This window comes from Crinia signifera, chromosome 2, assembly GCF_055691185.1.
Source record: "Crinia signifera chromosome 2, ASM5569118v1, whole genome shotgun sequence".
Lineage (NCBI taxonomy): Eukaryota > Metazoa > Chordata > Amphibia > Anura > Myobatrachidae > Crinia > Crinia signifera.
Window position 1 is genome coordinate 259,814,275 of NC_139218.1, and position 72,089 is coordinate 259,886,363.

Sequence of the window (72,089 nt, forward strand, 5' to 3'; positions counted from 1 at the left end):
TTTCTGTATGTACATGTCCCCCCTACTGTTTATATTGTTTATTGTTTATATTGTATACTGTTTACTTGTTACCCTCCTGGCTGCTGCACAGCAAACTGAAAACAAATTCCTAGTATACGCAAGTATACCTGGCCAATAAAGCTAATTCTGATTCTGATATTATACTGTACTGTTTTTAAATACTCACTATATAATTTTTTACATTTTCACACTACACATCTCTGGTGTTCCATACCCACATCAGTTTCCATTTTAATTCATGCACACTATGAGGCATATTTATTAAACAATATTTGCGGGATACTTGCAAATATTACAGATCCAATACAGTATCTGCTGCAGTACCTCCATTTCTGGCTGCAATGCAGCCCCAATAGGATACTATTCTATGCAAGTGGATTTTCCAAGCTCCAGAATTTGAAGATGGCATTAGTATATTCTTTTGGGTGGTTTATTTACTAAGATGGGAGTTCTGTTTCAGATGGGAGTTGCTATGGACAAACCATCAGATTATATCTATTATCTTCTAGAAGGTGATACATATATAAGTAGATTCTGATTATTTCATAGCAACATCCCATCTGAAATAGAATTCCCATCTTAGGGACTTATTCTAGTTCACTCTTTCTGACAAAATCCTTCTTAGATGGACAAAACTATATGCACTGCAGGTGGGGCAGATGTAACTTGTGCAGAGAGAATTAGATTTGGGTGGGGTTTTACTTTAAAGTGAGATCTATATTGCAGTGTAGAAATAAAGCAGCCAGTATTTACCCTGCACAGAAACAAAGTAACTCACCCAAATCTAATTCTCTCTGCACAAGTAACATCTGCCCCACCTGCAGTGCACATCGTTTTGTCCATCTAAGAAGGTTTTGTCAGAAGAGTGAACTAGAATAAGGCCCTTAGTAACTAAACTTAGTTTCTTAGTAATTTGCCTTATACAGTTCTGCAAGTGAATACGTTTATAGTTAATTTGGTACTTGTTTCCTAACACGGCGCCAGCGATTTTAATTGTATCCATCGGGTCCTAAAAAATCGCGTCGATCGCATCGCATGCAACCAAATCGCATGCGATTGACGCGATTTTTACATTGGAACCAATGTAAAATGGTCCCTGAGACCCGATTTTACATTGGGCACAATGTTAAATGCCCCCCAGACCCCAATTTTCATTGTATACCCATCCTGATGGGTCAAATGCCCCCCCATTGTTAACGCCACCCCACGATGAACGCCAACCCAAAGCGTGGCGAGCGCAGCGAGCCCGCGAGGGTCGGCGGTATGCGTCCTCTGACCTTTTCATACCCCCACTATCCACGTCGGCGTGAAGTTGATTTTATATAGTGTGTCGAGCGCAGCGAACCACCAAACCCGAAGCGTGGCGAGCGGACACGTATAACTTCACAGGTATTACGCGTCCCCTCACGCGGCTCGCCACGCTTCGGTGGCTCACTGCGCTCGCCACACTATATAAAATCAACTCCACACCGACGTGGATAGTGGGGGTATGAAAAGGTCGCTGCGCTCGCCATGCTTCGGGTTGCCGTTCATCGTGGGGTGGCGTTAACAATGGGGGGGGGCATTTGACATACAAATTACCCATCAGGGTGGGTATACAATATAAAATCGGGTACATTGGCCCATTTAACATTGTTCCATATGTAAAATCGGGTCCATCGCATTGGTCGCATTGTATGCCATTATAATGGCATACAATGGACCCGATTTTACATAGGAATTTAACATTGAGTAAAATGCATTCAATGTTAAATCGCGACGTTCGCGTCGGTCGCATCGCATGCCATTATAATGGCATGCGATGGACGCGATTTTCTAATTGTAGGGAAAAGGCTAAAAATCGCGTCGGTCGGGTCCATCGCATACCTTAACTTAAGGTATGCGATGACCCACGATGGGCGCCGTGCTAGGAAACAAGTACCGTTAATTTTCTTACTCATGTTTGGCTTCTGTTTAACTGTCTCAATATGAACTTCTGTTTTCCTGTTTGTAATCCAAACCAATGGTACTGTGTCTTGCATTGAGAGATAATGAGGAACACCTAGTGATTCATTCCTTGTTTAAGGAAGTACTCTAGAACTAGTCATGACATTGGCTGAGACATCAGGATGACCTCACAGTAATGTACATTCTTGAGTACACAGACATTTGGGCAGACAAACTGTCTACACTGTTTAGACAACAAAGTGTGATGGCTCAATTTGCATTGCTTCAGCCAAATAACCAAGGTATGGAGAAATGTAGGGATAATCTTGAAAGCCCATAGCAAACTCATACCCTCTAACTGTACCGATTTAGCCGGTCCAGTACCGTTTTTTAACAGTCTGTACCGGCTAAATCAGAATGTACCGATTGTACCGATTTTTGCTAAATACTTCTGTCCATTATTGTCCAGTGAACTTTGCACATGAGAGCTTCCTGCTGTGGAAACTGCAGGAGAACATCACTAACACCCCTCCTCCCATGCTGTTGGCTGAGCTTGGTTTAGAAGCAGAGTCAGTGCAAGGTAACCCGCAAGTAGAGAGGCAGCTGGTGCACCTCCTCTGCTGGAGCCGTAGCTGCACTATGTGGATGCAAAAGAACCACTAATACCCCTTTTACACCAAGAAATAACCCAGGTCGGACCCAGGTCAGCGTTGGTGTAAAAGGGGTCAACCCAGGTCCAGTAACACTGGTCTCCTACCCAGGTCCTGACCAGGGTTGAACACTGGTTGGACCTGGGTCGTGGGCGGTGTAAATGGTACCAACCCAGGTTGGGACATCTGGGTAGTGCTGAAAGGATACCAGAAATGCTGGACGCCTTTCCACAGTGCGCTGCAGTGGGGGCGCGCTGCGCTCGCCACGCTTCGGGTTCGCGTTGATAGTGGGGGTGGTACAGCCTCAAAAATGACATTTGGGGGCCATTGAACATGTTTGATACTAATTTCAATGCATTTGGATGCATTTCTGTTAAAATCGCATGCCATCGCATGCCACTACATTTGGCATGCGATGGCATGCGATGGGAGCCGTGAAAGTACACAAGTACCTAAGAAACTGTTAATAAATAAATAAATGTAGTAATATATTCTGATTATATGTTTTTATACAATTTATGTTCTATTGGTTTAATACTATTACATTATGTATTGAGTTCCATATGCCATTTGGCCTATTTTTTTTTTTTGTCCATTCTAATTTCCTGCCAGAGCAGAGCATCCCATATCAGTTATACTGCCTCAACAGCAAGTGTAAGATGGTGGGGCTGGCGCAAACATGGTCAAACATTGAGGTGCGTAGTGTGATCTCCATCTAAAGGGCACATCAGCAGCTTAATTTCATTGCCATGGAAACAGGTGTAATGTACTACTTTATAACGGCCAGGACAGATGTCTCAGATGAGCAGCGTTTTGGCCGGCCAAGAGCATCCACCACAGACAGTCCTGAATATGTTGTATGCACTTTTTCAAATGCAATATGTCTATTCTAAACTAAAGGAAAAATAAATACTGGAAACATGAAAAATTCCACCAAATTTTCCTTGATATGCTCCCCTAGCCCATCAGTTTTGCCCCTCTCATGTTCCCAAAACTACCATTTCTCACTTATATGTTCTTTTGCTCACCAGGGGCGAAATGTAATAGGTTGCGTTTATTTATTTTTTTGCGATTTTTTTCGCAAAATCTGGCGTTTTCGGACATTTTCCGAAGGGTGCGATTCACGTAAAAAAAAATTGCACCTTTTGCCGTGAAATCGCACATTTTGAAGTGGCGATTTTTAGTCCCACTTCAATTCGCATCCAGATGTTTTCCCATTGGAAAGCATCTAACACACACATGTAATAGGGTGCGATTTTTGGTAAAGGCCAAAAAATTAGATCAGGTTCTGGCTGGCGAATTTGACAGAACCAGATCATTGTGATCTGTGCATGGTTCTGTCCAAAAAAAGGGTAAAAAAAAAAACGGGAAAAAAAACTGTGTGGGGGTCCCCCCTCCTGAGCATAACCAGCCCCGGGCTGAAAGAGCCCACCACCCAGGGGCATCGAGGACAGCCCCGGGCTTCAGCATGGGCAGGTAAGTTCTGGAGGGGGGACCCCTTCTTTGGGGGGGTCCCCACTCCACCAGGACCCCTGCCCATGCTGACCTGTCAGGGGGATGAATGCCCCTGGCTGTGGCATTACCCTGCTGGCTGGTTGGGCCCGGTGCTGGTTCTTGAAATACGGGGGACCCCTAGTCATTTTGTCCCCCGTATTTTGGGAACCAGGACCGACCCTTGAGCCTGGTGCTGGTTTTATAAAATCCACGGAACCCCAACTTGTTTGTTCCTTTGACTTTATGAAACCAGGATCGGCTTTTTTTGCCCGGGGCTGGTTATGCTCAGGAGGGGGGACCCCACGCAGTTTTTTTCCCGCTTTTTTTGTTGTTTTTATTTCACAAAATCGCATGTTTTAAAATGCGCACATTTTCATGACAAAAAATCGCCCGAAATCGCACTTTTTTGCCGCAAATTTTTAAAGGTGCGATTTGGTGCGATTTTTTTGCTTACAAAAAAATCGCACCCTATTAGATTTTGCCCCAGCTTTCCTCTCACATGCTAGCTTTTCTCACTGGCTTTTCTTTAATTTCAATCTCTACCCAACCACCAGGCATGAATCTCTACCCCACCAGGCATGACAATCTTTCTTGCATAGTCCTTTTACCAATAACAGTTCCTTACATGCATAGCCTCCCACCAGCTGTTCTCTTATTGGTTTCCTGCTGCATTATTTTCCTCACATACCTCTCTGACCACCAGGTTTTGCTTTTGCCCACCTGTTTTACTATGACATATTCCCTTTGCGCACCAGATTTCCATGCACAAACATCCACCATACCAAACTTCTCTTATATGCCATTTGCCTAATAGATTTTCCTCCACATTACATAGTTACATAATAGTTTAGGTTGAAAAAAAGACTTACGGCAATCAAGTTCTTCCTTTGATTACCAGTTATATCCCTGGGTGTTTTATCCAATAAATGATTGCCTAACCTTAATTTATATGTAGTTATTGTATCTGCCGACACCACCTTATCTGGAAAAGAGTTCAATAATTGTACTGCCCTGACCTTATAAAACGCCCTTCCTTCTAAGTGTACTAAACCTTCTCTCCTCCAGTCTAAGTGCATGCCCTCTTGTCCTGGTTTCAGAGTAAATAGGCTACCCGAGAGATTGTTGTAATGGCCCTTAATATAATTAGACATGTTAAGCATATCTCCCCTTAAACGTCTCTTTTCCAGCGTAAACATTCCTAATTTGGCCAGTCTGTCCTCATAGTTTAAGGCCTTCATCCCTTTTATTAGCTTGGTCCTTCTCTGGGCTTTTTCCAATTCTTTTACTGCTGCCAACAGCTTTTCCTTACCATGTGTCACAATTCTCAATGAGACATATGAATGCCCTCGATACACTAGACATGGCACAGACCCAGAACAGAGGGATTGAGTGCAACATATCGGTGGTCTTCTCCCCGGATACTTCCACAATGAAGATTGTATATTGCTGCAGAGCCGGCCCTAGCCAATTTGATGCCCTAGGCAAGATTTTGGTTGGTGCCCCTGAGCACCGGCGCTAGCTCTATTTCTACCACTCTTCTCCCTGCACTACACTAATCATCACAGCAGCAGCCAATAACACCCATCACCGCTCACCCATATCCATCAATATTTTGTTTCCCTATGTCATTAATTTTGTTAGGTTTCACAGTGGCATGCAAGGGGCCATCCAGCACAGGGAACGGATGACCCACATGTGCTGTCCCTCTTAATGGTGCAATAGCAAAATATTGCAAGAGCTTTGTTCTAGTTGACGCTCGCATATTACAGAGCTATGAAGCCAGCCACTGCCCCCACTCTAAACAGTAAGTAATCTCTATGGAAAATTGTGATGTTATATTCTCCTGTAGGTTAAATTGAACTGTACTTAATCTGACCTCCCCCTGATCAGTTAGGCCTTCCTGAATCACAAGCGCTTGGGACAATTGATAAGAAGATGTCTAGGTTCCTCACAGTATAATAGTAGGCTATTCTTACATCTCATTTCTGCTGAAGTGAGATGTAAGCTCCAAATTTTCATTGCCTCTTCTGAAGTTGCAAAAGGGAGCCAAAAATCGAGTTATTTCCTTATAGCAGCAGCATCCTTGATGATAACTAGGGCGAGATGTATCAAACTGAAAATGCGGTAAAACCCCGGTTTTACTGCATTTTCCAATGTATCAAAACTGATACGGCATTGAAGGGTATAGCCTATGGGCTTCTTTTCGCCGCCCGCCGCCTCCGATGCAAACCCGCCCCCTCGCCGACCCCCCCCTCTGGCTTACCTTCTTGAAGGGTCCTCCTGGACCCCGGAAGGTAAACCCCTCCTCCCCCTAGTGAAGCAGCCGGACATCATTCCGGCTGCACGGGGGAGGAGGAGGCGCCGGAGACAGCCTGCTTAGCTGTCCCCGGCATGAGGGGAGAGCCAGGCGGCAGGGAGGTGACGGAGACCCCCGAACACCAGAGTACAGAATGAGGCAAGTGTTCTAAATTGTACTTGCTACTGAGTCCCTTTCTTCAGATGTAATCTGGCAGAGGCTGCTGAAGTTACTCATTCGGCTTTGTAAAAGACCTTCATAAAGGTGTCCAAAAAAATATGTGCAATTGTACAGGGGATCACTTCTTTCCCATAAGGGTTTTTCACTGTTTTTTGACCCGAATGTCAACACAGTCGACATGGACACAGTTTGAAGTGCACCGCATCACTCGCTGTGCTCACAATGCTTTGGGAATGGTGCCTCGCTGTGCTCGGCACACTATTTTATTCTCGCACCACGCCCTAGTGGATGGTAGGGCATGAAATACCCTTTTTTACTGTCAACCTAATGCTTGTGTCGACTTAATGACCTTTTGACCTAAAGCCATGTTGACCTAGAACCATGTCGACCTAAGGCCATGTCGACCTAGAACCATGCCGACCTATCTCCATGTTGACCTAGAACCATGTCAACCTATTGTTGTTGACCCAATGCTTGTCGACCATCATGCTGTAGACCAAATGACGTATCCCGATCAGTGTATGTGTTACAAATTAGTTATAAAAAAACAACCAGTGAAATGGTCATGTGTTAATGTGTAACAATAATTTGTCATCTACAGTACTTTAATATTCTATAAATATAATTTATGATGAAACAATATATTTTCTTAAAATAAAAGTAAAATACTAATCAGTAAAAGTATGATGGAAGCCTGTGGATTGAACTTCCCTTTTAAGACTGAACTTCCCTATATTACTATGCATCATACATCTTATTATAACTCATTTTCCATTCCTATTCATTCCACTTAGGTCTATTGATTACAAACCATGTCCTTACACTTTCTAACCTTCTAAAGATTGATTGATGAAAGTGAATTCCAATAAAGCCCATCCTTTCTCTCATACCCCTTTCACACCAGCCTAAATTCCCGGGTTGAGTCCGGGAACAACGCGGTACTAGTGCTGGTGTGAACGGTTCTCGGGATAAATTACCAGGCTAATTTGCCGGCAATCCAACCCTGCCAGGTAGCAGGGTTGTTCCCGGGTTCAACCTGGGGACTTGGCTGGTGTGAATGGGGTAGGGTATATTTACCCGGGTTGCCGGTCCTCTGTGTCCTGTCCGGCCGAGAATTGACGCAGGTGGCGGGCGCAAATGATAAGACAGGCGGTTGATGATGATGATGATGACGCAGCTCTCCGGCGGCAGTGAGGGCGCTGGAGAGCTGCGTCATCTTCATCCGCCGCCTGTCCCGTCATTTGTGCCGCCGCCTGTGTGGATCCCCAACCTGCACAGAGGACCAGCAACCGGGGTGAGTATTCTCACCACCTCCTGCCCACCTCCGCCGCCATCCCGCCGACTGCCCGCCTCCTCCCCACCTCCTGCCAGCCTCCTTCCCACCCCCTTCACACACCAGAAAATGCAGGGACTTTTCTGGTGTGAATGAGTCCAAACACTGGAATGTCCCTGCTTGTCCCGGGAACTAAATTCCTGGGTTTGTCCCTGCATTTCTGGTGTGAAATGGGAATAAGAAATACATTCCAGAATGGTAATTATTGTGTTTTTGTTTCATGCTCAGATACAGTGGTGTATTTATGGTATGCGGTCCCTGGGTCGACAATGTCTAGGTCAGCAGTGACTACTAGGTCAACCACTAATGGTCGACAGTGACTAGGCCAACACCTGCAAATGGTCGACATACAATACAGTAGGTCAGCACTGACAGAAGTTCGACACAAGCTTAAGGTTGAGATTGGCATGATCGACACCAAAAGGTTGACATGGGTTTTTCAACTTTTTTTGTTGTAGACCAACTTGGTTTATACTTTACTATCCCAGTGGGCAAAGGGTGAGAATATAATAGTGTGCCAAGCGTATCGAGGTACCGTGCCCTAGCATGGCGAGTGCAACAAGGGGTCGTGGTACACTTACTGTATATGGTGTCCATGTCAAAATATATAGACAGACACAAAGAAATTGCAAAACTCATGTCGATCTTGTGGGTGTTAACCATGCCCATCGACCTTAAGCTTATACCGATCTTCTGGCATTGTTGACCTATGGTATGCGAGCAGCCCATGAAGGTTAGCCTTTCCTGGCTGCCTATGTGCAGACTCTGTTTGCATGCGCGGTCATCAGATAATTGCTCGTGCTGCGAATTCGCAGCACAGCAAATAGGTCTGAATCAGGACCTATGTGCACACACTCTGCCTCCGGGACTGATATAATACTTAGCCTTTGGGTGATTCCACCTATACCTGCATCCAGTGGTGCCATCTTTCTTTTTAAAGTCTGGAGATAAAAATCTACAAAAGCTGAAAGGTTTGAAGTTATACTCCCGGTTCCAGTGATTATAGGATGCCCGGGTGGTTTGGTAAGGTTCTTGTGAATTTTAGGCAATATATAGATGGTTGGGGTTTATGGATTGGGAATGTTTATATATTCTAGTTCTGCCTTTGATAAGATGCCCCCATCAAAGGCTTTTTTTGTTAGATCTTGTAAACCCTTGATGACATTTTGGGTGGAGTCACTTCTTATTTTCTTGTACGTCAAATTGTCACTCAGTTGTCTTTCTATTTCATTTATGTAGTTTACTTTATTCATGACGATGACCCCCCCCCCCCCCTCCTTGTCCACAGGCTTAATAATATATTTTCTCCTCCTTGTTTTTGAGGGATTCAATGGCTTCCCATTCTTTTTTGCTAACATTATTCTTTTTTAATAGTTTCTACTTTCTGCAGTTCTGTACTTTCAATGGAATTACAAAAATTCAATACTTCCTTCCTTGACATGTTTGGGGTAAAACGTTGACTTTAAATTGAGTATTTCCCTCATTCAATTCATTGGAATCTGCTATGGATTCCTGTGAATCCTTTTCCATGGGAGTGGGACCACTCTCCGTATTTTTGTGATACATTTTTTGCAGCTTTCGGATGTTTCTATAACCTTGGTTGTCTTGGTTTCTATTTCTCTTTTTGTGTATGAAAAGGCTACATGGTGTGATATCTAAAGTGCGCAACATATAAAATAACCAAACTTGGGGCCTTATTTTGGTTCATTCTTTCTGACAAAATCCTTCTTAGATGGGCAAAACCATGGCCCTTATTCTGATCGGTGCGTACATTCCCGATTTCTTACGGAGCGGGCCGCACACAACGCTATGCGGACATCGTCCGTCGAAACGCCCATTGAGCCTCCGCATTCGGACGAACTCACTCTTTAAGAATTGGGCGTGTGTACGGACGACCTAAAAACCTTGCGTGTGCGGTGGACACGTACAGATTCTGCACGGTCTTACAGCGTAAGCACGGTATTACCGCGTTAGAACGTACGGGAACCTGGCCGTAGGCACCGATGCGGAGTATTTACGCTCAAATACAACACTATTTTTCTGAGCACACACAGCGAACACATGACCCACTTATGCAATTAGGCAACCTCATTAAAAAGGGATTGTTGTCTATTTCAATCAATTAAATCCTAATATATACTGAAACACATTACTACTATATTCATTACACACATTAACCCTTACAGCATGTGAACATAACATAATCTATATACAGTATGCTTATTTAAAAGATTATAAACAAGTTACACATATACTTTTCCATTTAAAAAAAACACACAGACAACTTCGAACTGTAATTAACTATTTATTAAGGTTAAAAAACATAGAATTTTTGGAAAAAATTAATTAATTAATTTGCGCCATCGGAATGGGATTATATGGTCGACGAGTATTAGATCGACGGTGTTTTGGACGAAGCCGTTAGTCAGACTGTACGGTTTTATCCAAAGTGTATAGATAGACAGTAGCATATGGTCCATCATAGTTAGATCGAAATATGCAAGGTCTTACGGCAGAAAGGTAGACCGCTATTAGGTCGACCTGTATCTAGGTCGACCGCATTTTTATCGACAAGTACGAGGTTGTTAATCGCTAGGTCGTCCGCTATTAGGTTGACCGGTAAATATGTCGACCGTTTCAAGGTCGAAAATTACAAGGTCGATCAACAATAGGTGGACCGCTATAAGGTCAACAAGTGCAAAGTCAACTGTTTATGATTTGAGCACATTTAGGACGCCTTACACAAGGTTCACCGTTAATAGGTTGACACATAAACCACGTTCTACAGCAGTATTCTGACGTGGCACCACAAGTGCCACAATGACCTGGCACTGTGCAGCGCTGCAAACACCCATTACACCATCACCCATGAAGCTCTCCACCCCTGGGATCCCTCCATCTCCCTAGCTTCACCCATTAAATACGGCACACCTATTGCCGGCTAAATGCAGACTCCCCAAGTCTCCCCATATAGTCACACAGGCTCCCGTCTACAATTAGAAGCTCAACTCCACTCTAGCGCATTGCCGGGCCCTATCATGACTGCGGCGCCCAGTAGGCAGCTGCCCAGGGTGCCGGGATCTCGGGGGGCGCTAAAGTCTGCCTATCAAATATTCGCGGATTTCTGTGGAGGATCCCTGTTGTACTTAATGCAGCTGGCTGCTGTGGAACCTCTGAGACCTCCCCCACACTTTCCCTAGAGGCATACTTCCCTACTTTGGTGCCTAAGAAGACTTATACCGGCCCTTGTGGCACCACAAGTACCACAATGACCTGGCACTGCTCAGCGCTGCACACCCCCATTACACTGTCACCCATGAAGCTCTCCACCCCTGGGATCCCTCCATCTCCCTAGCTTCACCCATTAAATATGACACACCTATTGCCGGCTAAATGCAGACTCCCCAAGTCTCCCCATACAGTCACAGAGCCTCCCGTCTACATTTAGAAGCTCATTCCACGCTAGTTGATAGCGCTTTGCCGGGCTCTATCATTACTGTGGCACTACAAGTGCCAGAATGACCTGGCACTGTGCAGCGCTGCAAACACCCATTACACTGTCACCCATGAAGGGCTCCACCACTGGGATCCCTCCATCTCCCTAGCTGCACCCAATAAAGACGTCACCCCTAAGCACCCCTATACCTGACTAAATCCAGACTCCCCAAAGTCACACAGCCTCCCGTCTACATTTAGAAGCTCATTCCACGCTAGTTGATAGCGCTTTGCCGGGCTCTGTTATTACTTGTAGTGCCACGTCAGATGATTAGTGCAGAGTATTGAGAGTGGCAGGGTGTCATTACCGTCATGAATAGGTGCTACAAGATTGCCGATCATGTTAATGTCGAACTTATGTTACAATCGACCTATAAGGTTTCGATGTCATGTAAGTGTCGACCTTTACAGTGTCTGTGAAGTGGTTCTGATTTAGTAGGTAAATGCAGATTTGTACACCAATGACCAAATAAAACTGAGGTCAGACATGAAATGTATATGTTAATGTGGTATACGGTCATTTGGTCGATCACGGGAAGATCGAACGCACTTAGGTCGCCACCACTTCACAGACACTGTAAAGGTCGACACTTACATGACATCGAAACCTTATAGGTCGATTGTAGCATAAGTTCGACATTAACATGATCGGCAATCTTGTAGCACCTATTCATGACGGTAATGACACCCTGCCACTCTCAATACTCTGCACTAATCATCTGACGTGGCACTACAAGTAATAACAGAGCCCGGCAAAGCGCTATCAACTAGCGTGGAATGAGCTTCTAAATGTAGACGGGAGGCTGTGTGACTTTGGGGAGTCTGGATTTAGTCAGGTATAGGGGTGCTTAGGGGTGACGTCTTTATTGGGTGCAGCTAGGGAGATGGAGGGATCCCAGTGGTGGAGCCCTTCATGGGTGACAGTGTAATGGGTGTTTGCAGCGCTGCACAGTGCCAAGTCATTCTGGCCAGGGGCGGATTTAGGGATGAGGGCGCCCCTAGGCACAACAATAATGTTTACTATGTAGGACAGTTTACAGGGGCAGTATTTGCATGTCCTATCCATTTACACTCTATTTAAGATGGAATATAGTACAGTACAGTGGATATTTTGCAGTTATTGGTACATTTTGGGCTGACAGTACTATCACAGGCATCCAAGTGCCGCCCCCAAACATGTGCCGCCCCTAGGCCGGTGCCTCACGTGCCTAATGGGAAATTCGGCTCTGATTCTGGCACTTGTAGTGCCACAGTAATGATAGAGCCCGGCAAAGCGCTATCAACTAGCATGGAATGAGCTTCTAAATGTAGACGGGAGGCTGTGTGACTGTATGGGGAGACTTGGGGAGTGTGCATTTAGCCGGCAATAGGTGTGCCATATTTAATGGGTGAAGCTAGGGAGATGGAGGGATCCCAGGGGTGGAGAGCTTCATGGGTGACGGTGTAATGGGGGTGTGCAGCGCTGAGCAGTGCCAGGTCATTGTGGTACTTGTGGTGCCACAAGGGCCGGTATAAGTCTTCTTAGGCACCAAAGTAGGGAAGTATGCCTCTAGGGAAAGTGTGGGGGAGGTCTCAGAGGTTCCACAGCAGCCAGCTGCATTAAGTACAACAGGGATCCTCCACAGAAATCCGCGAATATTTGATAGGCAGACTTTAGCGCCCCCCGAGATCCCGGCACCCTGGGCAGCTGCCTACTGGGCGCCGCAGTCATGATAGGGCCCGGCAATGCGCTAGAGTGGAGTTGAGCTTCTAAATGTAGACGGGAGCCTGTGTGACTCTATGGGGAGACTTGGGGAATCTGCATTTAGCCGGCAATAGGTGTGCCGTATTTAATGGGTGAAGCTAGGGAGATGGAGGGATCCCAGGGGTGGAGAGCTTCATGGGTGACGGTGTAATGGGTGTTTGCAGCGCTGCACAGTGCCAGGTCATTGTGGCACTTGTGGTGCCACGTCAGAATACTGCTGTAGAACGTGGTTTATGTGTCAACCTATTAACGGTGAACCTTGTGTAAGGCGTCCTAAATGTGCTCAAATCATAAACAGTTGACTTTGCACTTGTTGACCTTATAGCGGTCCACCTATTGTTGATCGACCTTGTAATTTTCGACCTTGAAACGGTCGACATATTTACCGGTCAACCTAATAGCGGACGACCTAGCGATTAACAACCTCGTACTTGTCGATAAAAATGCGGTCGACCTAGATACAGGTCGACCTAATAGCGGTCTACCTTTCTGCCGTAAAACCTTGCATATTTCGATCTAACTATGATGGACCATATGCTACTGTCTATCTATACACTTTGGATAAAACCGTACAGTCTGACTAACGGCTTCGTCCAAAACACCGTCGATCTAATACTTGTCGACCATATAATCCCATTCCGTATTATTACTATGAAGTTGTGTTCATTATTTGCAGTGTAAAAGTGTGTGAAAAGTGCAGCATATATGTGTGTGTTTAGTAATGTTCCATTTAAGCTGCAATGGTTCCAATTGAAGCAGTGACAAGCGTGTAATTAACAAGGAATGAGTAAAGGAGTGGATTGTTTTGTGTTCACCTGACATTGGTTGTAGTGATTAGGCGTTCCGATTGCCTAGCGCATGACCGAGTGGTGTTCGCAAAGCAATACTTGCTTATGGACACCGCATATTTCTTGCCTTTTTGTTCGCGTGCATTCGGTGTGCTGTCCGAATGCACGCCTACCAAAATAAGTGCACTCCCCCGTGTCCGCCCATGTTTCCGCCCAGTTTAGCCCACTTTGAAAGTACGCCCCTGTGTCATTCCGAATGACGCCCATAATACGCCCATATTTCCCGAGTGATTGCGGTGCACATTTCTGTGCGGTATTAGTGAGTACAAGTACGTAGACCATGCGTGGCACATGCGCATAGTGTTCCCCGCGCATGCGCAGACGGCTAAAAAACGGCATCCGAAAGTATACGGAAATTAACGCACCAACCAGAATAAGGCCCCATGTGCACTGCAGGTGGGGCAGATGTAACATGTGCAGAGAGAATTAGATTTGGGTGGGGTTTTACTTCAAAGTGAGATCTATATTGCAGTGTAAAAATAAAGCAGTCAGTATTTTCCCTGCATAGAAACAAAATTACTCACCCAAATCTAATTCTCTCTGCACATGTTACATCTGCCCCCCTGCAGTGCACATGGTTTTGTCCATCTAAGAAGGATTTTGACAGAAAGAATGAACCAAAATAAGGCCCTTGGTTTGTACATTATGTGAATGAGCAAAGTGCTAAATTGATTGTAAATCCAAACTCCAAACCATAAACAGATCATTAATGAATCTAGCATAGAGCACCAGATTTTCCCCTAAAAGTTCCAATATAGAATTTTCTTCTCCATTGCTTCCATGTGCAAAGTAGCAAATTTTAGGGCATTTCTTGTGCCCACTTCTATACCTAGTGTAATACACCAATCAAAAAAGTTAAATAATTATGACAAAAAATAAAATGGATTGAATTCAATGTTAGCCCATGCCACGCCCATCTCTCCAGTGGCCTCCATAGTCACCAGATTTAAATAAACAGGCAACTTCAGAGTGTAGAGGATCAGGAGATTCAGCTTTCAAAATACTTATTTTGTTATCTGGGTTTTGAATTCCATGCAGGATATTGGAACACAGGGATTTTGTATTGACCACATGTTAAGATTCTATAAGTACCTTTCAATTGGATTTTTTTTTAACAAATATAGTTTGTAAACCTAATATTGGTGGGCAGAGATACAATGTGAGATGTCAACATAGGGATATATTGTCAACATAGGGGTAAAGTTACTAAGATGGGAGTTCTATTAATTGTGGGATGTTGGCCACAGCAAACAACCAGGTTCTATCTATTATATTTTAGAAGGTGCTAACTTATAACTAGAACTCCCATCTTAGTAGATAAACCCCATAATGTGATACATTGGAAGTAAGAGAATCAATTTCCTAAAATAATTTCCTCCACCACTGTGGGTTACAGAGTGTTTTTTGTATTTATGGCAAGTAATAAAAAGTGGTAAAGTAAAAGTGATGGAAAATGATTAAAAATATTATTTTAATATTGCTCCTCCAGACATAGCACTATCCAATATTGCTTTTAGTTCTACCTAAAATATTTAGTAGGATCTAAGGAATTATTTAATATAATCTGCAGAAGATAGCATTAGCCCAAAGTACTCTATGACAGTGGTTCCCACACAGTATGCAAAGACATACAAGGTGCAGCGAGACTCGTGCAGGGGGTCTCGGGTTGGTGATCCAAGACCAAATCATATTATTTATTGTCAAAGCGATAGACAAAGCCACTGCTGGAGGCTAACATACATAAAACATGTTGAAAAAAACTGTACACAAATAACTTAACTGATTTTTTTTTTTTCAAAATGTTTCTATAAAAACCCTCTACCCTAGGGTTACTTTGGAAATGTTTGTGAGCCACCTGGCTAACACTATCGGTTACTCTATCACGAATTTGATCAGAAATCTTCCATTCAGCCCCACTGATGCATGTGCTGTCTCATGGCTGTGCATGCATAGTACTGTACATGTGGCAAGTCTGAATGTGGAAACTATCACTCTGCTTCCAGCTCTTCACCGGTATGGGCTCTTATCCTGACAATAGAAAGATGTCAGATTTTTGCTTGTGAATCTGTGAATGATACCAAGTTCTCTAAAGGACCGCTGTCATCACTGGAGGGAAAGCCGCTCAGTGCATACACACTAAGCTGCTTTCCTCCTGCACGGTGCTGTCAGCGGGAGGGTGGACAGCTTTGCATAGTGCAGTGCTATGCAAAGCCATCCACAAAGCCGCTTATCTGCTGGTAATACCAACAGATGAGCGGCTCTCCAAGCGATGATGCTGGAGCACACATCACCGCTCATCGACGGGCCACACACACTGGGCAGCTTTGAGCTGAAAGCCACTCAAACTTGGTGTTTTGAGTGGCTTTCAGCTCAAAATCACGCAGTGTGTATGGGCCTTTAGAGTTAGGAGCAAATGCAGCACGAAGATTGGTCATGAAATGGGTGGAAAATTCCAACTCTTAGTCACAGGGTAAAAAATTAAGCTGCCCAGTATTTGTGTTCTCTGGGCAACAGTACCGATACCTTTCCTTCATGCAAAAAGAGAAATTTGTATTTCTTGTGTAATAGTTTGGTTTGTGTAGATGCAATTTGAATCCTTTATCTGGATTAGCTCCTAACTCTAAATGTGGCGTTTAACTATGATATGAGGAATTTTAAATTAGTTCCTGTGTGTTTCTTTAGCTAAACTAATATTCAAAGACCACAGATGCAGACAAACATGGGGGAGATTTACTAGGAAGCAGTTTGTCACAGCTTCTTATCATTGGAGGCTTACGATTATTTAAAACAGCAATAGGAACACGCCCGGTTTACAATTTTTCTATATGGTTTTAAAACTATCATCAACCTCACCAATGGTTGGTGGCCTTCGCAAGTTACTCCTTATTAAATCTACCAAAGTAGCGTTAGGGATGCCGCCAAGGTGGTATAGGTGGAGCTGTTGCACTTGCCCAGTAGTCCTTAAAGTCTCCTGCAGGCTAAGGCTTTACCTATAACAGCCACTTTTGTGATGGCAAATTAGGTCCACTCAAGTGCCACCAGGTTTTACAGAGGGACAAGGCTGCTACAGGAGGCTGGGCAAGGCAAATCCAGGACTGAAGTCAGACTGGGACACAAAAGGAAGGACCAGACACAAAAGACAAAAAATAGACACTTAGCACACCACTGTGTGCGACTGTCACCAGACCACTTCGATGGATGGTGCACACTAGAGTCACTGTACAATATATTTTATAAGTATAGGGTAGTTAACTACGATGGCAAGGTGTTTAATGATGCAGTAAATGTAGCACCTGAGTAAAATATGAGAAGACAAATGGACAGAAACAGAATGCAAGCAATACCGGTTACAGGCACATAGACAAGCAGGGCCGGTAGGCAGAAGTAGTCACTAATAGCGACACAGACAGGCTCCAGTGGTGGAGTAGACACTACTAGTAACACAGACAGGCATTCAGCAGGACCAGACTGTGGGACAGTTCTGGTTACAGACAAACAAATGGGTGAAAACACAGGTACATAAACAGAAGCTCTTAACAGAGTCATTATAGGCTGGAACACCCAGGATCAGGCACTTGCATGGAAGTAGCAAGATTAGAGTATCAAAGGCTAGTCAGGATAGTACAGAATTATTAGGATCAGGGTTAGTCAGGAAATACTGAATATGACCTGCTGCAATAGCTAGAAACAAGCAGTATAACCAGCACAGAGCTTAGGGTAGGCTGGGTAATATAGGCAGCAATATCCAATCAGAACTTCTGGAATGGACAAGCCCTCTAAATGAGGAAAGTTACTGCAGGTGAGCAGCCTGACACACAAGGCAGAATGCTAATTGCCTAATTATGTGACAAGTGAATTGCACACAGAACAAAAAAAAGGCTGCATTTACACAGACCCAATAGAGGCGGCTCGTAACACATAGGGGTATGCAATCTGGGATCATGGCTGTCGATCCCCGCTGACAGCCATGATTCTGGCCCATTTGCGTTCTTATTGACCACAGAACAACAGGCAGGATTTAATGTCCTGCCTGCCGCTCAGTGCAAAGGGGGCATGGCCGCGAAATAGGCCATGGATTGGCGATCTGTGGCTGGGATCGCGACAATCCATGGCCATTATCGGCAGAATGGGCCCTACAGCTTCTAAAGTCGGGCCCATTCTGCCATGATCCTGCATCAATGCTGTCGCTAAAGACAGCATTGAATAGGGAGCCGCCGCTATTTCCCACATTGGAAATAGCGCCGGCACATTGCATACCCCCCATAGTATATTTAACTTCCAAAGCTGTAATTAGAACAATTTGGGAGTTTTCATTCCTTTAAGGTGCAAAAAAATAACTTAAATAAAAGTAAAAAAAAACTTAGAATAAAGAAAAGATGACTGTATTAATAATGTGCAATAAAGCCATCCATTTTATCTTTACAATGCAGGCTCTTCGGTTCTGTTTAGGTGACGGGTGCTGGGAGGCTAAGCAATGTGCTTATGCATGATCACTTAGCACATATCGCAGTACACCCACGGTGCACATCACAATGTGCAAGCATTGTTTCCCCCTGCGGGCGATGGTGACATCGCCGCCCAGGGCTATACACAAGGAGCGATCAGCTCTCCATTGCTAAGTGATCTAGTCTAGATTGCTTAGAAATGGGGTAAAAATCACTCCATGTGTATGCCCCTTTACTGTAATTTGGAGTTGGCAATTATGATGGTAGCATTAAAGAAAGGACGCAGTGTAATCAAAGGCTCGGACTCCTTATTTTTGCCACTACTATAGAATTCTCAAGTAAAATGTTTTTTTTTTTAATCAAATAATTGTTTACAATTCTAAACCCTTTTTTTTCACATATCAATGAGTTCATCACTAAATGTTGGGTTTGATCTTTCCTCATGCATATTTGTTAATTTACAAGATGGAAGTGAGAATCTTAGAACATATTCTTTTATATCATAAATAAGGAACCTGCTCTGTGCTTTCCCTTCACATTTCCTCACTTGCACAATCAGGATATTGAGGGGACCTGGAAAATGTCTGCACTATTTTAGACACAATTTTGATTGAGAAATGTCAGAGGAAGTTCCTCCATGTACGCAGAGGTATATATACAGTACATACACTCTATGCATGTGTTTCATGGCCACACATTTTACTACATAGATAAATGCATTGGACCACTACTGAAAACATTGTTATTTATAAACAATAAACAATCAAAATTCAGGGATTTTACTGGTTACAAAGGAAAAAACAAATATACCCAGAGATCATCCGTAACGGAGGTAAGATCAATTTAATTGTACTTATTTTATTTTCATCAATACAGTATTTGCATGACAAAGTTGTGGCTATTAATTAGTTACATGATAATTTATTAAAAATCTTTTTAGTAATTTACTTCTCAATCTGATTAATTTAAAATTATATTTTTCTACCTTATTTACAATTTCAATAGATAATAAATTTACAACATTATGCAATGTAAAGTTGTGTAGCAGACCTCAATGGTACATATATATATACTGCAGGGCTGTCTATTCTGCTAGGAGATCTGTCCAATCTGTATAGCCCATTCCTTTATTTATCTAAAGGGCCCCATACATCAGCAATTAATTGTGACAATTTTCAGATATGGAGATGATTGCCACAATTAATTTTAGATGTGTGGGCTCCCCCTTTTGGCAATCCCAATCAAAATCGCCAATCGATTGCTTAATCAGGTTTTTAAACATGTTTAATAATCTGGTATTATCTGCAGATCTTTTTTATATGTGTGGGCATTCCCAATTCGAATTCTTCATCTATTTACATTATGAACAGCTGAAATGACAATCGATTGGGGCAATTTCCAGATATGAAGATGCAATCTTTAGATGGAAAAATCTGCCGATCACTGAAATAAATCTGTAATGTGTGGGCAAAGTCAGATAGATTGTAAAATCCATTTATCTGGCCCAAAAATCCCTGTATCTGGAAATCCATAAATTGTGATTGCTGATGTATGGGGCCCATTACATAACTTATTCCATTATTGCTACTAAAGTACTTCAGATAAGTGTTATGTTTGTGTGTGTAAATCGCTTATTATAAGTATTTGCTTTAGTACTCAAGTATAAAATGCACTATTATAACCACTAATAAAGCACTTGTTTTCACTAAGCATTACGCAGATGTTTAGAACTTGTTCAAATCACATTCTACATGGAACAGAATAAGCGCATGAAACCGCCTTAAAGTTAAACATATTGCTTGATAATTGTTTGTGGTCGCATACAGTAGGCAGCTTTATTGATTATTGGTTATGATTTTCTTTTGTCCCACATATTCTTCTGTTGTCAGAAAGAGATCAATAGTCCTGCAGTATTTTGTAAGCATTGGGGGATATTTACTAAGATGGGGGATTCACTTGGGATGTTGCTATGGATAACCAATTAGGTACTATCTTTGATTTTCTAGAAGGTGGCAAATAAATAAGATGTAGATTCTGTTTGTTGCCCATAGCAACATCCCATATGAAACAGAACTCCCATCTTAATAAATTTCCTCCATTGTGCTCCGTTTGAAATGCTAAATGAGCAAATTGTATGCGATTGCGGTGATAAATCGCATAAAAAGCATCCAAAATCGCATGTATTTAACATCAGGGCTGCAGGAGAGATATATCACATCACAGCCAAACCAGACTTAAGCTGGCTATACATCTACAGATTTATTGTCCGATCTGGCTGGTTGGAACAAAAACCTGGTAATATCTGAATGACAGTTTGGCAGTTATCCAGCATTTCAAAGCAAATGGTCAACTGTCATTTGCTCTCATCCATTACCAGGTTTTTGTTCCAAACAGCCAGATCGGACAATAAATCTGTAGATGTATGGCCAGCTTTTACTGAGATTGCATACAATACATTCTATGCAAAAAGGACCGCATACAGTGTATTGTATGCGGTCTTGCCACCGGAGAGGTTAACGGGCAGCTAGAGGGAGATCACGGGCAACGTCTGCCCTATGGCACACTTTACAATTTATGTTGACAATCTCATCCCAAACTGGAATTTACAAGGGTTAGAATAGAAAACAGACCCATGGAATGACTCGTGATGAGAGAGCAAGCAGAGAGAAAGCTGCAGGTGCATATGCTGCAGCTCGTGTGTGGTGAGAGAGAGTGGTGAGCGTGTGGTTAGTGCATCAGTGCGGTGCGGAAAGAGACTGTGTGTGTTAGGGTTCAGAAGCCGGGGGGGGGGGGGTGATTTTAGTGTTGAGCGGGAGACGCCATACATGTGCATGCCTTGTGTGTTTGTGCAGGTGACGGGGGTTACAGAGGGTGCAGGCACCAGGGAACAGAGGCGTAACTCATCGGCCGCCAGACTCCTGCTCCAAAGGGGCCACCTCTCCTCCCCTACAATGTTTGAATCAGTTAAATTAAAGCAGTCGGTACTCTTTACCTAGAAGGGCGCCCATCGCGGGCATTGCATGCACTAAAAAATCGGGTGCGATGCGACCGACGCGATGCCCGTGATTTCCAATAGGAAAAAATGTTAAATGTCTCAATTGAACCGATTTTCCTGTTCAATGCCTCAATTGACCCGATTTTTCCATAGGAAACAATGTTAAATGGGCCACAGAGGCCAAATAGCACCCTGAAGTGTGAAATGGCCCCCACAATTGTTAACGCCACCCCACGATCAATGTGAACCCGAAGCGTGACGAGCGCAGCGAGCCCGCGAGGGGCGGCGGTACGCGTCCTACGATCTTTTCATACCCCCACTATCCACGTCGGCGTGGAGTTGAGAATAGAAAGTGTGGCGAACGCAGCGAGCCACCGAGCCCGAAGCGTGGCGAGCACAGCGTGCCCCGCAAGGGGACGCGGATACCTTCACAGGTATCCGCGTCCCCTCGCGGGCTTCACAGCTGTCCGCGTCCCCTCGCGGGGCGCGCTGCGCACGCCACGCTTCGGGCTCGGTGGCTCGCTGCACTCGCCACACTTTCTATTCTCAACTCCACGCCGACGTGGATAGTGGGGGGTATGAAAAGGTCGTAGGACGCGTACCGCCGCCCCTCGCGGGCTCGCTGCGCTCGCCACGCTTCGGGTTCACGTTGATCGTGGGGTGGCGTTAACAATTGTGGGGGCTATTTCACACTTCAGGGTGCCTATTTGGCCTCTGTGGGCCATTTTACATTGTTTCCTATGGAAAAATCGGGTCAATTGAGGCATTGAACAGGAAAATCGGGTCAATTGAGACATTTAACATTGTTCCCTATGGGAAATCGCGATTTTTTACTAACGATGCCCACGATCAAAATCGTGGGCGCCGTTCTAGGTAAAGAGTACCAAGCAGTCTAAATCACTTTGTGCCTGCTGTGGCAAATTCAAGCTATATAAAGTTACTACACTACATACCTAACAGTAATAAATTTGAACTAACAATCAGAATCTGTAGACTTATACCCCTTTCACACTGCACCTAATTACCGGGTACAAGCCGGTTTCTTGCCAGTTCGACGCGGTAATTAGTGCAATGTAAAAGGGGTTACCGGTTACAGCTAACTGGTAGCAACACAGCAATCCGAACTGGGGAAAAAAGCTCTTACCGGTTTGTTGCCGTGTTGCTGTGCAGGCGTGAATAGGTTAAACGGGTCAAGCGAACCGTTTCGAATACGAATTGCTGTATTTTCGGGATAGTAAATGTCAAAAATAAGTGTATTTCTGGATATAAATACACCTATTTTTTTACAAATTTCCTTTAGTAAATTTCCCCCTTAGTCCAATGAGTCTAGTCAAACAGGTTGAACTTGATGGACTAACGTCTTTGGTCGACCTTATGTACTTTGTTTCTATGTATGAAAAAGTATCTGTGTGATATTATACTGAAACTAGTAAAATACTGATTATAGGCTGGTTTGACTGCAAACATATAATGGTGTTTATTTAGTTTTTGTTTATAATATGTGTGTGTGTGTGTGTGTGTGTGTGTGTGTGTGTGTGTGTGTGTGTGTGTGTGTGTGTGTGTGTGTGTGTGTGTGTACTTCTGCTAATACTTTAGCTAATTTCCCTTTTTACCCCTTTGATGTTCTTAGTAGTAGACTTTGATTAACAGTAGCTGAGATGAACACTGATCCTTGGCACTTATAGGGTTATTTGTGTATAACTAAACCACGTTGTCAACATTTTCTCCCACAGATTTTTTTCAGTAAAGTAATATGTGGCTTCCATTGATTTTCGTTGGAACATGTTTTTTGGAGATCTCAGGATTAAGCGTTTATCGTATGAAAAGTGAAGGTAAGTCTAATATTATATGATATGCTTATACTGTATAATGTTATTTCACCTATGCAGTGGTGGGCAACAGGCGGCCCGCTCGTGTCTGGCCCGCCACTCCTGAGTCCAGCACAATGGTAAAGCGTCCCCCCCCCCCCAAAGTGTTGATAATACGAACGGTGAGGTCCCGCTACTGCCGATACATGACCGGCGACGCAGCATCCCCGCACAGCATTACTGGGAGTGTGGGAGGGGATGCGGTCACACGGCCACCGCACCAACCAATGGCAGGGAGGCGGCTGCCGCGTGACCGTGTCCCCTCCCACACTCCCAGTAATGCTGAGCGGGGATCAGGGGATGACGCGGTCATGCATCGGCGGTGGCGGGACTAGCGAGCAGCAACGCAGGTACTTAGTCAGGATCCTTGTGTCCTGACTCCCCTCTGGCAGGCTGAGCAGGCTCCACCAATGTAAAAGTAAGGCGCTGCTGCAGTCAGTGTTCAATGTGTTCAATACGTAAATACAGTATCTTGTATGACTGGCATTCAACAGGCTTGTATTTGTGCAGAGGGTTTTAATCAGGCAGCATAATGATTTGTAATTTCATTATGCTCCCTGATTAAAACCCTCTGCACAAATACAAGCCTGTTGAGCGACTCCTAACCTGCATTATATATATATATATATATATATATATATATATATAGCCTTTCTTGCGGGGCGGCACTCACTCAAATAAAATACGTCTCACACGGAGGGGATATATATATATATATATATATATATATATCGGGGATAGGGGGCGGCGGCACTCAGATGAAAAAAACACACGAGCAGGCGGTGTTAAACCAACGTTTCAAAACCCCGGAGGGTTTTTTTATCAAGGTTAGCGTGAGAACGCTAACCTTGATAAAAAAAACCTCCGGGGTTTTGAAACGTTGGTTTAACACCGCCTGCTCGTGTGTTTTTTTCATCTGAGTGCCGCCGCCCCCTATCCCCGATATTGCATCTGAAGAGACCCCCGTGGGTCCCCTCTGATATGGAAGGCACCGGATCTTATGGATATTAATTCATCAAGCCACGCTTGGGCTCGTTGGAGTGCTAACCCTCTGCTTTCATATATATATATATACACACACACACACACACACACACACACATACATGGTTGTGTCGGTAGAGGTTGTGTCATAATGCTGTTAAGATGTCCCTGCCAACCTGTGCTGCCACAGCCGCCACTAAAGGGATCCGGGGTATTTCCTCCCCCCTCCTGTGATGTGAGTGACATGCTGAGATCCTAGGAAGCGGGTGGGGCGGAGCTTCTTGTGCAGTGGGGTCGGAGGCAGCTGTGTTAAGGTAGAATTGCTGCTGGGTCCTGGGGTGGGGGAATGCAAAATAGAGGTAGAAGCTACATCCCATCTCCCCTAGGACTCTGACAGCAGCATATACAGATGGAGCCATCCTCATCTAGCCCTCACTGGATAGCCATGGTGAGACAAGGCCTCTTGTTCTCAGCAGCAATACAATACATAGAACCATACAGTTGGAGAAGGGGATTAGCAGAGAAATCTAATTACTCAGTTAATCTTATTAAAGGGCTAGATGAGGATGGCTCCATCTGTATACAAGATATTTTTTGTGCGGCCCTCGAATATTTACTGGAAGTGTAAAGCGCCCCCCCCCAGTCAAAATAGTTGCCCACCCCTGTAGTAGAGGATATTATTATAGATCATGTACATGTGCATAGACAGCACTGCCTAAAGCTTCAATACAGAACACTCAGCTTTCAGAGCAAAAAAAAATATTTCTGATCTGGTATTCAAATTGTCCTTGAGGAATAAAGTCCTTGACTACAGAAATGGATCTCTGAATACTCAACATTGGAAAAGTCAGGAACATTTCCTTTGTGTAATTGGCTGAATCTTGATAAAGATGCAGCCAATAAAGATTACTGCACAAACACCCCAGTACTTGTTTCCTAGCAGGGCGCCCACTAAGCTATTTGCTTAGTAGGCTATTCTGCGTAGTGAAATGGCATCGCACATCGCATCGCAAAGCTTTTTGTGCCTTGCGATGTGTGCGATGCGATCTCAGTAGTTCATTTAGTTAATTTATTCACTTCACCCTGAGTGAAATCGCATCGTATCCCATGAGATGTGAGATGCGATCTCAGTAGTTCATATGGTAAAACACCTAAAACAGCACCGAAGCGGGGCGAGCGCAGCGAGCCTTGCGAGGGGCGGCGGAACGCGTCCTCCGACCTTTTCATACCCCCACTATCTACTTCGGCGTGGAGTTGATATTATATAATGTGGCGAGCGCAGGGAGCCACCATGCCCGAAGAGTGGCGAGCGTAGCGAGGCCCGCGAGGGTACGCAGATTACTTTACATCTATTCTGCGGCCCCTCGCGGGGCTCACTGCACTCGCCGCTCTTTGGGCTCGGGGGCTCGCTGCGCTCGCCACACTATATAAAATCAACTCCATGCCGTTTAATATGGGAACTGTAGGGTTATCGGGCCTTATTCTGGTTGACTCGCTCCCTTGCGAGTCATTCAGCCCCCACCGGTGAATGGTTGTACAGCCACCCCCATTCGTACGCTGGGTTCGTTCATCTGGCATGGGTGTTCCATTTAAATGCATCAGTGGCGTAGGTGTGGGAGGTGGTCAGCTGACGTCAGCATATGTCAGCTGCCCACCCGCTTTCCATACAGAGCGATGGTGACCATCAAATGATTTTGTCCCTGCACGCAAGCCTGCCAATGGATGTATATGCAAAACATCCATTTGCATGCAGGCAAGGATATTTGGCATCCGATGGGGGGCGGCCGGTAGTTTAGCGTTTAATCCATACACAAACATGCAAATTTTGCATTACATCCAACCGGTGTGTGATTTTAGTTTAACCTCCGGAATAATTAGTACTCCCTGTACATCTTTGTTATGTTAGTCACCTGTGCTGCTAGATGATCTGAAAACATGCATTGTTTGGGTTCCATAAAAACCGAGTTTTAGAAACACTGATCTATGCTAATGTCCTCTACTAGGTTACTCCCAGTGGGAATGGATGGGAATGATTACAGCATTTCTACTGACTGAATAAAACAGGCAAACAGAAATTAGAATTGTTTAGAAACACGTGGAGTAACCCTAAACCTCGGCAGAGTTTGAAATGTGCAAGATAAGATTCTGTGTACACTGAATACAATGATCTGAATAGACCTTTTCACCATTTTTCGACACTTTTTTCTGTTTATACTTTCAGGAAGTTTTTACAATGATTTCCTTTTTCTTATTTATATAGAAAAATGTCAAGTGCAGATAACACATTTTTTGGGTTATTTTGTACTGAATAATGAACCAGCAATCATCAAATGCCCAGTCTTCCAGTATGTTAAGTTGGACCTTTCTCGAGCTCCTGACCAATCGCTCCATTTGGACTGGACTAGAGATGGTTCTGAAAATGTAGATACTGGAGATAGATCTAGAATACAGATAAAGGAAGACGCCTTGTGGTTCCTGCCAGCTTTATTAGAAGACAGTGGTCGCTATACTTGTGTCCTGAGGTACTGTTTGTTCCACTAATGTTATGCTTACTATAAAATTATCAATCTGGTGTGTATCAGCTTTTCCTGCAATGATTTACTTTATGCATATTGCAGGACACATCGATTAACGGAGTACCAGATGGTAGGTTCATTATAAAGGTTTCACATTTTGTAGATGGGATGCATTTAGCAATGGGCATTGGGTATGCTCGGGTATTCCGGACAGACTCAGATCTTACGTCAGGCCGAACATCATCCTCCCAGAGTGGGATTCTAGTGGGACTTGGATTCTGTAAAATGCCACAGCTGGGACATTTCAATGCTGTTTGCTCAGCTATACTTGCTATGCTGTGTACAAAGCCTCACAAGTGGCTGAGCTCTGTATAGTGACTGTGTATGGGACACTTCTATTAGCTGCCTTGTGTTTGTGCCACTGCTCTGTCGCTTAGCACCCAGTCAGCTCCCTGCAGCATTTGGCCAGTATTAGTGAAAATAATATTTTGAGATGTAGGGTGGTCATAATTGACTGGAAGTGGTAATGAGTATTACTGAGATTAACAATACTGTAGGAACTAAAAAGCTTATTTTTTCTTAAAAATGCAAATGCAAAACCAGTCACGCTGGGTTGGCAAATCCAAATCTGAAAGATGAATCAGAGCCAAATCCACATTTAAGAAAAATGGTCCAGTGGACATCTTTAAATCTTTTACTGTAGTTATATGAATACACAGTGAAAAAAACAGAACATGCCAGGTGTTACTTTAAAAATTGCGTGTAACATCTGTACCTTATATATTTGGCCCATTCTGTATGAAGTTTGACCGTACTTTCTGTGCTTGAGTGGGTTTCCTTTTGGTGCTTCTGTTTTCTCCTGAAATACATAAGCATAGTAGTAGGTTAGTTGACTTCTGAAAAAATTCTATCATGCATTTGGGGATTTATGAATCTTCTTTGCATGAAAAGTATTCCTTTCAAAACAAAGCTCAGTATTACGCTAACAGTAACTGGTCTCACATACAGAAGTGGCTGCTCTCTGCATCTCTTTTTCTAACACAAATAATCAGAAGCAGAATATTCAAATTGTGTACCATTATATTGAAAGTAATCCTATGCTTCTATGCAGTTGGGAGACCCCAGTCACTCGCTACTCTGCTTAGCAGAGCAGCGGTGCATGCGCACAATATCTATTCTTGGAGACAGAGGGTCTGGAAGCATGGTCAGCAGCTTAGAGAGCGCTGGCCATGCATCCACAATGATGGAGAACAGGGGCTATTGGGATGTCCTCTTCACAAAGCCATGCCCCCGTTTAAAGCGGCCACACATCATTTTCCAGTGGGGGCGCAGCTCCCTAGATTTCAAACTGAGATATATTGGGAAGTATGAGTTCTTATAATATTAATATATTTCATTTCAGAAATGCATCCTACTGCATTGAAATATCACTGTCCCTGGATGTCATGAGTGATACAGTAACATCATCTCCTGGTATTGAATATCCACAAACTGCCTTTGAACACTCAAACTTTCATTTGAGTTGCCCAGATCTAATGGACTTTCTGAAAGAGCCTTCAATTATGCAACTAAAATGGTATAAGGTATGAAGAATATGTACAGGTTTTTATCGCTTAATTAGAACATACCTCTATCATCCCAGATGTGTGTGTGTGTGTGTGTGTGTGTGTGTGTGTGTGTATATATATACATATATATATATATATATATATATATATATATATATATATATATATATATATATATGGAAACTTGTGGGGATAGCACTCATTACATAGATGATTTTGGTGGGTGCAGGGTCCTGTTGTAATAGTTATAGAAAAACTTTATATCCGATGGACATATTGAGGCAGCATTCTTTGTAAAGATGCAAAAAATGAAATAATTTATTTCATATGGCAAAAGTTTGTAGCTAAACTGGACTGGGATGCAACTGATGGCTTCTCAAGGTATAGACACATCAATAATTATAGTCACCAAAGCGCAGCATGATCATGACAGTTGCCGACTGTGTGTATATATACACACACACACACATACTGTATACTGTAGAGGCACATATACATACACTTTTGTGATGTTACTCGTGATCAGTGCGCATTAATTATGAACTAGAAGCCTGCTATATTCCCATAGGAGGGATACCGTCCCCCTTAAGCTGAATTTTTGTATGGTAGAGATAATGGGATAGCTTGGCGCACATTCATAAATAAAATGTGAGTTGTTTAAATTTTAAAAACAACATTTATTTGCATATTAAAATTACATACATAATACACCTGAACACTTTATATCCAAACACTGGGAACAATATATACAAGATGTTTGACCTAACCCTAGTTGATGGTTGCGGTGGGCTTTCTCTTAAAAGCAATAAGACCTGCGGCACCACCGCAGAAGGCTTGAGGGTAAGGGTCCCAGGAAAGTGCAAATGCGTCCTTTCAAAAGTGTTCAGGTGCCAAAAAGTGCAAGTGCACTGGAAAGTTTAGCAGCAACGCGTTTCGGAGAATGCTTCTCCTTCCTCAGGCTGTATAAAGTGTCTGTGCTGGGAGGGGTGTTTTATACACAAATGTGTAAACATTGCTCTCCCGGTAAAAGGGATGGACCATGCGGGAATACTAAGTACGGCATAGTAGGTGAGGAGAGTAATGTGGAGAAATTGGAATAGTAAAAAGCCAGAAGAAAATCTGCCCTTCACTTTGCCCATATTAAAGATGGCGGCCGGAACATCCAGCGCTCATAAATCAGAAAATCAAAGCCAATTATGCAGGAAAAGAAGTACCTGAACCTCCGTGTAACAGAGAGAATATAGACAGAGTCTGAGAAACTGTAAACAAAGGAGAATAACCGTTTACATTAAGATGCGTATGGAAGGTGAATTCCGGAAGCGGAAGTGAGGTGGAACGCAACCGGAAGTGACTGCTGGAACGCAGTATACTTCCGGTAGCGGCAGAAATCGCGGGAATCGACCGCGAATCTTCATTGGCTATATGATCTGTAATTGTCAGTAAGAAAGGGGTATAAAACACCCCTCCCAGCACAGGCACTTTATACAGCCTGAGAAAGGAGAAGCATTCTCCGAAACGCGTTGCTGCTAAACTTTCCAGTGCACTTGCACTTTTTGGCACCTGAACACTTTTGAAAGGATGCATTTGCACTTTCCTGGGACCCTTACCCTCAAGCCTTCTGCGGTGGTGCCGCAGGTCTTATTGCTTTTAAGAGAATGCCCACCGCAACCATCAACTAGGGTGAGGTCAAACATCTTGTATATATTGTTTCCAGTGTTTGGATATAAAGTGCCCAGGTGTATTATGTATGTAATTTTAATATGCAAATAAATGTTGTTTTTAAAATTTAAACAACTCACATTTTATTTATGAATGTGCGCCAAGCTATCCAATTATCTCTACCATACATATACATACACATTAGTGAGGGGGGGAGCATCTGGTGGGACAGGCTCTCTGGTGCTCGGTAAGCTGCGATCTTCAAAGCTTACCGAGCCATCCAGAATCAGGTCCTATGGGTTCTTTCCTATCAAATACATTTAAGAAGTTCAATAGCAGTAGGGTCTGCAGTTCATTTACGGCTCTACATGCAAACTTTACAGTGGAAGGGGTCAATACAAAATAACCAATCAGAAGTGGATAATAGTGATGATAGTCATCATCACTGTGGATCACAGCTCTGCATCACCTGCAAGATACTGTATATTTTATATGCCTCCTATCATGTGGAACTGCGGATGCGTACAAGGCAATTATGTAAAACACACTTTTCTGTACTAGGTTTGACCTTCCCTGTTCTGCCTATCCATGATACAAGATACAGTACAAGATAACAATATGAAGATGTTGTGATCCAGTGTTGAGTCCGAGGACACAGCACTGGATAACTTGCGAGTGTCAGCCAGCTGAGTGACCCATGAGATAACTCAAGTTGCCCACTGCAGCTCCTTCTAACAGGCCAGGAAATCTCCATGAGAAGGTGGAGTCGCTGGCCACGGCCCTATTCTGTTTTGAGAAATGGGTACCATTGCTCTTTCCCCATCCTATACCCGCAACTTTCTGCAAACTGTCAATCATTCGCCGTCTGCAGCCACAGTGTGTCTGGCAACACATGACTTCAACTGCTCATGTGCAATATGTGTCTGGTGCAGGTGCAAAGTACCAATAAGCTTTGGGACAAAGGGACATGAATCAGGCCACAGGATACTATACAGATATGTTGCGATATGTGATAATTGCATAAACATTATGTTTTCTTTGATTAGGATGGAGAACTTTTGCTGAATAGCTCCAAATTCCAATACTTGGATGGCAGCCCACATGCTATGATAAATGATGTTAGCCATAATGATAAAGGGTTTTACAAATGCCAGTTATCCTTTACCCATGAAAACACAGATTTCACCGTTTCGAGGATAATCCACCTACGGACTTTAGGTAATATCTGAAAACAAGCTAGGTATTAAACTGTATCATGATATCCTGTTGCTAAGTAGACAGGAAATGGTCATTGTAATCTGTCCATGAAAATAAAAACCAGAGGAAATGGAAGCACTCATTATGACATTCCGTTCCACATGGTTGTGCTTCTAAATGTTGATATTCTTACTGTGTAACAGCTTTTATTACTCTGCCATGTATAGGACAAGAGAAGAGACAGCATCCTGTCATTGTGAATCCGAATCTCAAGACAATAGCTGCAGCCATAGGTATGACACAGGGGGGAAAGTAATGAAGCAGGCAAGGCCAGCTTTGGGCAGTGTTACTGCGATCTCTTAAAGGGCTGAATTTATTTCTTAATGGCTTTCTCTAGACCATTTTCTTTATTAAGATTCTGTTCCAGCATTGCTGCCGATGCATGTGCAGACTAAGGTGTAAATTTACTAAAGCTTCTAAAAGTGAAAATAAGTGTGTGCTCTATTGCTGGGGAATAGATATTTAACTTAATGTAAATGCATCTACTGTACATGATAAGAATTCATCCCCATGCATATTGTACATACATACATACATACATACATACATACATACATACATACATACATACATCATACATCCATACATCATACACACAGGATTAGAGGCCCCATGGGATTTTGACACAATTTGCATACAGGAGGAGGCAGAACCAATTTAATTCTGTGAAAACCAATACTGTAGTTGGCAATGCCCCCTGCCCAAAATGCCACAGGGGATGGGGCTACAGTTGCAGGCTGCGAGACTCTAGTTACTAGATATAAATCGAAAAGTGGCTACTTTTGGGGAAGGGGGAGATAATTTCTGGGTACTTACTAAACCCCTTCTTACTAAACTCCTGGGATCTTGATAAAAAGCAGCTCAGTTATAGGTTTTTGTCCTTTATTTGGTGCTCACTGTTACATTGGCAGGAGGATATACAGTTGCAGTGGGTTTAGAATACCTCCCCCGCTATCCTATTTTAAGCAGAACGCAGAGATAGGGCAATTTAGATACTAAGGGGGCAGTGTTGCGATAAAAGTCTATCTGATTCTACTATTATTAAACTATACTATTGAATGATAACTACAATCTGATTGATTACTATGGACTACATCTCTGTACAGATCAGATTGAATCCAGAGATCGTCATGGCTGCCACAAGGAATTGTTGCATTCCACAGCCAAGACTGGGATTGCATTTGTATGCAAAAGACCTGCAACCTGGTGTATCATACAGGAGATGGCAGAGTATCACTTGTGATACCTCGCAGTAGTGTATGGAGGCCTTTAGGTGTTCTATAAATTGCCCTACTAAAATGTTTTATCACACCATTCACCACATGTATTGCAATTGCCTGAATGTGTTGAATTATTGAACATTAAGAAATGTAATTAAATATTGGTTCTACAGCCCTGCACTCTTAGACTACAGGAAACAGTCTCTTGGGTGCCATTTAGGAGTACTATAAATCCAATAATTCAATGTATGAATAAAGTAACTCCCCAAGTGGGAGAATGAAATGGCGCTCACCACACTTCAGATTGAGATTAAGAAAGTCCAAGTTTTCAAAGGTTGCCAACGTTTCTGTCCTCTTAGGACCTTTCTCAAGGCAGGATACAGAAGAAAAAAACAATGTGATATAATAAATATCCTGGTTTCTACATTAGGTTCCAAATTAATGATTCCATGCAAGGTCTTCACAGGCCACGGTGAAAGCAATCTCGTGGTGTATTGGCTGGCTAATAACTCGTATGTTGAAGATCTCTATGAAGATGGGCGGGTTACAGAAGGGATATTACAGTAAGTGTATGATATTTCATATGAAAATTGAAAGACAGCCCAAATGTACTGTATAAGTGATAAATATATTATGAATAGTTTGTGTTTAAATGTAATGCGGGAATCAAAAGCAATGCAACAATACTTATAACTGAGACAAGTTGTTCAGGTTCTCGACTGAAAAAAGCGGAAGTGAATTGGTGCACTCTTTGATTTAACCTTCATTATAAATGTATTCAAAATTATTTCCCCCCACAGGGAAAATTAAAAATGGCAAAATATGTAAAAATATATACAGTACAGTATATAATAATTTTTTTTTACAGAAAAGAGGGAAAAGTGGTCATTTTAAATTACGATCTATGGGTTATTTTTTTTTACGATCAAGGAAAAAAGGGGTGGTGAATTGGGGCACTTTTCGATATCTTGTAGAAATAAACAGTAAAATATTATAATCTTTATTATATACTTAGTTCACATTATTGGGTTGGGATCATTTGGTCTACAGCATGATGGTTGACAGTCATTAGGTCGACACCATTAGGTTGACATGGAAAAAGGTCGACATGGGTCTAGGTCGACATAGGAAACTGTCGACATGGTTCTAGGTCGAAAGGTCATTAGTTCGACAGTTCTTTAGTCTAGGTCGACAATGTCTAGGTTGACAGTGAAAAGGTCAACATGGGGTTTTTCACTGTTTTTTTTTCACCTGAATGTCAACAGCATCAACATGGACACAGTTTAAAGTGCACCGCATCCCCTCGCAACGCTCGCTGCGCTCGCAATGCGTCGGGCATGGTGCCTCGCTACGCTCGGCACACGATTTTATTCTCCCACCATGCACTAGTCATGGTAGGGCATGAAATACCACCTGTCGGCACATGTCGGCTCAAAAAACAGTGAAACCCCCCATGTCGACCTTTTGACTGTTGACCTAGACATTGGCGAACTAACGGCCGTTCATCCTAGAACCATGTCGACCTTTTCCCATGTCGACTTAGACCCATGTCGACCTTTTCCCATGTCGACCTAATGGTGTCGACCTTAATGACTGTCGACCATCATGCTGTAGACCAAATGACCGCATCCCCATTTATCCTAATATTAGAATTCTAATGTAGAATGTAATGACCTAAGTGTCAGCAGTCAGCAGCATTAAGGAAAGAGTCGCTCCAAGTTTCATTTTTTAGAGTTTGATATATGATAACATCGGCACAGGTGCAACAGATGTAGAAAATAGGCAAAAGCACACAACATGGAATTATAATACAATAATAGTAGCATTTCTGGCTGATTGATGCTTAATACCCCAACTGTCTATTCAGAAAGTGGCTTAAGCTATACATTTCACACTGTCTTCCAATTAAATAAAGACCCGCCAATTAAGTCTTTCATTTAGCCCTTGTAGGTGCATCATCTGTAGACAATTGATCTATTTGGTCTCAAGACTTAATAGTTATCCCGATCTCCTCCTCTTGATAATGGTGGTATATTACCGATTAGGATACATTTTAAGTCTGAAAGAGTATAACTAGATTCCAAAAAGTGACAGGCCACTCATTCATCTGTTTTTTCGGTATGCAAGGTTACACTAATTGCGGATCTGTTTAGTGCCATCCAACTCTGAATAGTGCGGATGGTCTTCCTACATAGTGGGGGTTGCATGGGCAAAAAATTAGATAAATGACATGAGCATAGGTGTGCGCAGCCCATTTTTTTAGGGGGTGCACCATTGGAGGGGCGTGTCCATCGCCGCCTACTGGGCATGTCTATCACGACCTAATGAGCATAAATGCAAAATAAATAGGTGACTTATTTATGTATATGCACTTCAGAGTGAATCATCCCCCCCCCCCCCCATATACTATAAACAGGGACAGTGTGCACCTAAGGAGCACTGCAAAAATGTTAAATATAATGACCATTACACATAATTTAGCACACTGTAATGGCCATTACATATAATGCCACACACCATAATGCCCATTACACATTATTATTATTATTAGCAGTTTCGGTACTTGTTTCCTAGCACGGCCACACCGATTTAGATCGGGGTGGTCGTGTCGGAAAAATCGGGTCGATCGCATCGCATGCGATTTGGTCGCATGCGATGCGATCGACGCGACCGACCGATTTTGGACCCGATTTTTTTCATTGAATCCAATGTAAATTGGGTCCCTGGGACCCAATTTTACATTGGATTCAATGAAAAAAATTCCCAACCCCCCCAAATGTAAGCGCGTAAACTCCAGCCCACGATAGACGACAACCCGAAGCGTGGCGAGCGCAGCGAGCCCGCGAGGGGCGGCGGTACGCGTCCTCCGACCTTTTCATGCCCTACTATCCACTAGGGCGTGGAGTGAGAATAGAATAGTGTGGCGAGCGCAGCGAGCCACCGAGCCCGAAGCGTGGCGAGCGCAGCGAGCCCCGCGAGGGGACGCGGATACCTTCACAGGTAAACGCGTCCCTTCGCGGGCTTCACAGGTGTCCGCGTCGCCACGGACACCTGTGAAGCCCGCAAGGGGACGCGTATACCTGTGAAGGTATCCGCGTCCCCTCGCGGGGCTCGCTGCGCTCGCCACGCTTCGGGTTCGGTGGCTCGCTGCGCTCGCCACACTATTATATTCTCACTCCACGCCCTAGTGGATAGTAGGGCATGAAAAGGTCGGAGGACGCGTACCGCCGCCCCTCGCGGGTTGGCGTCTATCGTGGGGTGACGACGGGGACATCTATAATGTGAAATGGGTCATATTGGCCCATTTCACATTTTTTCACATTTTTTCACCATTTCAATGTTAAAAAATATTTTAACATTGAAGCCTATGCAAAAATCGGGGGCATCGCGTCGCATCGCGTCGGGACCAATGTTAATGGTCCCGACCGACGCGATGCCCCCGATATTTTAACTTTCCCGACAAGATTTCAATGTTAAAATATTTTTTAACATTGAAGCCTATGGAAATATCGGGGGCATCGCGTCGGTCGCGTCGGGACCAATGTTAATGGTCCCGACCGACGCGATGCCCCCGATATTGTATCCTAGCCGGCAAAATGGACCTGATTTCAAAAGAAATCGGGTCCATCGGGGGTAATCGTGTCCCTTAAGTAAGGGACACGATTACTCCAGATTGTGGCCGTGCTAGGAAACAAGTACCGCAGTTTCTTATAGAGCGCACACATATTACGCAGCGCTTTACAGAGAATATTTGAGCATTCACATCAGTCCCTGCCCCAGTGGAGCTTACAATCCATATTCCCTACCACATGTACATGCACACACACACAGACAGACATTCTAGGGTAAATTTTTTGTTAGACAATTAACCTACCAGTATATTTTTGGATTGTGGGAGGAAACCGGAGTACCCGGAGTAAACCAACGCAAGTACGGGGAGAATATACAAACTCTACACAGTTAGTATTGAACCCATGCCCTCAGCGCTGTGAGGCAGTAATGCTAACCATTACACCATCCGTACATCCGTACTGCCACATTATGCCAGGACTTGACAATAGCGACAGTGCATGCCAAAGGCATGCGCCAAAAATTTACACCATAATGCCTATTACACATCACACAGCCATTACATAGTATTCCATATACCTTACACGTCATACCACACACTGTAATGCCCATTACACGTTGCACCCCACACTGTGATGTCCATTACATGTTATGCCTCACACTGTTATGCCCATTTTGCTTCACGCCATAATGCCAATTACATATTAGGCCACATAAAGATACCATAATACCAATTACATATTAAGCCACACACTGTTATGCCAATTACCTATTACATCCCACACGATAATGCCCATGACATATTACGCCCCACACCGAATTGCCTATTACACATTATGCCATATGCTGTAATGCCCATTACACATTATTCCACACTTAGCAATGCCCATTACACAGTATGCCACACATCAAATTACCCATTACACCACACTTATATGGTGTATAAATGTGTACATTACATATTATACCATGCACCATATTGCTAATTACACATTATGCCACACACCATAATGCCCATTACCTATTATGCCATATAAGTGCACTTACCTACATGCTCGTTGTCAGGAGTTACATGTTCGATGCCAGGGTTTACATGCTCCATGCCAGGGGGTTACGTGCCCCTTTACACGGGCGTGGGGGGGAGTTTGCATGCTCATTGCCATAGGGACTACATGCCTGTTGCCCAAGGGGTTACATGCTCATTGTCTGGGGGCGATTACATGCTCGTTACCCACATATAATGCCCCCCTTAGTTCTACATCCATAATGCCCAGCATAGTGCCACATGCATAATGCCCCTGTAGTGCCACACACATAATGCTGACCCTTTGGTGCCACACACAATGACCCAATAGTGCCACATACATACTGCCCACCAAAGTGCCACACACATAATGCTGACCCTTTTGTGCCACACACAATGCCCCAATAGTGCCACATACATACTACCCCCATAGTGCCACACATATATGCCCCTGTAGTGCCACATACTTAATGCCCCCTGTAGTTCCATACACATATAATGCCCCCATTTTGCTATATACACAGTGTCATGTGTATATGACAGAACTGCCTGGAGCCTGCCACTGCAGCAGTGTGTGGGCCGGGGACAAAGCTGCTGCTGCCAGGCAGAGGAGGGGAGGGGGCGCCGGGGGAAGGAGCTTCGCTGATGAGGCTGGAGCGCTGCTGCAGGTGACCCCTGTCTGAGGTCCGTGGTGCTCCTGGTTAGTAGGTGGGGGAGGAGGAGTGAGGAGTGCTGCCGCAGGTGACCCCCGTCTCCCTGTTTATGGAGCCGCTGGCGGTGGGGCGCCCAGCGCATATATGCAGGTCCTAGCGCCGGAGGAAGCTCCTGGTTAGTAGGTGGGGGAGGAGGAGTGAGGAGCGCTGCCGCAGTTGACCCCCGTCTCCCTGTTTATGGAGCCGCTGGCGGTGGGGCGCCCAGCGCATATATGCAGGTCCTAGCGCCGGAGGAAGCCGCCGGGCAGCTCCACACTGCTGCTGGCAGGGGAGGTTAGTGCTGCATTCGTGCGGGGGGTGCCGGTCATTAGGAGGTGCCTGTGCACCCCTGGCACCCCCCGTGCGCACGCCTATGGACATGAGTTGCTTTACAGGTGATATAACATGCTTAATGGAAATATTGTAGTTGGTATCTATATGTTTAAAACTATGGCACACTACAATATTCCTGCACGTTATGTGCTTCAGGCAATGATAACAACCTGGTTGTCTAGTTAAAAAGTTAGAAGGTAATTCAGTAGTTGTGAAATTGGAAATGTCTATATGCACTACGATATCCTTTATATTACGACCCCGTGTATAGCATTCCAGTGGTTTAGTATTCTGTAGAACGGGCAGAGTTATATTGCTCTTTATAATCGCCGGTACTTGTGTAGTTTCATGGCGCCACATTATGCCAACGGCAGCCTAGCGTTGTCAGCGTAGTGTCCCCGCAGCAGCCCTGCATAGTCAGCGTAGTGTCCCCGTCAAGCAGTGTAGTCACCCATACTGTTCCCGCAAGCTGTAGCTCTGTTCCCGGCGTCCCTGGCAAGCCTAGTGAGTGCCTCTCATACAGTGTGGGGAGCGCAGCGAACCACTGAGCCTGAAGCGTGGTGAGCGCAGCGAGCCCCGCGAAGTGATGCGGAAAACAAGCCCGAAGCTTGGTGAGCACAGCAAGCCCCACGAATACACGTAAAGTAATCTGTGTCCGCTCGCCATGCTTTGGGCTCGTTTTCCGCGGGCGCTCGCCACGCTTTGGGCTCCGTGGCTCGCTGCACTTGCCACACTTTATAAAATCAACTCCACGCTGTCGTGGATAGTGGGGGTATGAACAGGTTGAGAGGACGCTTGCCACGTTTCGGGCTGACGTGGATAGTGATGTTTACATAAATGCCCATTACAGTACCCCCAAACATCACTCATTTCATGAGCAACTTTATAGAGTGGTAGAAAAACCTTGTGATATTGATAGATGTATGGCAGGTCACAGCAAGCACCCAGAACCGAATAACCCTCTCAGAATTAAGATGAATTAAAAATTAAATGTATCATGCAAATTGTCATAAAGTTAAATAATTACATTTTTTTATGTTTCTTTTTTTTACTAGAGAAATGACAGAGACTGATGGGCAGTATTCTGATGTACCTCTGATATTTGAAAGGATTGAAGAGGAGGATTTTATCACTGATTATAAGTGTATAGCCAAGAATAACTATGGTGAAGAAGTTTTGCCAGCACATATTAAACCAGAAGGTAATTTAAATGCCAAGAATTACAAATGCATATGCTATATTTGTATGAAAAACATGTACAGTACATTACATACACATTATTTGGCTGGGAAACATAGATTACCAGTGGTGGGAAGCCAAAGTTCAGAACACCAACGCTGGCATCCTAAAGGAAGGAATCCAGACAGGTGTCACATAAGTATAACTACTTATCCATAACCTTTCCCCACCCCCAGCCTAACCCCCTAGTGCTAAACCTTATCCCACCTTCTCTGGCCTAACCCACCGCACCACATCCTAACCCTCCCTTCTAAGAGCCTATCCCTCCCAGCCTATCGCTAATCTTTCCCCACCCCCAGCCTAACCCCCTAGTGCTAAACCTTACCTCACCTTCTCTGGCCTAACCCACCGCACCACATCCTAACCCTCCCTTCTAAGTGCCTATCCCTCCCAGCCTATCGCTAACCTTTCCCCACCCCCAGCCTAACCCCCTAGTGCTAAACCTTACCTCACCTTCTCTGGTCTAACCCACCACACCACATCCTAACCCTCCCTTCTAAGTGTCTACCCCTTTCAGCCTATCCCTAACCTGTCCCCACCCCCAGCCTAACCCCCTAGTGCTAAACCTTAACCCGACTTCTCTGGCCTAACCCATCGCACCACATCCTAACCCTCCCTTCTAAGGGCCTAACCCTCCCAGCTTATCCATAACCTTTCCCCACCCCAGCCTAACCCCCTAGTGCTAAACCGTACCCCACCTTCTCTGGCCTAACCCACCGCACCACATCCTAACCCTCCCTTCTAAGGGCCTAACCCTCCCTGCTTATCCATAACCTTTCCCCACCCCCAGCCTAACCCCCTAGTGCTAAACCTTACCTCACCTTCTCTGGCCTAACCCACCGCACCACATCCTAACCCTCCCTTCTAAGTGCCTACCCCTTTCAGCCTATCCCTAACCTGTCCCCGCCCCCAGCCTAACCCCCTAGTGCTAAACCTTACCCCACCTTCTCTGGCCTAACCCACCGCACATGCAGTTGCGATTCTGCCTTCCACATTGATGTTGGGCTTCCGGCAATGGTCTCCTGGAAGCAAGTGGAATTTAGGCATTGGTATTGTGAATGCCAGAATCTCCACTGCCAGGATATCAGATGTACCCCATTTGATCTATGTATCCTCTATAGTTCAAATGCCCAAAGCATTAAATCAATTGTGAAGGGCAAAACATTGCAAGGTGCAAGCTATCCCCACATGAAACCAGAATATTGGAACGAAAATAATTTTTGTTTTAGGGGATTGTTATGTAAATAGATTTTAAGATCTTACAAAATGAATACAATTGATAATTAATTTCACATGTTTTAAAATCCATACATATAAAAGAAGAATATTTGTTTTCTTTAAGGTAAGGACTATGGGGGCTATGAATTAGCTTCCGAGATGATCAACTGGCATGATTGTTATGAGCTTGTTGCTAAAATAGGTGGCAAAACATTACAAATGTTGCACCCCCTATGTGTGTCTATGCTTACAATGAATTTCTGTACAATTAAAGCCACAGGCTAGATTCTTTAGCACAATTTAAGTGGGGGTTTGTTGTGTCGGGTTGGGATCATTTGGTCTACAGCATGATGGTCGACAGTCATTAGGTCGACATGGGAAAAGGTCGACGTGGGTCTAGGTCACCATGGGAAAAGGTCGACATGGATCTAGGTCGAATGCTCATTAGTTTGACAGGTCATTCATTCGACAGTGTCTAGGTCGCCAGTCAAAAGGTCGACATGGCGTTTTTTTATTGTTTTTTGAGCCGACATGTGCCGACAGGCAGTATTTCATGCCCTACCATCCACTAGGATTGACATGGGGTTTTGCACTGTTTTTTGACCCGAATGTCAACACAGTCAACTTGGACACAGTTTAAAGCGCACCGCATCCCCTTGCATCGCTTGCTGAGCTGGCTATGCTTCAGGCACGATACCTCGCTACGCTCGGCACACTATTTTATTCTCCCACCACACCCTACTGGATGGTAGGGCATGAAATACCGCCTGTCGGCACATGTCGGCTCAAAAAACAGCAAAAAACCCCATGTCGACCTTTTGACTGGCGACCTAGACACTGTCGAACTAATGACCTGTCGAACTAATGACCCATGTCGAACTAATGACTGTCGACCATTATGCTGTAGACCAAATGACCGCAGCCCGTTGTGTCTACAGTGTGAATAAGATGCTACTGTACCACTGAACGTGATGGGAAATGTATAGTACTTCAGGAACTGCTGTGGCTGTGAATGTTGTCCATATGCCATATGGAGTAATCAAAAATCCATTACATGAGTCTAGGCTTTATTTACTATTTTTGTGCCTTTCTTTTACATAGCTGTGATTTATTGTGTGACTTTTATATTTATTTCCACAGCCTACTCCTTTGCCTGGTATATTGCTGCAGTTCCTGCCCTGGTGATTCTCCTGATAGTAGTGATTATATTAATAAGCAAACATAGGAAATCTGGAAAGAAGAAAGATTATGCTCCAGCCAAAGTTATGAATGGCTCATGGATCTTATTCTGTTAATGCAAATTACTTACTTCAGTAGAAACCAAAATGGTCAATATGTGCACAATCCTTCTCAAGCGAGAATCAGAAACAATACCCATCACATTTATTCCAACATTGTCATCCAGTTTTGTATCTAAACTGCATGTATTCAAAGCAATGTGAAGGCGGCCATGATTAAGCACACAAATAAAACCTATGAGTTGTTGTTTTGTGAACATGGATATACTTTGCATGCCTTAGAAGCCCATGTACTCGACTACAGAAAATCCTCAAGTTGTTATGGTAAAACACATTTACACAAGGCAAGGGGCCTGATTCAGACCCGATTTCTGGGTTGCGAATTTGCAGCCCAAGAGATTATCGAACGGCTGCGTATGTGCACGGTATGCAGTTCAAATGTGCAGGGTCCCCCTACGAACAAAGCCAGCGTTGGCCATTCGCAAGGTGATTGACAGCCGGGAGACGTTTGTTGGCGGCGAGCCAATGTTTTCTGGGAATACCCTGGAAAATGCAGGCGTTGCGCGGAGGGCCGTTGACGTCAGTTGCGGCTTCCATCTCTCCATAACCATCGATGCGATGTCTAGACTTACTCGGCGGCTGGGAAAACCAATAGATTGCAAATTGTTTTTCCACCAGTGTGCATGCCGGCGAACGCAATCACAGCTGTGCACAGGGGCGGGGGAAACTCTTGCAGAGTGGCGTTTAACTAATTGCTGGGCTTGGAAAATTTGCAACCCAGCAATCAGGTCTGAATCAAGCTTAAAATGTGGAGGGAGAACTTACAGCCTCCTTGTATGGTCTGCACTATTACAGTTATTACCCCATCGCTGGACCATAGGCTGTAATCTCTCCCTCCCCTCCTCCCAGCGGACACAGGCACCTCCCCAAGACAGAAATGAGCACTACAAGCTTGGGGATAGCAAAGTTTGCTGCAGTGAGCCAGTCCTGCATTCCTGGGTGCAGTCCGTTACGGTTTTTACGTTTTACCTAATCTTACACACATCTATAGAATGTTATGTGGATATGTATCATACATGTCTTTAGAATGAACATAACTAATAGGAGATGTTTAACACATCTATACTGTAGCTTTAGCTAATCAAAATGATAACTGCAGTAATATACTTTGTTTGTGGTGAACATGGGTGCTGTTATTGGTTTTCATTTTCATACATTATTCTCATGAATAAGACATACAACTGTGTTATTGTGTATAATGCTAATTCTAAATAATAAATTACACAATTTACTTTGTGTGTGTGTGTGTGTGTGTGTGTGTGTGTAAAAATTGCCACTATGGGCAGAGCCGGACGGAGCCATAGGCAACCTAGGCAATTGCCTAGGGCATTTGGATTGCCTAAGGACGCTCCACGCCTAGGGTTGTACACTGGCAGAGCTTTGGGGTACTTCCTGGTACTGTGTCCTGAGCTCAGCTCTGATCGAGCAGCTCATTAAACATCCGGCAGCAGGGAAAAGCATGAGGGGGCAGAGGCGGGCTGAGCTGGTAGACCATCCCCTTGGCAGATGCGGATTAAGGAGGCGGCACAGGAGCTACCGCCAATACCGGAAAACCCCCCTGCTGGTCGATCCATCAGATCAGCGTACTGACTCTGTGTCACGCTTCCCCGGACCGCGGGGGTCTCTTACCGGGTCCGGGGTCCAGCGTGGTGCGGCAGGCAGATTAGAGGTCCCTGGCGGCAGCGTCTGAGCGGTGCTCAGAAGCCTGGGAGACAGCCGTCCGGGCAGCGCGTCTCAGTCAGCTGCAGGGCTCTCCCTGCGGCGTCCTCCTCTGTGCGTAGTTCCGGCTTGGCGTGCACGCGTCCACTAGGGGCACGCGCACCGTGCTGAGCGTCTCTTAAAGGGACAGGCAGGAAATAGGTAGCAGCGCTGTAAGCATAAAAGGAATTCTCTGGCTCACACCTACTCCAGCGTTCCAGTGCCTTGTACCGTATCACACTTGCTATTGTTTTGACCCGGCTAGTTCCTGACGACTCTCCCGCTTGACCCCTGGTACTCCATTTGACCTCTCCGTGTATGACCTCAGCTTGCTCCCGACCATCCCTCCGTCTCATCCCAGTGTACCGCAACTGTGCCTCCCGTGTATGACCCGGCTTGATTTGGACCCTCTTTGCCTCTCCCCTGGGCACCTAACTGACCGCATTGTTACCGACTCGGCTAGACGACCGCCTCTCCATATTCCCTACTCCCAGCCTCCAGCTCATAAAGGGAAACCTAACCAGAGGACCGCGACCGACGTGTCGAGTGCCGCAGAAGCCCAAATCCCAATTGGAGGGGTCACTGGCAGAAAACCCTCGGCACGGTTAGACTCCGCACCTCTGCGTTAGGTCTAGCCAATTCCCGAGCTGATAGGCAGGTAGTCCAAGTATATTTGTGACAGCGGCCGGTCCATCTCCTAAGGAGCTTTTGGAGCATTTGCTAACCAGGGTGAATAAGCAGGAACAGGATCAGGCTCAGATCATGCAATGCCTGCAAACCTTGATGCAACGTATAGAAGCCCCCCGGCTCCACCGCCTCCGGCACCACTTCCTCCGGTGGCCGCAGCAAGTGCTGCTCCCCTTCGCATTCCGAACCCCGCTAAATTCGATGGGAACCCAAAGGAGTGTCGGGGATTCCTAAATCAGTGCCTCATCCAATTTGAAATACAGGCTGCATCCTTCCCGTCAGATAGGGCGAAGGTAGCCTACATGATTTCCCTACTCATGGGTCAAGCTCTGTCCTGGGCCTCCCCACTCTGGGAGAAGGATCATGCGGTGATTAATAGCATCACTGAATTCATCACCGAATTCCGTAAAGTTTTTGATGAACCGGGTAGGGTGACATCCGCTGCTTCAGCCATTCTCCGGCTAAGACAAGGAACCCAGACTGTGGGACAATACACGGTTCAGTTCAGGACCCTCGCATCCGAATTAGGGTGAAACGAGGAGGCTCTGATGGCCACGTTCACACAGGGGCTATCCGAGAAGATTAAAGATGAATTGGCAGGTCGGGAGCCGTCGACTTCTTTGGACGACCTAATTTCCTTATGTACACGGGTGGACCTCCATTACCAAGAGAGGGATAAGGAGAGGGAACAATCCCGGAAGTACAGTTTCAAGTTGGCACCCCGATTTATTCCTCCAGCAACTAGCCCACCTTCGGCATCGGCTTCCGTGGCAAGTCAGCAATTGGAGGAACCCATGCAGATTGGGAAAACTCGCCTTCCTTTCGCAGAAAGAGAGCGAAGATTTACAAATCGGCTGTGTCTGTATTGCGGGGAGTCAGGTCATCTTCTCTCTGCTTGTCCCAAGCGTCCGGGAAACGACAAGGCCTAACTGATTGTAAGGGGGTCAGGTTAGGCACATTATCATATACCTCTTCTCGAGTATCCGCAATCGGATTCACTATTGATGTAACCCTAATTTATGGGAACTCCTCCTTGATCTTCAAGGCCTTCCTAGACTCCGGTGCGGATGGTAACTTTATCACCGCAGAAACAGCTAAATGCTTGGGAGTCCCTTGTCACGGACTGACCAACCCCCTACACATTATAGGGGTGGATGGCAATAGGTTGCCCTTTTCAAGCATTCGTTCCAATACTTCAGTAGTACAGATGAAAGTGGGGATTCTTCATCAAGAGTCCATCTCCTTCTTCGTGCTTCCTTCAGCAGAAAATCCCGTCATTTTGGGATTGCCATGGCTACAGTTACATTCACCTGTGCTGGACTGGAAGCGTCCTCAAGTATTGGCATGGGGGAAGGAGTGTCAGGGGCGATGCCTTGAACAGATCAAACGACATTCCTGTACTGTATCTTCCTCCAAGCTGGGGTCCGGGGCCAAGCTTCCAATCTCTTATCAAGCCTTTGCGGACGTTTTCAGCAAGAAAGAAGCAGAGAAGTTGCCAGCCCATAGGATTTGGGACTGTGCTATCGATTTAGTTCCTGGGAAATGTCCTCCTCGTGGCCGAGTGTTCCCGTTGTCCATGGCGGAGTCTCAGGCAGTTTCAGAGTATATCAAGGATAATTTGGAGCGAGGTTTTATCAGGAAATCCAATTCACCAGCGGGAGCGGGTCTGTTTTTTGTCAAAAAGAAAGACGGGGGCCTCAGGCCTTGTATTGATTATAGGGGTCTCAATGCCATCACTGTAAAGGATCGTTTTCCCCTTCCTCTCATCTCTGAACTCTTTGACAAAATCAAAGGGGCACGTTTTTTCACGAAACTGGATCTCCGTGGGGCATATAATTTGATCCAAATTAGGTCAGGAGATGAGTGGAAGACGGCCTTCAACACGCGAGATGGAAACTTTGAGTACTTAGTGATGCCATTCGGCTTGAGCAACGCCCCGGCAGTTTTTCAGAGATACATGAATCATATCTTCCAAGATCTGTTGAACAAATTTGTAATTGTCTACCTGGATGACATCTTAATTTTTTCAGGAAACCTTCATGCACATCAGCAGCATTTTCAAGAAGTTCTAGCTCGCCTTCGTAAGCACCGGTTGTACTGCAAACTAGAGAAATGCTCATTCGAACAACAAGATATGCCTTTCTTGGGGTTCATTGTTACTGGTTCAGAGTTACGGATGGACCCAAAAAAATTGTCTGCAATCTCTGATTGGCCGCAACCGGTGGGGTTGAAATCCATTCAACGCTTTTTGGGTTTTTGCAACTTCTACAGACAGTTTATAAAAGATTACTCTTCTGTGGTAGCTCCAATAACCAAGCTTACTCGCAAAGGAGAGAATACTAAGGAGTGGTCTTCGGAAGCTAAGCAAGCCTTTTCGTTACTCAAGCAACTCTTTGTGTCTGCACCCATCCTAAGGCGGCCTGATCCTGACAAACCCTTCTTTGTGGAAGTGGATGCATCTTCAGTAGGGGTGGGGGCAGTTCTTTCCCAAAAAGATGAGGCTAACAAATGGTACGCCTGTGATTTCTTCTCCAAGAAATTTCAACCTGCAGAAAGAAATTACGCAGTGGGAGATAAAGAGCTGTTAGCCATCAAATTGGCTTTACAAGAATGGCGTCATATATTAGAGGGCGCAAGATTCCCAGTAACAGTCTATACTGACCACAGAAACCTGATGTACCTTAAGACGGCCCATTGCTTAAATTACAGACAGGCTAGATGGTCCTTATTTTTTGACCGATTCAATCTAGTGTTAACTTATCGTCCAGGAGACAAAAACATTAAAGCAGATGCACTTTCGCGAGTCTTTGGGCCAGCTGCTTCAGAGGAGTTAAATGACCAGAAGCCCATCTTAAAGTCATCTTGTTTTATTGCATCCTCCAAGAAGATTAAAGTTCCTGTAGGGAAGACGTTTGTGCCATTAAAATCTCGAACTAAACTTCTACGTTCGTTCCACTCCTCTCACTTCACCGGACCCGCTGGTACTAAGAAGACTACAGAGATCATTTGTCGTAACTACTGGTGGCCATCAGTCAAAACAGACATCAAGAACTTTGTAGCTGCCTGCGATACATGTGCTCAACACAAGTCTATACCACAAGCTCCAGCTGGGTTGCTTCAGCCTCTTCCAGTTCCAAGTCACCCCTGGGTTGACATTTCGATGGATTTCATCACCGAGCTTCCTGTTAGCCAGGGTTTTAATACTATCTGGGTGGTGGTGGATCGTTTTTCCAAGGCGGCCCATTTCATTCCCCTCAAGGGTCTTCGATCTGCTTCTCAGCTTGCCGAGAGTTTTATCAAAAATATCTTTAGGTTGCACGGATTTCCTCAAAGTATTGTGTCAGATAGAGGAGTCCAATTCACTTTCAAGTTTTGGCGAGCTTTATGCTCTTCTTTTAACATCAAACTCAACTTCTCTTCGGCTTACCACCCCCAGAGCAATGGACAAACCGAAAGGGTTAACCAAGACCTTGAGAAGTTCTTAAGGATTTACGTGTCAGCCAATCAGGATGATTGGGCGTCCCTGCTCCCCTGGGCAGAGTTTGCCCACAACAATCTCTACCATGAGTCCACCGGGCATTCCCCATTCTTCATTCAAAATGGATTTCATCCTAATCTTCCTGAAGTTTTTTCCAAATCTTCTAGTACTCTGCCAGCCGTTCAACATACGGTCAAGAAATTTTTGAGCATCTGGTCTGAGGTAAGAAGAAACCTTAGTAAATCCTCTGATCGCTACAGACGCTTCGACAATTATAAAAGGAAAGAAGCTCCTCAATTTAAGCCCGGAGATAGAGTATCGCTCTCCACGAGACACTTAAGGCTCAAAGTCCCATCCATGAAATTAGCTCAAAAATTCATCGGCCCCTTTCATGTTTTTCAAGTAGTTAATCCAGTGGCAGTAAGACTCAAACTTCCTAGATCTCTTAGGATTCCCAACGTCTTTCATGTGTCACTTTTAAAACCGCTTATTGTCAATAGGTTCTCTTCCCTCAGACGTCCTTATACACCCCTCCTGGTAGGAGGTCATGAGGAATATGAGATAAGTCAGATTCTGGATTCAAGGGTTTCCAGGGGTCGTGTTCAATTCCTCATTGACTGGAAAGGATTCGGTCCTGAAGAGCGTTGCTGGGTCAAGGCTTCTGAAATTCACGCCCCACAGTTACTCCACAAATTCCATCGAAAATATCCCAACAAACCTAGGGGAGGGGGTAATGTCACGCTTCCCCGGACCGCGGGGGTCTCTTACCGGGTCCGGGGTCCAGCGTGGTGCGGCAGGCAGATTAGAGGTCCCGGGCGGCAGCTTCTGAGCGGTGCTCAGAAGCCTGGGAGACAGCCGTCCGGGCAGCGCGTCTCCGTCAGCTGCAGGGCTCTCCCTGCGGCGTCCTCCTCTGTGCGTAGTTCCGGCTTGGCGTGCACGCGTCCACTAGGGGCGGCCGCGCCGTGCTGAGCGTCTCTTAAAGGGACAGGCAGGAAATAGGTAGCAGCGCTGCAAGCATAAAAGGAAGTCTCTGACAGGGGAACTCTGCCAGAGTATAGGCTCACACCTACTCCAGCGTTCCAGTGCCTTGTACCGTATCACACTTGCTATTGTTTTGACCCGGCTAGTTCCTGACGACTCTCCCGCTTGACCCCTGGTACTCCATTTGACCTCTCCGTGTATGACCTCAGCTTGCTCCCGACCATCCCTCCATCTCATCCCAGTGTACCGCAACTGTGCCTCCTGTGTATGACCCGGCTTGATTTGGACCCTCTTTGCCTCTCCCCTGGGCACCTAACTGACCGCATTGTTACCGACTCGGCTAGACGACCGCCTCTCCATATTCCCTACTCCCGGCCTCCAGCTCATAAAGGGAAACCTAACCAGAGGACCGCGACCGACGTGTCGAGTGCCGCAGAAGCCCAAATCCCAATTGGAGGGGTCACTGGCAGAAAACCCTCGGCACAGTTAGACTCCGCACCTCTGCGTTAGGTCTAGCCAATTCCCGAGCTGATAGGCAGGTAGTCCAAGTATATTTGTGACACTCTGAGACGGAGTAGCTCAGGCTGCAGAATGTCACTGCATATGATGCTGCATAGCCTGGGCTGACTTACACTAGAGGAAGGTATAGCGCGCAGTTCCTCTCCTTGAAAGTACCGCCTGCCTACCATTCCTCTCATCCTCACCTCACACCATGCTGTATCCGCCTTCTGGCATCTCCTCACTGTCTATCCCCCACACCCCCACCACCACTCATGGGCTGCATGATGTAAGAACCCCTGCAACACAGAGCTGCTCAAGGTAACTGTTCTCTGACCTGTGCACCTCACATTCAGAGATTAATGGTATACTGTACTCTGTCTCCATGTCTCTCTCTCTCTTTCTCTCTCTGTGCCTCTCTCTCTCCTGCTCTGTACCCCTGCCCCCCCTCTCTCTGTATCACTCTCTTTTTCTGCATCTCTCTCCCCTTTCCCTCTCTCTTTCTATGTTTCTCTGTCCATCTCTGAAGCTGCCCATACACGGCCGATGCCGGGCTGTGCGTTTCTTGCTTTGAGGTGCGCGCTCCCGCGGCACCTCATCGCACAGTACAAAAAGTATGTGCTTGCACATACTTTTTGTACATAGTTCTCATCACATTGCATCGCATTGCATGCACATGCAATGCAATGTGATGTGATCTGTGCTATTTAAGCCCACAACGCATGCCCGTATCGGGCTGTGTATGGGCAGCTTTAATCTTCATGCTCCCCTCTCCATGTTTCTCCACACCCCTTTCTCTCTTCATGTCTCCATCTCTCCCCATGTACCTTCCTCATATATAATATATAACATATTTGGAAAGCTTTTCCTAAAAATCTTGCATTTGCCCCTGAGCGCTAGTCCCTCTCTCATCAGCCCTTTATATGCCAGATGTTTTATGTGTTTTTTTTACATTTATATTGTTTAAAAAACAAACAAAAAAAAAGCATTATAGCTTAGCCTGATGCCGGAGTGCACCGCTACTCAAACCATTCCAATGCTGCCTTTGCTTATAGAGTAGATAGATAGATAGATAGATAGATAGATAGATAGATAGATAGATAGATAGATAGATAGATAGATAGATAGATAGATAGCTTAGATAGATAGATAGAGGCACAACTAGTGCTGGTCTACTGCATCAGGGCATGCCACAATAAAGTGGCGGAATTATCTGGTAGGGGGCACTAACAAAAATCTTGCCTAGGGCATCCAAATAGTTAGGGCCGGCTCTGACTATGGGGATTATTCTGATTCACTCGGAAAGGCACAATCACTCCCTAATGGACAAAATCTAATGCACTGCAGGTGGGGCTGATGTAACATGTGCAGAGAGTTAGATTTGGGTGGGATTTGTCAGGGCCGAAACTAGGGTTTCCGGCGCCCGGGACAAGGCAGTCATTTGGTGCCCCCCCCTGGTGGGCCAAATGACTGCCTTGCCCCTGGCGAGGGAGACACCCCCCCCCTCCCCTGAATTCAGCCAATCAGTGTCCGGCAAGTCTTTTCAAAGTCATCAGCGCTTCCCGCCGCGCTAGTAGGAGAGACGGACGGAGTCAAGCTGCTGCTACAGTGGCTACCCGGAACCCTGCCTGTCACCGGACCTCCGCTGGCTGTCCCCGGACCTGACAGTGCCCCCCCCCTCTAGCGCCCGGTGCGTGTGACCCCCCTGCCCCCCCTAGTTACGGCCCTGGGTTTGTACTTCAAACTGATATCTATATTGCAGTGTAAAAATAAAGCAGCCAGTATTTAACATTAAAACACCCAAATATAACGCTCTCTGCACATGTTACATCAGCCCCACCTTTAGTGCATATGCTTTTGTCCATAAGAGAATGATTGTGCCTTTCCGAGTGAACCAGAATAACTCCTATGTCAGCAGTTGCTATGAGAACATTTGCAATGATTGCTAAATAAGGGAGAGTACACACACTGCTGTACATTGTGAGAAAAGTGTGTAACATCAGTTGCAGGAGTTCTATTGCTGATATAATATTGCCTTAGCTAGGGATTCCTGAAGGTCATCCTGATTAAATGAGCTGCTGATTTTATGCATTTCCTGTCCCACAGTATTTATTTCCTTAGATGTTTTTTTGTTGTTGTTGAATAAACATTTTATAATTTCCAATAAGAAATGCATAACAATTTAATTTAACACAATTTGGTTTGGGGGACCATTACAGAATAATAAGTTGGAGTCCAGGTATCATAGTCCTGTTGTGCAGACACAATCTGCGGATCACAGGTATCAGTGTAGACATCAAATCTGGTGCATGAAGCTCGTTCTTGAGAGCAAATTCCCGACAATCAACACAGATGGTTTGCATTAGGCTCACAAATTGTGTCAACTTGGAACAGTAATTTATTTTAATTCGGTCCCATATAACTTATTAATTTATCTTACAACAATCTTGACATAGCACATAAGTTGAAAGAGAGTGGGAAGACAGGGGAGGAAAAGGAGAGGGTGGAATCAGATGCCTACTTGTTCTACTAGTGTGTGTTCCGCGGGTCTCGGCTGTCTCCAGGCCCAAATCTGAGATACAGGCGAATAGCTCGCGCCAAGAGCTTGTACTACATGTGGAATGTGAGAGGGGTCATGTGCGTGGGTTTAGGATACTGTGCGAAACACACCGTCTTTACATAGTGCCATTACTCTGACACGGAACCTCTCTAGCAAGAGCCCAGGATTGGTGCTCTGCATACAGGTAGATCTTTGACAGTGTCTTTGTCGAGGGTGAGTATGTATCTCTCCCACTTTCTGTGGAAACGAGATTCACCAGTACAGGACAGTTCAGGTAGATATTTGCGGTTGTAGTACATTTGCTGCAGTGTCATTCTATGTAAATCATCTAACATCGGACTGGTCTTGGCTATCCAGTGCTTTTTATATATTTTTTTTCGAGATTGTAAACAGGACAGTAAGCAAGGGTACCACCTCTTTGTGCTGAGCCATGTCCGCCCAATCAGTAAAGCTAATACACAGACAGGCTTTGGGGTGAGTGCTGATGTTGATATGAAGTTGGGAGTTTATAAATACAAATAGTTTATTCCAATACCTCCTAATTTTGTAACAGTCCCAAAAGCAGTGAAATAGGGAAGCTGCTATCATTCCGCACTTTGGACATCGTCCCTCCTCTCCAGAGATGAAGTGGGCTCTGACACTAGGAGACGTGTAGGTGCACCTCTTGTAAGTATGCGGAGTGCAAGGTATGCAACGTGGTGGCATAGCCTTTCATTAAATCTTCCGCTGAGTGAACTCCCTCTACATCGTGGTGCCATCCGTCTGCAAGCTTGACCATGTATGTGGTGGAGGGTATGTTAACTAGGAGAGTGTATATGTGTTTAAGTTTGTAGGCCCGGGTTTCCCATTTTCTGATTACCTTTAGAATTTCATCAGTGATTTGGCGGTGAGTGTGTGAGAGTTGTAGTGATTGTACGTAGTGTCGTATATGAAGATACATGTAAAAGTTGGAATTGGGTAATGAGTATCTTTCCGGCAGATCATTGAATAAAAGGATTTTGCCTCCAGGGTCAAATACTTGGTTGGCTGTTGATAGACCTTTTTCTCTCCACTAGAGGAAGGCGGAATTTTGTATTGATTGTATGAAGGATGGGTTTCCCCACAGAGTGATTGTCATTGCCAAGGGCTCCAATGCTATGGCAAACAACAGACGTGAGAGGGGACATCCCTGCCTTGTGCCTTTCTCTATAGTGAAGGGGTCTGATAGAAATCCATTACATGCTATTTGAGTTTGTGGATTATGGTATAGCAAGCGTATTGTGTTGATAAAAGCCTCAGGAAATTTTAATTTTTGTAGGGTGTCGCAGAGGGGAGGCCACTCGATAAGGTTGAAGGCCTTCTCGGCATCTAGAGAAAGCACCACACTTTGGGTTCGGGGCAGGGCGACATGAGATGTTGCCAGAGCCGCTATAACCTTCCTCACGTTGACTACCGAGTGTCTCCCCGCTATGAACCCCGTCTGATTGGGGTGGATTATCTGGGGCATTGTCATTTTCAGTCTATTCGCTATTATTTTTGCTAACAACTTGTAATCCAAGGTTATTAAGGATATTGGCCGGTAAGAGCCTGGGAGGGAGAGATCCCTGTCAGGTTTGGGAAGAATCTTGAGGGTAGCAGAGTTGTGCAATGGGGGAGTGTGATCTGTAAGCATGCCGTTGAACGCCTTTGTTAGTATAGGGGTAAGTGCGGGAGCTAGCAATTTGTAAAATTCTCCACTGTAGCCATCTGGGCCGGGTGCCTTGTTTGGTTTTATGCTCTTTATCGCTGCTGAAACTTCTGCTTACGTTATCACCAAGACTAGAGTGTTGGACATCTTGTTAGTTAGGGCAGGGTAGGTTATGGAATCCCATTCCGTTATTGAGGGGGGAGGGCATGGTTCTGAGGCCCCTTGGGGAGTAGGGCCAGGTACCTTTGGAGGGGAAGAGGAGTACAAAGTCCTATAAAATTGTTGCATGGTTTGAGCAATCTGAGAGTTTGATTGGGTCAAGGAACTATCCGCCTTACATAGGGGGTGGACTATTGCAGGTTTGTAAGAACCTTTGAGGAGGTTGGACAATAGAGCACCCACTTTATTGCCGAATCAGTGGAACTTATAGTTGACCGTAAAAAATATCTATCACCCATATCCGCCAGATACTCCTCAAAATGTGTCTTTGCCAGGAGATATAGCTGTTTAGACCCAGGGGAGGGGGGGGGATTTTAAGTTTTGAAATGCTTCCGTTAGGGCCTTTTGTAGTGTTAGGTATTTTTTCGAGTAGTTTTTGTTTGCGGCTGCCGTGAAGGAGACTACAGAGCCACGTATTACTGGCTTCAGAGCCATCCAGAATAGGGAGGGATTAGAGTCAGCTGTGGATGCATTGTCTTTGCAATAATTCTGGATTTCTAGTTCTAGTAGGTCTCTGAACTTTTGGGAATTACAGAGTCTAGATGGGAATCTCCATAGTTCATTGGCGCCTGGTTCATCTGGTATATGTATATGGGTTGTTATTATTGCGTGGTCTGAGAGAACTATGGGCGCTATATTGGACCTTGTAGAAAGGGGGAAAATGGTAAGTGACATGAAGATGTAATCGATGCGGGAAAGGGATCCATGAGCAGAGGATAAGCAAGTATAATCCCTGTCTAGGGGGTGGTGTGCTCTCCACACATCAATCACCTGCAAAGAGTCTTGTATTAGTGTTATGCCTATTTTGGGTGTAGAAGAGGGGGTACTTCTGTTTGTAGATCTGTCTAGTGTTGGGGAGGCAACAATGTTAAAGTCGCCACCCACGATGAGGTTCTCATTTACATAAGGAGCTAGGAGAGCTAAAATTGCTCAGTGTGTATGCCTCATAGCAATGGCAATGTGCAGTCCCGCGCATCGCTATCGCCAGGCTAGATGATTCAAGCCTGCAGTATATATATAGTCATCGCCAGTGTTCTCTCATCAGAGATCACTGGCCGTGACAGATAGCTCAGCACACATCGCTGGTGCATCACTGTGTGCTGAGCAATCTGTGTTGAGCAATCTGTTCTTAACTACATTAATCAACACAGTAACAGCACCCCGTGTGTATGGGGCAAAATCCATTGAATGATGACCGCAATCATACATTAAGAGGGAAGTCCAGGAGTAGAACATTTTGTACCTAATGGAATGGGTCATGTTGGAGGCTATGCTATTCATGCTACCAATTCTGGTCTGACAGAAACTGTTTAGCAATCACCGATTAGTCTTGTGTAATCTGTGTCAATGAGAAACTGATGTTTCCACACTCAATAATAATAACTGCTATGAGCAGCAGAATTAAATGTTAGCTGAATCAGTTCAATCTGCATCCTGTTGTGCCAGGATTGTTTGTTGTGGTTCTCATTATTTTTCACAGATTAGGAACATTAATATCAATGTAATGCCTCCTCTGGGGAGTTATGCATAAGCGACTCCCTTTGGCACTAGGCCTTGGCACCGCCACAAGGGTATGTGACAAAGTAACAGAAAAATTCTGCAAGTGAGAGGCAGATGTACAGTACTAAGCTTTGGAGACTTATTTATTGATAATGCAATGATGCATGAAGTTGTCATCCTTTCAGCATTCATCAAACAGCGGTAAAGTAAGTTTACAGCTGTGTGCCCTTGTGTTTGCCCATGACAGCAATGGGGACCCAGCATCATGCTTGCCTACTACCATGAGGGAGAAAATGCTCTGTTCCTGGACTTCCCTGGTAATGTATGATTGCCAGCACCTGTGGTGAAACACCTTTCTTGTCAATTACCTTTCCGTTTTGCCGCTGTGCCTTCCAGGCATGACCAGGTCCCCACTTGGTGAAGCACATGTGCAGACTGGACATTGTGCATGCACGCAGTGCCATCTTTGCACATGGGCTTAGCGGCAATTGCCCAAGGTCCGCATAGTCCTAGTGTCCCAGGCCGGCCTGATCCACCATTGTCTGAATAAGGGAGTCGGGGACAGCGGGCAGAGATCGGGAACAGCTGAGCAGAGTCTGTATGGCTGTATTCAGAGCAGGTCCGCAGATAATTTAAATCTCATGCTAGCTCATGAGCCATTAGGAGTGGCAGTGGTAGTTCCTGACTGGCTGCTGGACGGCAAGCCAATCAGAATATATGTGGTATTATGTGTAATGGCTGTTACAGTATGCGTAATCCTTGTGCAGTGTGTCTAATGGGCTCTACCCCTGTATATATAATTATACCTATGTATGCATATATGTGTATATTGTAACAAATGACCTTCCACCAAATGGGATATGGGAGGTTATTCTGATCGGAGCGGCCAAACGTGCGTACGGTCACTATTAGCGTACGCTCTCCGTACGCGGCCGTTGGGGTTAAGTCCACCCACAACTCAGCCGCATACGTACGGGCAGAAACAACGTCGAAGGGGAGTGGCGTACAATTGAGCGTACGCCAACGTACACGGACGGACCAGCCCTTACACTCCGACAACTGGCGTACAATTGAGCGTACGCCACCGTTTACGGACGTCTCTCGTCCGTCTTCCCACCGACTTCTTGCGGCTATCTGAGCGTACGCCAGCTTGCACGGACGGGTCCATATTGTTTTCAATAGAAAACTCAGCTTATGTCACCGCTCGTGAGAGTGAGCGTACGTCCGTGTACGCTGGCATACCCTTCACATATATGGACCTGCAAATCTTGCCTTTCAACTATAATTATGAAAATTAATTAATTGATTGAATTAATTAATGTGCAAAATAGTGGGCATGGGCTTAAAACATTGCTGAAACATCCTTTGTAGGTGTTAGATGTGGTTTATGTTATTGTATCATAAATACAAAACCTATGTTTGTATTAGAGTGAACACGTTGACACATGTCGACTTGTGTAGATTGAGTGTGCTACTGTGTAAAGTCTATGAAAGCACGTAGTGAATGTGTCTAACTGTTTAACAAATACCTACCTTAGCATATATAAGCAGGTCTTAAAAAGATTCTTACCTTAAATTAAACAAACCTTTAAATGTAGAGAAGTATAGAAAGATAAGCTTCCAATGTGTTTGAGTGCTGTGTGTGGCTTGCAGGTAGTGAAATCATGGTTTTGACTTAATAGACTGCAGCATTGCTTATTACATTCAGGTGTATGTGTTTGAGTAGTAATCAGCGTAAATTAGCAAACCCAGGCGCACGCTGGCATGCGGTATCTGTAGGGGTGGTCTGAGGTGGCGGTTGGCGGCCGCCTGTTTTGTGTCCGAAATGAACGGTGCTTTAGTCGATCGTGCGGTAGTAGCACCGTTCATTTTTGGTGCACACCCCCGTGTACGCCCATGTTTACGCCCATTTTCCCTCATTATTTCGGCCGCTCCCCTCAACACGCCCCTATGCCGCCCCCAATGCCCGTACTCTCGCGTACAGGTTTTTTCGCACGGAGAGACCCGTCCGTAAGCGTTGTGGAGTGTTCGCGCCTGCGCATTAGCGAATGTACGCATGCGCAGATCATGAAAAACCCCGGAACGTACGCGTACGGCCCGGCCGCACCAACCAGAATAAGGCCCATGGTCACTGGATCTAAAAGCATTAGGTCGACATGCAGGAAGGTCGACAGGATCATGAGGTAGATATTTGGAAGGGAGACAGTCAAAAGGTCAACATGGGGCTTTTCACTTTTTTTGAGCCAACATGTATCGACAGCATAGGCGTGCGCAGACCATTTTTTTAGGGGGTGCACCATTTTAGGGGGGTGTCGATCACTGCTTAATTGACAGCAATGCAAACTAAATAGGGGACTTATTTATGTATATGGGTTGTGTATGTAGAATGAATCATTTCCCCCACACAGCGCACTGCAAAAATTTACACTGTAATGCCATATCCCCCAACTTTGGAAGTTTAGCAGGTGGGATGCTGCTGCTGTGCGCCGGAGGCGCGCCGAAATTTTCGGGGAGCGTGTCCTAATTTGGGGGCATGGCCTATACTCGCGGCTCTTCCGCGAGGCCACGCCCCCATTTTGCCGCTATGGGGGCATGACCCAGAGGCTCTGTGAGCCTCTAGCCATGCCCCCAGCCCCCTGGCTGCGGGAATAGACGCTGTGCGCATGCATGTTAATTCCACCGCTGCTTAGCAGCTGACAGGGGGGACTCCCAACAGCCCCCCTACACCGCGGGACACTGCCGCCCGCGGGTGGGACAGCGGGACAGGCCCTGACAATCGGGACTGTCCCGATAAAATCAGGACTGTTGGGAGGTATGTAATGCCCATTACACATAATGCCACACACTGTAATAACCATTAAACAAAACACCACACACCATAATGCCCATTAAACATAATGCCACATACTGTAAACCTCATTAAACAAAGTGCCACACACCCTGATGGCCATTAAACATAATGACACATACCATAAAGCTCATTAAACATAATGAGCATATCCAGGGGGGGGGGGGTGTCAGTAGAATACTGACAGGAAGCGCTGTCACAGCTCCCCCGTGCATTGAATATACCCCAGTGACTGCTGCAGCAGTAGATCACATTTATTCACTTTACCTTCTTTTTTTTTCAAGCGACTATCATGCTTCCTCCTAGGAGGAGCACTTGACGTTGCTCAGGCTCGGTGTGCTGGCGAGTGGCGACGGCGGTGTGGCATCCTCTGCTCAGCGCTGGAGGCGGGAGTGAGTGCGGGCGGCAGGACATGGTGCGCAGTGTGGCGTCACCACGTTGCGCCGTTTTATGTCTATAGAGGCGGGGGCGGGGCTGACATATTCAAAGAAGCCGGGTAAGTTCACAGCATCGCCGTCAACACCCGTCCTGGTCTGCTGCCTGTGGCGGCAGGCAGGTGATGAAGTCTCCTCCTGACCAGCCGGTAACCAGGTGCTGCTGTTGCGGGGCAGGAAGCTACATATTGCGTGCACTCGTGTGGGGGGTTCCAGCGGTCATTAGAAGGTGCCTGTGCACCCCCGGCACCCCCCGTGTGCACGCCTATGACCGACAGCTGGTGTTTCATGTCCTACAATCCACTAGGGCATGCTGGTAGAATAAAATAGTGTGCTGAGCCTAGCAAAGCACCGTGCCTGAAGCATGGCAAGCACAGCGAGCTTGACACAGTTCTACGTTTTAGTGCCCATGTCGACTGTGTCGACATGTGTATTAAAAAGTGTAAAACCCCATGTCAATGTTTTGACTGTCGACCTTCAGTCATGTCAACCTTCCTGCATGTTGACCTAGTTGGTGTCTATCCAATGATCCATATCCCCACCAGACAAGATTCTGGCACAGTTGTGGGGTAAAGTAGTCCGTTTACTTCCACAGCACATGAAACATTTCTTTCCACAGCAAACTTACAGGGTACCTTAACCAGTCCATAAACGGCATACATGATCACAGGCTCAGGGGCGTAACTATAGCACCGCAGCCCCCGCCACCGCGGGGGGGGGGGGCGCTGTGCATGTGGGGACGCCGGGGGCTGCGGTGCTATAGTTACCACCCCCCCAATCCCCTGCAGACTTACGTATCTTGCTGGTCCCGGCGGCTCCGTTCTTCTGATGAGGACCACAACAAAATGGCCGCCCCCATATAGCAAACAGTTCTCTGAAACTGTCTGCTGTACGGGGGCGGCCATTTTGTGGTGGTCCTCAGCAGATGAACGGACGGAGCCGCCAGGACCAGCGCGATAGGTAAGACTGCGGGGGAGGGGGTTAGCATAGGCGACGGGGCGACGCGGCGGGGGGGGGGGTGCTTGACGGGGCGGCGGCGGGGGGTGGGTATGGGCGCCCCCCCCTAACGGCGGGGGGGCGCCCAAAACATAGCTACGCCACTGCACAGGCTCCCTGTCTCTAGCCCACTGACCCAGCACCCTCTATCACCTGGCCACTTGCTGGCCTCAGGAGACCTGAGCCCTTGCACTAACAAGCTTAAATAAAGTGTGACACATGTGTGCCTGATTGCTGGAAGTGCTTGCTCCAACACCTGGAGTGGATCTGCATGGGTGTGTCCTCAGGTATGTCCTCAGGTATGTGTACACACGGGGGCGATAGGGGCTGAAATCGCTGGGAATATGGTCGCTGAGCGACAATATTGCCAGTGATTGGAGTGTGCACCAGCGATAAATCGCTGGGTGCGCGCTCCCGTTTTCAGCCCCTGAATGGTCGCTGGTCGGAGGAGCATGCTCCTCCGACCAGCGACATCCCCTGCCTCTTCACCCAGCAGTGTTTAAATTTTCATCTGCAACCATCTCTGGTCGCAGCTGAAAACGGGACACGGGGCAATATGATTGCTGAGCAATATATTGCTAGCAATATATTGCTCAGCAATCATATTGCCCCGTGTGTACGCACCTTAAGTCCTAAACCCAGGCAGCTTTGGCCCTTATGAAACTGATCAACTGTGCCCTGGCCTGCAAACATCCGGGGTGATATGCGGAATGGATTGTCCACCATAACTATATATAGAGAGAGAGAGAGAGAGAGAGGCCCTTATTCTGATCGGTGCGGATATTCCCGCATTCTTACGGAGCGGTCCGCACGCCACGGTGTTCTGCCGCGTGCGGCCATCGTCCGTAGAAACGCCCACGGGTCCTCCGCATTCGGACGGACTCACTCTTTAAGAACAGGGCGTGTTTACGGACGACATACAAACCATGCGTGTGCGGGAGAAACACTCCGATTCTGCAAGGTATTACAGAGTATTACAGAGTATGCTCGGGAATACCGCATCCGAACGGGAGCCAAGCGGTGCTACCGCCCGTAAGCGGTGTATTTACGCCAAACAACCCACTATTATGTCAATTCTGCAATACATCACATGACCCACTTATTCAATTACCTATCCTCATAAAAAAATGCTTATTTGGAATTGGAATCAATTAGATTCCAATATATCCTTACAAGCATGCCTAACACATGCATTGCACACATTAACCCTTACAGCAATTGAAGTGCAATGGTTTGTATTAGACCCTGTGTAAAATATTATAAACAATCTACACATATACTGTTTAATGTGCAAAGAAAACCAACAACTTTGAACTTGCATAAATTATTTATTACCAGGAACAATTAACAATTAAATATAAAAAAACCAAAGAAAAAATTATATAAGTAAATCGCGCAGGTCCTGCAGATCGGCTAATAATAGCCGTAAATGGTGTTCCGCACGCAGGAGGGCCCCACGAACCCCCTCATCTGGCGGTGTTGTGGCATCTGTGGGCATGTCAAAGGGGCAAAAATTAGTTATGATATTCATGCATACATTTCACATACTGCTACATACATTGCAGAAATGCTAGTTGACATGTGTGTGTATATATATATATATATATATGTAGAGAGATAGAGACACACATAGATAAATAGATATGACACATACATATATACATACATGCAAACTTATTTACTACATACTGTGTTTTTTTCCCTCTACCCTTTACTCTGCAGAAGACATAACAGTCATAGTGTTTCTTCTCAGTCACAACCCACCCATGACTAACCAATGACAAGCATGTCATGGCCTCCGTCAATAAGAACTTGTCACAATCTCCTCAGTCTAAGTTCAGTGATGGTTCGTGGCATGGGAGTTATGCAAATGTCAGGAATGCACAGTACACATCCTCAAAATCATAATTCAGTCTAAACCAACCTACAATTCTGTGAGGCCAAAAAAACAATCTGAACTACAGGGGGTGTTTAGGTAGAGGAGGCTCCTGGGACACTGGCAACTTGTGACTCCATTCCAAGGTAGGCCGGGCCATACTCCATTTATAGCATACATCCTATAGTTTATAAATAACATTCACCAAAAATATAGATTCCACTATTTGATGGGTCATAATCAACGCTTGCAGCAGGTGAATTTAATCCACAAATGATCCACTCATCCCTTTACTCCAGGATCCTGTTTAACTGCAACGGTTATGTGGCAGTCAAAATGGAGCTCCAAGCCATCCCACAAACCTGTGTAATTCAGAGGTGTCCTGGATGAAAGGGATGCCTTGGACACCCCATCTAACCCGTACCTGTATCTGTAGCTACCCACTTTGGGGTCTGTATTAATAGTAGTGTACCAAAATTTTTAATCACCAGTGCTACATAACAAATACCAGTCCAACTACTTCATGAATGATGCATTATGTAAACATACCGATCTGATGGGACTCCGGGGCCTCACACGCCTCCTCCCCCTCGGATTCGGACACCTCTGGGGCAACCGTGGCCTCCTCAGCCACCTCCTCCGCCAGCTCCTCCGCCACCATCACCTCCTCCACCTCCTCCGCCACAACCACCTCCTCCACCACCACCACCTCCTCCACCACCTCCTCCACCACCACCACCTCCTCCACCTCCTCCTCCGCCACCAACACCTCCTCCACCTCCTCCTCTGCCACCAACTCCTCTTCCACCTCCTCCACCACCACCTCCTCAGGCACCTCCTCCTCCTCCACCACCTCCTCCACCATCTCCTCCACCATCTCCTCCACCATCTCCTCCACCTCCTCCACTTGCTCCTCCACCATTTCCTCCTCCTCCTCCACTTGCTCCTCCTCCACCCTCGCCGCCACCTCCTCATCACGCTCTTGCGCCTGCTCCTCCGCCAGGGCTGCCTCGGCCTGCTCCCGTGCCTGTTGTGCTCGGGCTCGTGCTGTGTGGTAGAAAACAAAATCATGGTCAATGTCGGGTCATTGGGGCACATGTAGTAATCCATAACAAGACATACATGGAAGGGTGATAATGTTGGCAAACGATGCTTGAAAGTAGCTCCTTACTGTTAATGGACTCCAAAATGTGACATTTAAGTTATTATGTGATTGTTAGTAATTTGTTCAATCATTACAACCCTGGCATTTATCAATGTTGAACACATATTAGATCTGGCACATTGTATGCATCTGAATCATGAATGCTATGTCATTACATATAAAAGCCACATGACTGCATGTTAACCAGGAAGAAGCACACATAACAGTCTATGGACTTTTAAACCCATGGACACCCACTTATCATGAGACACATTTTATTGTTTATAGATGGTATGATGTAAGTGCGAAATTTCATAGCTAAAATACTCACAATCAGCTATCTCGCCCCTAATTTGCTGGAGAAGCTGGGGCTGGCGCCTGCGGAGGTCCGACCACCGCCTCTCGAGCTGGCCGATGCTCCTCCGCACCCGGGTGCGGGCGTAAATCCGGCGCCCTGCCGCAGCATAGGCCCGCCGCTTCTGCCCATTTGTGATAAAGGGCCCCGCACGGCCCAGCCTTGTCTCCATGACGGAGACCAGAGCCCTCAGCTCCGCAGGCGAAAATGGCTCTGCCCTGCGTGTCTCCGCCATGTTAACAATGGCATCAATCAACCAATCAGGTGGTGTCATTGGTTTATCACAGTTATTTGTGTTAATAACTTTATTGTTCATCTTTACATGAACAGCGTCTCTGCGCCAACACAAATGGTGACAATTTTGCATGCCTTAAAAACAGTAGTGCTGATGTATGGGAATGAGCAAATCTGATATATATATAAAACACAGTGTGTATGCACTTAGCAAATCCAATAAGGCCTCGCTCCGCCAAGCAACGCGTGCTATAGCTTAGCAACGCATAGCTGTACTTAGCATTACTTACTCTATGCATCTATGTGTATGCGTACATTTATGTTTAAAAGACACATACACATACTTGCAGGTATCCTGAGTCCAGCATTATACACCAGCGCTGCCTGCCTGGCTGCCTGGCTGCCTGCCTGCCTGCTCCTTGAAATGTTTAAACATGTTAATAAATTGAAATATCATATATATATATATATCTGCAAACAAATCATACATCAACACAGGAAAAAATCCCCAACACATTAGAGAATAAATCAATGTACTCACCAGTCATCAGGGATAGTATCAACTACAATAATGAAGATATAACAAACACATAAGATCCCTTGTACAAGGTATAATAATGAGCACCTATATTGTACTTCCCCCAAAACTAAGCACATATGATAAATATCTACTATTTCTTTGCCATTAGGAGGGCAGGCTGGCTAATTGTCGTTTTGTAACACTGACAACTACCACACTGTACTTATTTGAAGGGGTGATTTTTACAACAATTGGTGTGTTCTGGTCCACTAGATAAAATGTACCTGAAGTATCTTTGCGCCACAGAGTCCCGCAGCTGGTATCCCCTCCGGCATTCAGGGGCGCGGGATGGGCGCATGGGCGGATCTTGCGGCTCAGATGGTACCTCCCACTCATCAAAGGGTATCTCACGCCGCACAGCAATGTTGTGGAAAAATATACACAGGCCCACGATCCTCGACACCATTTGAGGCGCATACTGTAAGTCACCACCAGTGCGGTGGAGCACTCTAAATCGACCCTTTAAAAGGCCAATTGAGCGCTCCACCACTTGCCTGGTGGCAACATGCGCCCGATTGAATGCCTCCTGTGGGCCCGGTGCTGGGTAGCTGTACGGCGTAAGTAGCCAGGGCGTACATGGGTAACCGGAGTCACCCAGAACCCACGCATCACGGCCTTCCAGCTCTTGTAGTCTTTGCCATATCCCGGTTTGTCGGATGACATGAGAGTCATGGGCACTTCCGGGAAACTTTGAGTTGAAGGCGAGAATCTCCATGGATGGGCCACATACCACCATCACGTTCAGTGAGTGGAACAATTTGCGGTTCCTATATATCTTCTCACTTCGAGATGGAGGCACAAATGGTACATGGGTGCCATCCACAGCCCCTATCACATTAGGGAAGCCAGCAATTTGATGGAAGGCCTGCTGGCTTCTGCGCAGGGTCTCGGTGGCAAATGTCATGGCCATGAAGTGCCCCTTGCGCCTGAACATGGCCGACGTCACACGCCTCAGGATTCGGCAGAAGGCCGGCTGAGATATTCCAGCAAGTACTGCCACTACTTGTTGGAATGATCCTGAGGCGCAGAAATGCAACACCGCCAGCAGCTGTGTGTGAGGCGGAATTGCTGTCGTGATCCCGTGTAGAGGTTCCAGATCACTCTCAATTAACGAGAGCAGATCCAGAATTACATGTGGCGGTAACCGGTACCTAGTAAGTACCTCATCATCGGGCATAGCAAACAGAGTCACCCGTGTGCGATAGATTCTAGCACGTCCTGGCCTCCTTGGGCGACGAGTGGGGAGAGCCGCAAGTGGCCTTAGCCTCCTTTCCATGTCCCGCATCATTGCTTCAGCAACCTATAAAGAAATGAACATAAATACTGATGCACCTATGCACATAATGGCCATATCCCACTACAAATAGATTTGTAGGCTTCAATACGTACAATAGATGGCCGCCCCGTAAAATCCCGAAGATCCATTTGACTCTATAATGATGTAACAATAATATGAACTCAATACACACCGTCCTAAACACACAGATGCTTACAACATCGAACTACTAAACACTACTTGAGTATCAAAGGTGTCTGCATTTGTTGCCGACATCATGTACTATGAGACATTCCAGCTATTGCTGGGACATGTTGTCCTGCAATAGATGAACACACACAGGTTTAAGACCTGTGAGTGAAATAGTGAACATGTGACATGTTGCAATAATGCTACAAAGACTTTGCTGGCCCAACAATCTGTAGTCAGTGAGGCAATGGTGCATACATTCATACACTTACATTGTTAATGGATAACATATCTACAAGGACCATGGAAGAGCTTACCTTAGACCCTGACAAGTCCAGATCTGGAGACAAATGATTCAAGCAGCAACTCACTATTTATAGGCCTGTCACATGTGTGGTCTAGAACAGTAGTGATGAGTATTGCATGACTTGTGGGCTGGATTTTCTAAGGGATTGGGCTACTTTTAGCTTGCAATCAAACGCCACAATACCACAGTAGTCATGAACCAAATGTCATGTCATGCTAGCAAATAGCATGTGTATTGTGCGATAGTCACAGGTGTATCAGAAGATTCTATGCAATGTTAGAATTGGTGACCAGTATTTCATGTAGAAGTTTCGCCAGGTTTTACACAATGGAATTTCCGCCACCGTATGCGGCGCGAAAAAACAGCGACGTACGCTCGTGCACGGAACGCAGCTGCCGCGGATGTCCGCCAAACAGGATACACAAACAGTATATAAAGGTGTATTAGAATGTGACAATGTTGTTGCTAACATGTCTGGATCACAACCACAGGTGGACCAGGAGCTGCAGCAACTATTTGACCAGATGGACTCCAGCACCACCTATGTGCCACTGCACATGCAGCCAGTGGGTAATGAGGAGGCTGCTGGCCCTTCTACAGCAGGGCAACCTGCACCTGACCATTCTACAGCAGGGCAACCTACACCTGGCCCTTCTGCAGCAGGGCAACCTGCAGCTGTCTCATATGCACCATCAGAAGAATCTTTTGGAACACAACCGGGGACTTCACAAGATAGTACCATGGCCAGCACTTCAAGTGCAGCGACACGTGCCAGGGGGCGTGGCCATGGACGTGGCAAGGGGAGAAAGAGGGCAACAGAGGAACCAACTACAAGAAATAAGGCATATGAAGCACAGGAGCTTGCCATCCTGGTTCCCCGAGCACGTGATTTGATTGAGTGTCCATCAGAGAGGCTGACACACACACGCAGATGGAAGATTTGGGAAGAGATAACGGCAGAGATTAATGAAGTTGCGCCACAAGTTCGTGAGGCCGACCATGTCAAGAAGAGGCAAGTTGTTTTGTGATACATGTGCCCAGTAATAGACAAGTAATGATTGAATTCATGCTTAGATGGATTTGGCAAATGGCCGGTGAGGTTGTTACCATACACAGACATTATTGACATGTTATTTGGTTGAGAGTTAGAGTAGGGTGATTGTGAATGTGTATTGTAACGGTTGATATCATAGTTGCATGTAATGTTATCTTTTGGACATTAAGCACATGTCGTAATATGTAGCACAGAGCAATGGCAGCAACAGCAAACATCTGGAGTGACATGTATTAATATGTCAACTTACATTGCAGGTGGCAGGACTTCAAAACCAACCTGAAGAGGAAGATGACCAAGCGGTGGGAACACAGCCAGAGATCTGGGGCCGGGCCCATGCCATCAGGGCTAGAGTTCACCCCCCTGGAGTTGATGGCCGAGAGCTGTGTATCAGTTGAGGAGGTCAGGGGGGTGAGCACGATGGATAGCGAGGCCCCAGCTGAAGTGTTTGCGTCTTTTATTGAAGGTAAATATTTGTCATGCCATAAACTTGTGCAAGTAATTATCTTAGAATGTGTCCTAATTGTGTTTATCATTTTCCACAGACACCCCACTGCTTGGTGACGACTCTGGTCAGGAGGTGGAGGAGTCCGTGCCACCTGGCCCCAGTGGTAGGCCTGTGCAGCAGCAGCCATCGGCCCAAGCAGATTTGGCCAGGTTGGCCCAGATGCTTGGGGACATAAACCAGCAGGGAGAGTTGGCATCAGAACGGATGCATAGGACCGAGGAGATCATGGCGAGCTTGGTCAGCACCCAGCAGGCCATCGCTGGGAGCCTGCAGGCCATGGCTGAGGCGCATCAGGCCATGGCTGCAAGTGCTCAGGTGCTGGCCGAGCAAGCCACCCGCCAAAATGATCTCCTCCTCCACCATAATGAGCTTATGGTGGAGCTAGTTACCAGCAACAGGGTCCTAATGTCATCCGTTTCTGGTGCATTACCACCAGCAACACTCCCTGCTGGCAGGAGGGGTAGACCAGCCAACCCCTCACCAGCATCTGCTCCACCTGCCCCAGCATCTGGCCGTGCCCGAAGAGCTGCTGCACAGGCCAAGGAGCCTACCAAGGCCAAACGTGGTCGAAAATGAACTTGTGGCTGCATTAATCTCCACCGTTATCTCATCCCAAATCTTCCATTGTACTGTGTGTGTCAGCTTCTTGTGTCCAATCACGTGCTGAGGGTAACCAGATGAGCCCTTGCTTCAAATGTCCTTTTTGGTTCCCCTGTTGCCCTCTTTTGCCTGCCATTACTGTCAGCTGCACTTGATGTGATGTTGCTAAGTCCCCGGTTGTGTTCCAAATGATTCTGCTGATGGTGCATATGAGCCAGCTGCAGGTTGGCCTGCTGCAGAAGGGCCAGGTGTAGGTTGCCCTGCTGTAGAATGGTCAGGTGCAGGTTGGCCTGCTGTAGAAGGGCCAGCAGCCTCCTCATTTCCCACTGGCTGCATGTGCAGTGGCACATAGGAGGTGCTAGAGTCCATCTGTGTGCAATTATATTTGTTTTGTATTATAATTTATTTTGGTACATTCTTGCCATGGTTTGTTTTTTTTGGTATTTTTATTTTTTTGTCATTGCATCACAGTGGCATTGACTGTGAAATGTATATAAATAAATTTCTTTACTTTACAACAATTGTGTGGTTTAATTAGTACATGTCGCATACACATGTGTATTGCTAGTATTAATATTCAGTCATGTCCATTGTTAGCAGGTTTAAAGTGTGTCAGAAGTACAGCATATGTGGGTGATTAGTAAGGTTTCCTTGAAGCAGCAATGGTTTCAATTAAAGCACTGACAAGCGTCCTATTAGTGAGTAATGAGTAAAGGAGTCGATTTTATTGGGTTCAGGTGTTAATGCTTGTAGTCATTAGGCGGTCCGTTCGCCTCCCGCAGGAACGAGTGGTGTCCGCAAAGCAATAGTGGCCTTTTGGACACCGCACATTTCTTCCCTTTTTGTTCGCGTGCATTCGGAGTGCTATCCGAATGTACGCCCCCCAACATAAGTGTACTCCCCCGTGTCCGCCCATGTTTCCGCCCCGTTTTGCCCACTTTGAAACTACGCCCATGTGTCATTCCGCATGACGCCCATAATACGCCCATATTTCCCGAATGATTGCGGTGACCAGTTTTGTACGGGATTTGCCCAACAGGTACGGAGTCAAGGCGTGGCACATGCGCGTAGCGTTCTCCACGCATGCGCAGACGCCGTAAAGACGCGATCCGAAAGTATGCGGTAAAGTACGCGTCAATCAGAATAAGGGCCAGAGAGAGAGAGTCACAAGGTGGCACACAACTTGTTTGGCTTTGATGAGTGGTGCAGGGGCCCATAAAGAATAAATAGGAGCACTTGCTTTCCCGCCGCAGAGGAAAGAAACGAGCCAGCACACACAGCAGTTAGAATAAGCAAAAGTGTATTGAGATATACGTTATATATCACAGCATGTGGTATACAGCGGCTGACCCAACAGCCGTTTCGACTGGCAGCCAACCAGTCTTCTTCAGGGGTAGTCATCATTTTGGTGCTCCTACCCTCAATATTTTATATAGAAACAGTGCACACATTCGGTGCGCAGCCCAAACAGGGGTGTGTTCTTGCTGGGAAGGGGCATGGTCACACAATAGCACCCCCAATTCAAATTATGCCACACAGCAGTGCAACTTTATTCACATTATATCATGCGATGTGTCCCTTATTCACGTTACATCACACATTAGTACCACTTTACCTTATATACATTACTCCTCACATTATTCACATTATACCCTTAGAAAAAAATCCTGAGAAAATATTGTATTTAAAGCACCTCCATGGCCACACTGCAACGCATCACAAAGCAGTGTGTGCTGGGCAGAGGAGAAGAGCTGCTGCTGTCACTTAAGGGGAGAGGGCCCGGGGCCCCCACTAGGCCCTTCCATCAGACTTTGGCCTGGGTAATTTGTACCCCCTACCCCTTTCTCTCGGCACCCCTGATAATACCACACAGTAATGCCCCTTACACATGACACACATTATTAATGTCCTTATAACCCTAATGCCCTTACACATTATGCCAACCTTTATTAATGCCCTTCATACACATAATGACACACATAATGCCCCTTACACATATGTTGCACATTATTAATGCCCGTATACACATGACACACATAATGCCTGTTACACATATGTCACACATTATTAATGCATTTATACATGACACACAAATGAATGCCCCTTACACATATGCCGAACACTATTGTACAACCAACCCACCCGCAGACAGCACTCGCACAGCCGCTAACACTGTGACCTCTTCCTCTGCTTGGATACAGATGTTTCCTCATACATCTTGCCTCAATAGGCCATGAAGCTCCTGGCCAGTTCTGCTAACGTTGGGTGCATTTTTTGCTGAAAATTCGTCTTATTTGCATTGTTATGACCAGCACACACAAGGAGCTTCCGATGATTAAAATGATATGTGGCATAAATATATTCTGTGTGCGACTGTGGCTGTACCTGCATACAGAATGCTCTGTTACAGCGATTTCCATGAATACACTATTTCATATGCAGATACAGCCTCACTCACACACAGAATATAGGCATGCTGTATATCATTTTAATCAGCAGAAGCTGCTGGTGCCCCTAGGCATTCCAAATGCCCTAGGCAATTGCCTAGTTTGCCTATGCCTAAGGCCGGCTCTGACCAAGACAACAGAACAAAACAAATAGCATAAACAAGGACATTGAGCGTGTAGTAATCAGGGAGCACAAAACCTGGCATTCCTGTTTAAATTAAACATATGCAAACATAGCAATACTGTGCGTTAGTAGCAATGATAAGGAAGAATACATAAGAACACTAATCGCTGTCTAACATTAGTACATCCGCTGAGCGTGAAATACGCTAGTGCAAAAAGCAAACACATTTAAAATGTAGCAGCATAACAACTGGGAGCAGTATGCGATAGTAATGGGAGTGGTGACAAGGAGATGGCAACAGAGCACAAGAGCCAACAAATTATGACTATTAATGCATATATAGACATCATTTCCTGGACATGCAACTGATGCCAAGGTGTTCATTAAGACCGTTAGGCGCGATGGTCCCCAATCGGTGAATCCACCTGGTTTCACATTTAAGGAGCTTTAATCCCCTATTACCACCACGAAGGCTCTGCGGGATGTGATCTATCATACGATATTTCAGCTGAGGAAGGGTATGTTTCATGGTGACAAAATGTTTGGGTACAGGGAGATCACACTTGCCACCCGATAATGCCGCTCTGATGGTGGAGCGGTGCGTTGTGATGCGTTCCTTAAAGGTGCGCTCCGTCTTGCCAATATATGATAAGCCGCACGGGCAGATTAATTGGTACACGACAAATCGAGTTTGACAACTAAGGGTATGTCTAATCGTGAACTTGGTGCCTTGCTGAGGGTGGTAGAAGGCATTACCGGGAATCATATTAGCACACACGGTGCATGTACAACGAATGCATCCACGGGGTTGGGGCTGGCAAGGTTTATTAAAATCTGTAATATCGGTTTTGACCAACATATCAAGTAAGTTAGGGCCGCGTTGGTAGCATGACATGAGTCTGGAGGTCGGGATGTTAATGTCCTTGTCACTAGTAAAAATTGGCCACAATTTTTTGGAAACAGTGTTGACCGTAGTGCTCTCAAGGGTATACTTAGTAACCCAGGGGATGGTGATGGCTGTTTCAGACACTGCTTTAGGGGCCAAGAGTTCTTCGCGAGTGACCAAAGATGCCCGGTGCTTGGCATCCAACAGATCACGGTGTTTATATCCTCTAACGAGGAAACGCTGAATAAGGGCCTCAATTTGTGTGTCAGATTCAACAGGATCTGATACGATGCGTTTGATACGCACCATTTGCGAGAAAGGGAGACCTTTAACTAAGCTACGTGGGTGGCAGCTCGTACCATGAAGTAAGTTGTTGCGGTCGGTTTCCTTTTGGAATAAGCTGGTAGAGATCTTGCCATCAGTGACTGAGATGGTTACATCAAGAAAATTGATGCTGTTTTGGTCGCTGGACATGGTCAATTTAACAGGACTCGTGGACTCATTATGTGCATTCACAAGTGCAGTAAGCTCAGTGATGGGGCCGGACCAGATCAACAACAAGTCATCAATAAATCTACGATAACATACAATCTTAGCAGAAATGAGAGGATTACTGAAAAACAATGACTGCTCGATGGTAAACATGTAGATGTTAGCGTAAGCCGGAGCGGCATTGGATCCCATCGAGCAGCCATTGGTCTGCAACCAGAATTTACCATCATGCACAAAAAAGTTCCTGGTGAGTACAAAGTCCAAGATAGACAAGATGAACTGTGGATCTGGGCCACGATAGTCAGGTTGTTGGTTTATGAAATGTTCGACAGCACACATGCCATCACTGTGGGGAATGATGGTATAAAGACTTTTTACGTCCAGGGTTACCAGCCAAGTTTCACCTGTGAGGGTAGGTAGAGACTCCAAAGCATGCAATAATGATGTAGTGTCCAGTAAATAAAACGGTTGTCTCACAATGTAGGGTTATAGTATGGCATCAATGAACACAGATATGCGTTGGGATAATGAGTGCCTAGCCGCAATGATGGGGCGGCCAGGTGGGTGGGTAAGATGTTTA

General features: G+C 45.7%; 1 protein-coding gene across 1 annotated transcript; it reads left to right on the plus strand.

Moving 5' to 3' along the window:
• The first annotated feature begins 19,103 nt into the window (after positions 1-19,103).
• LOC146060768 (interleukin-1 receptor type 2-like) lies at positions 19,104-43,041 on the plus strand. Its single transcript, XM_083174386.1, has 9 exons — positions 19,104-19,264; positions 23,161-23,259; positions 26,539-26,800; positions 28,197-28,377; positions 31,068-31,239; positions 31,446-31,511; positions 32,929-33,061; positions 39,173-39,318; positions 41,715-43,041. The coding sequence occupies exons 2-9, from the start codon at positions 23,181-23,183 to the stop codon at positions 41,867-41,869; spliced, it is 1,194 nt and encodes a 397-aa protein (XP_083030512.1). The 5' UTR covers positions 19,104-19,264; positions 23,161-23,180; the 3' UTR covers positions 41,870-43,041.
• The last annotated feature ends 29,048 nt before the right edge of the window (positions 43,042-72,089 follow it).

Excerpts from the sequence above, each read along its gene's own strand:
- LOC146060768 (XM_083174386.1), top strand. The coding sequence starts at position 23,181 with ATGTGGCTTCCATTGATTTTCGTTGGAACATGTTTTTTGGAGATCTCA. Across the intron at positions 28,378-31,067 it reads TGCAACTAAAATGGTATAAG|GATGGAGAACTTTTGCTGAA; the intron begins GTATGAAGAATA and ends TTCTTTGATTAG. Across the intron at positions 33,062-39,172 it reads GTTACAGAAGGGATATTACA|AGAAATGACAGAGACTGATG; the intron begins GTAAGTGTATGA and ends TTTTTTTACTAG.